This window comes from Papio anubis, chromosome 2 (genome assembly GCF_008728515.1).
Source record: "Papio anubis isolate 15944 chromosome 2, Panubis1.0, whole genome shotgun sequence".
NCBI classification, from domain to species: Eukaryota; Metazoa; Chordata; class Mammalia; order Primates; family Cercopithecidae; genus Papio; species Papio anubis.
The window spans coordinates 64,254,037-64,326,125 of record NC_044977.1 but is presented as its reverse complement, the minus strand read 5'-3'; the positions used below and the strand labels follow the sequence as shown (position 1 = coordinate 64,326,125).

Genomic DNA, 72,089 nt, shown 5'->3' with positions numbered 1-72,089 from the left:
AAATAGGAAGTGAAAATGTTTCCGTGGAAGGGATAATAAAATACTTTTAAGTTTTCATTTTCTTTCTATTTTAAAATTTCTTTCTTGGCAGTAGTTGTACTGAGACGGAAACAACTGAGGTCTGAGCCATTTGGGAGAATGACATGCAGAAAGCTCAGTGCATTAAGTGCTCAAAAATATACAAAATGACTGGCTTATGGAAATTATTGCTTTATTTTGTTGAATATCTGGTTAGGCAAATGAAGGGTATTCTCTATTCTCCACACTAGCTACTTTATGAGGTTGGTCTGTATCTTTGAGTTATGAATGCATGTGTTTGCTAGATAACTGTAGCAGAATGGTCACCATATTTAGGGGGCATAATAAGAAAAGTTTATGGTAAAATTGATGTTTGAACATCGTGATGTTTGAACCTTAAATGTATGCATTCCTATCTATCTTTAATAAATGAGCTAATCTAAGTATATGTGACTTCTTATGATATGTGATATATATATTTTTCTTTTATTTCTTTTTGGAAACTGAATTTCGCTCTATAGCCCAGGCTGGAGTGCAGTGGTGCGATCTTGGTTCACTGTAACCTCTACCTCCCGGGTTCAAGAGATTCTCTTGCCTCAGCCTCCCAAGTAGCTGGGATTACAGGCGCCTACTACCATGCCCAGCTAATTTTTGTATTTTTAGTAGAGACAGGGTTTCACCATGTTGGCCAGGTTAGTCTCAAACTCCTGACCTCAGACCATCCACCTACCTCAGCCTCACAAAGTGCCAGGATTATAGGTGTGAGCCACCACGCCCGGCCGATACATGGTATTTCAAAGACAAAATACATTAATTCACTATGAGCTGTAAGATGGTGTTACAGATAATTAGAACTTGAGGGACAAAGACAACATGTCAATAGGGTTGTTTTCATCGTATTTTTCCTGCAATTCTCCCAGTTAGCATATGGTCGATACTTGATGACATCATTGAAAGAATGAATAAATAAATGATAGAGGAATTGTGAATTAAGAGTATTGCACATAAATGAGAGAAAAAGATTCATATTGTAAGACAGATGTATGGGAGGAGAAGATCAAACATAAAAGCTGAGTAAAAAAAGTCAAGGAGATAGACTGGGAAAAATATTAACTCTAAGGCAGTGAGAAGAAAGTTATTTTATGGGACCTGTTTTGAATTGAACTGAGCACCTGAACATAGGCAGAAATTGAGATTGTGTATTGGAGCCACAAAGGAAAGCACCTAGGTGAGTTGTGCATACCCTAATGTGTGACCTTGAAATAAACATCCTGGATCCAAGTCAGACATGATTCACAAATTTATAGATTTTTACTATTTTCCAAAAAAAACGTATTTAGCAACTTGACATGTAACATCTCATTCATTCTTTACAACCCTGAGATAGTTATTATGTTATGGCCAATGTTTTGCAAAGGGAAAGTTGTGATAGGGAAAGATTAAATAGTATACCCTTGGCTCCCACAGCTGAGAGTGGGGGAAAGTAGGATAGAACCCAGGCGATGCTCTTTGAGTTGTTACTCTTAACCTTTAGAAAGATCTCCAGAATAAGAAGGAGTTAAGGGTTATGACTTCTCACTACTTGAGATGAATTTTTGAGAAAATTGTGGGAGGAGAAAGATGGGTGGAAATATCTCAAAAAGGTGTGTGGGCCTGCAGGAAAACTAGTGCTTCCATCAGTGAGTATCAGCAGGTACGAGAGCAGCAGCACAATCTGTGTGGCTACAGATTCTCCAGGCATCAGGAGAGATGGCCTTGAACTTTCTTCATTACGAGGCTGGGAAGGTACAACCCTGACTGTGGTCAAGAGGCAGGCTACCACCTCATGTCAGGCATGATGGCATCAAGAGATGACTGGCATTCAGTGGTTGGAGCTCTGTAGGGAAAAAAGAAAAAAAATCCAGTAACCCCTTTAAAATATAACTAAATGTCAGTTATACCCTTAAATATGCCAGAGAGTATCGGTACCTAGATTTAAACTGTTGAATTCAATCATTTCTGCATCATCCAGCTTAATAACAAAAGCTTATAGGTTTTACATTCTTCAGAGAATAGTCTGGTAACCACAGACAGACAATTTCTTTCCAACATGTTATTTGCTTGAAAGGGATTTATCCCCCAAGGATATTATGCTAGGAACTCATAGACAGCACAATAAATAGAAATTGAGACACTGGACACTAAGTTCTCAGGTACTAATAGGCAGCTTTGCAGTAAAGTACTCAATTGCATTTTTTTAGATTTTTTTTTATAATTGGACTCATTGCTTTCAATTTAAAGATACTCCTTCTGGAATAGATATCTGAAAAAAAATGAAAATATAAGTAAGATATCTTTAAAAATAAGTTTATATTTTCCGGTTTTTTTACATCCTCTGACATGTATATAGTAAGTACTCAATAAATTGTAACCATTGTGCTTTTTACATCCAACTTTTAAAATATCAGTTTTTGGTTTATTTGCTCAGACACTTTATGCTACTCTAGCGAAATACCTTTGCTCCCCAAGTCACTAGATGGAAGTGTGTCACGCTGGGTATCAAGGAGTGAGGCTGGGTTTCTAAGGCTTTGTCTCAATGAACAGGCTTTGTGTCTAGGCTGGAACGTCTCTTTACTGCCTTAGGCAGTAGAATGAAGACAGAAGTGAAAGGAATGAATCTGTGCTGATAATTTTGTCAGACCTCATGTTCTCTTGATTTAAAATAATCAGTAGTACAGCCTCTGAAATGAAATGGATAGTAGGGTTTGAAGTCAACACAACAGAAAAAGAGAAGGTTGTGTGGATTTGCACGGCTATTTTATGCAGACGTGCATGTGTTTGCTTGATTTATTTGGCATTCCAGCTTATCTGCCTTCTGCAGGGCGCATGGTTCTCTTGGGGAGTATCCTCCCTCATCTGTATGGTTCTGATGAAGCTGGAAGGGCAATACCCTTTCACTGTAAAGAGCACACGGCTGTGGGGTGGATTCATAACCGAGTGTTAATACTGTGTGACCTTGGGCAACTTACTTAACCTTTTTGTGCACTAGGAGCTTCATTTTAAAATGGAGATAATACAGTACCTTCCTTATTGGGTCATTTATTTAGCCTGGATTTCCCTCAAAAGTAGAGCCTAAGATAAAGGATTGGGTGCAGGTGGTTTGCACTGCAAAGGGATCTCAAGGAGTGGAAGCACAGAACGAGTGAAACAGGGAGGGAGGAAAACCTAATCCAAGGTTTTGTGTCCAAGCTGTTCATGGCTGTGAACACTAGGTCTTGACCCTGTTGCAGGTCCTTTGAGGACTGTTCAGACTGCATTATAGAATTGTCTCCAAGGGATCGAGGGGAGGAGTATTTACATAAAACTTCCCATTCTATGTTGGGCAAGGTTGGCCCATTAAAGTGTTCGTCTCTTGCATATGTAGGTTTGCACATGTGTATCAGAATATTTCCGTAAGAGACTCTCCCAGCTCTGATACAGAAGCCCAGCACAGAAGTTACTGTGAGAGACAAGATGCTGTCATATTATATCCAATAGCTGCCACCAACTGGCTGGAGTAAAAGAAAGAGGACTTGGAGATTTCAGGAGATGTTGATAAAGGATTAAATGGAAAAAAAAATGTGTGCAAAACTTCTAGGCCATTGTCTGGCTCAGAGTATGTACTCAATTCATGTTAACTAGCAAGTATATGCACTTTTCTGGGCATATATATATATATAATATATATCCAACAATTTCTTTTTTATATTTTATATATATAATTATATATATCCAATTATATATAACTATATTATATATAATTATATATTATATATTAAATTACGTTATATTTTTACGTTTCCTTCTCCTGTTATATCATGCATATATTGTGTCTTAGGATAAAATTGTCAAAACTTCACTCAACCATGTTCCAGGAACAATACTGACAGTTTAATCACTCCTTTGTCTTCACAGAAGAAGGGAGAATTAATTGTAACTTGACCAATGTCCAGAGATTTGCTAGACTTGCAAGCAAGATTATCCAGGGAATAGAAGAGTTAACAAATTGCTATGGACCCAAAGTTGCCAATCAGTACATATGTCTGAACAGGATCTCTTCCTATCCTCCATACACAGGCAGACTCTCACACACACAAATGGGTGCACACACACAGAGTTGAGCTAACAGCAAGTTTTAGAGAGTATGAGTCATTTCTCAGAAAAATTTTATGACTGCTTTAGCCCACAAACAAGGCAAGCAATTTAGACTGACGTTTAGACCTACTTATTTTCTTAATTTCCAATTTTTTCACTGGGAACACTGAACTTTTCCTAATCATTGTGGATAATGAATTAGTAAGCTTAGTTTTAGGTCACTCATGATTTCTTTTCTTAATCCATAATTGAAAAAGTATTTCCTTTTTGTCTTTGTTTTTCCTTTGATGCTTCCTCATGATATTTAAATTTTTATCTCTTATGCTGATAAAATTTGTAGAAGCATATAGGCAGAGTGTTCATCAAGATAACTGTAAGTGAGGACCTTTTTAAAGTCTACTTTTCTTACAGAAGACCAAGAAATTTGATATACCATCTGAGGAAGTAAGTAAGCATAAGGAAAATAAAATTTTTAGTAAAAGTAGAAATGTAAATGACCATATTCTTTATTTTTTGACCCCCAAAGTTTTCAGAAGGTCAGAAGTTCGTTTTAAACATTTTAAATTTATTTTTAAAAATTTTTTAGGTTACTTGTACATTTTCTGGACTGTCTAGTGAGTGTTAAACACATGCTTTATAATATTATCAAAAGCCAAACTATCGATATGCATTTTGACAGATCCTTTTTAGTTTGTTAAATTAAACATTTTGACTATTTTGTGTGTGATCTTGAAAATGAGAGTATTGGTTCAGTTTTTGAAAATCTCAGATGTAATGAGATTGGTCCCCAGCAGAAGTGGTGGGTAAGAAAAAGTTAAGCTTGTCAAGTCATTTTATGAAAGATGCAGTAAGGGAGAGTTGGGTGGGAGGACTACTCAGAGCTGATTAAAATTAGCTGCAGCATCTGATAAGGCATTTCAAATGTTTGTGGTTTTGTGTTAAATGCTAAAGAGATCAGGTGTGTACCCCATAATGGATTCACCTAGGCTCCTCCCAGCATTTTTAACGACAGCAGTGATAATGAATGGTCACATATCTAAGCACAAATTTAAGACTTGAGAAGTTTGGGTCTGGTGTTAAGAATGACTTACTATAAATAAGGACTGGCTGCCCTTGAACATTTTTAGAGCATGTGTGAATCTGCTGTTAAAACTAGCAAAATTCATTGCCCGTTTTTCCTTTGCAAGTGGAAAAATTTACAGTATCTCTCTTGGGTCTCTTGAGCTATGTGGAGATGCACAAATCTCAGTTTTAGTGAGAGCCATACACTTGCTTTATTAGTCTTATGGGAACCAGAATCAGCTTCATTGACTGGGAGATTTGCTCATTTTAGAAAAGTACATGGACTTTTATATTTAGGATACCCTATATTATCTTAATTGTGACTCTTTTAACGTACTTATTGCTTAATTCATGGGAGTTTATTTGCAGTTTTTATCTTCTTATCTCTATTGCTTGGATTTGAAGATACAGCAATTAGGACAAGATGACCGACCTTCCCCAGGGTCAGCGAGGAAACACAGTGCCATCCAGTGAAATATTTGCATTCTATTAAGATAATGATGATCTAGATTATTTAAAATAGTAACGATAATAACTAATATAATATCTCATTTTTAATAAGGTGGTATTTTCCAATAGATTTTATACACTAGTATATTTAACTTATAGTTATTCATATTTATTACACAAATATTGTAGGCAAGATGCTGAGAGAAAAAGCAAGTACAGACCTTGCCTTAAAGATACTTATAGTCTGGTATGGTCAATGGGACAGTTTAAAAATAGCCACATACCCAAAGGAAATGCATATATATGTTCACCAAATGCTGTAAATTAAATATTCACAGCAGTACTATCCATGATAGTAAAAAACTAGAATTACTCACGCATCCATCAACATAGAATGAATTGCTAAATTGTAGCATAGTTGCATGATAGACTACATTATAGCCATAAGAATAAATAAACTGCAGCCATAACCAATAACATCGAGGAATCCCAAACTTGTTCTGTTGAGTGGAAGAAGGCAGACACAAAACAGCATAAACTGTATGATTTTATTTATGCCAAGAAGAGATTAAAACATATATGTGCTGCTGGAAGTCAGTACAGAGTTAGTGTTGAGAGGTGCAGTGACTGGGAGAGGACGGAAGGGGCTCTCTGGTATGCTGGCCATGTTCTCTTTCTTTGAACAGTGTTCTCCGTGTTCAGTTTATGAAAATGTATTAACTTTGCATGTATGATTTGTGCATTTCTCTGCATAACATACTTAATTGAATTTTTGAAATAAGCAGTATCATTAAGTAGAATAAGAAAAGACCTTTGTAGAAACTGGGCTGTATCTACCATGTGCTACTACCTTAGTATCTTTGTGTAAAGTTTTTTTTTTTTTTAATTTAAAAAAAATCACTTGCCTTAGTTTTTGGAGGAATTGGGAGGATTTGAAGATCTGGAGATAGAGACAGTCCTGGAATAAGAAAGCGTATAAAGCAAAGTAAAAGGGTGGGAAAGTATTATTGGGTAACAGACTGAATGGACTTGCAAGTACTTGAAGAGAAGTTGGAAAAGTACAAAGAAGAAAGTATGTTGTTAGGATTCAGCCACACAATAACATGTTTTAAACTATCATGGAAGATGGTTTCTATTTTTTTTTCTTTAGGTGATGGGAATTGATGAAAAATTTTGCACTATGGAATGGCATCATTAACATTAGATATGTGAATATCTGGCAAATGAGCTTTAGGGGATGGATTGAAATGCAGAGAGACTGAAGGAGGAAAGATTTGATCATCTTTTCTCTGCAATATTACACAGGATTTTCACATGGGTCTTCAGCGGATGACAATCAGCAGTGGGACAGTGACTGGTGCCTAAAGTGTGCTCAATATATTTACTAAATGAATAATAATGTGAAGCAATAAACAAAATAAAAGGATTTTACATTTGATTCTGTAAATTAGCATTCTTAATAAGTTTGCTTTTTCAAGTGGTTCATCATAAGCAGAATCTTGGTTTTGTTTTTGCAAGGTAATGCCACTTAAAATTGGCACTGGAGTACTTGATAGTCTTTCATAATCTGTACATGACATTCAGTTCATTGAACCTTATCTATTTTGAATCTGGATTGCGTATAGGATTCAATGATAGGCCAGGTTGTACTGTCTTTCTGCTAATTCCTTCACAAAGCACTCTGAAGTAAAATATAAACTTTCCTCAGGTAGAATATTGTACCTCTTTCCTGATTATTATCCTGGATAGAAGATCTACAGTTATCATATCCTTTTGAGTAACTTGGTTAAAAATTATTGACATTATAATTCTTCAGTAGTTCTTGAAGTGAAAGTCGGTAATTCTAACTTTTTTAGAAATCAGGTCAATGGTAGTAAGTGCTATGTCTGTGTTTTCCCATTGAATTCTGGCTTACTTTTTAGGATTTGGTGTCAGTTTTTAAGGAACTCATATAGGTATTTCTTGAATTATATGGTTTCACTATTCTTGGTTGTGATTACTTGGAAAAACTTCGACACACGTGGTGGCAATTGGCTATGGTCATTTGTCTCTGAGAAGGATGAGAGGGATGCTACAGCTACCAGAACCAAGTAAGGATGTGAGGAAGGTGGAACACAGACAATTTATCCGCAAAGTGCATGGGTAGAAAGGATGCCTGGATCATCTAATTCTTTTGAGCTAGTGTTTGCTGAACTGAATCTACTAGATAATTATCTTCATCTTCACTTTATACTCCTCGACACAGCTTAATTGTAAGAGAACGAAGAAGATAGAATGTCTAGCTGATTTGTTATAGTGAACAACTCCAATTTTAGCTCCTATTTTAAACTCTTCCATCCTTCCCTTCTGTCGTCACTTGCCCACTTCTAATCCAACTTCCACATTCTCACGAATATTCTCTTCTAAAAATTGTATTTTATTGGCCGGGTGCAGTGGTTCACTCCTGTAATCCCAGCACTTTGGAAAGCCAAGGCGGGCGGATCACAAGGTCAGGAGATCGAGATCATCCTGGCCAACATGTGAAAACCTGTCTCTACTAAAGTGCAAAAGAATTAGCCAGGCGTGGTGGTGTGTGCCTGTAGTCCCAGCTACATGGGAGGCTGAGGCAGGGGAATTGCTTGAATTTGAGAGGTGGAGGTTGCAGTGAGCCGAGATTGGGCCACTGCACTCCAGCCTGGCAACAGAGCTCTTCTCCGTCTCAAAAAAAACCAAACCAAAACAAAACAAAAAACGTACTTTATTATGCTACTTCTCTGCTGAAAACTTTGATGGAACAATTTGGGAGGCATTAACCATTTTAACTGGCTTTTAGTAGGTGTTAGTGGTTTAGTAAGTTTTTTGTTTCAACACTGAGAAAAATCCATCACTAATGGCAAGCTCAGAAATAACATGACCCTGAAAAGATTTTAGCTTAGTTTTGTTTTGTTTTGCTGATTTTATTTTAAACTATCCACTCTATGTCAAGGTCTTCAGTAGTGTTAATGAATTAGTTGTCTCTGAAACACATCCTGGAGTTCATTATAGATAAATACTGTTACAATTTAAATATTGATTCAGGAATAAGTGCTTGAGATTGCAAAATATATTTTTTAAAATAATGCTTTTATTTTTGTTTCTTTATGGTGAATTAAAAAAGCTTTTGAGTTTGAATTCACTCATATGGGAACTAAGAACTTTTACAATGCACCCCCCAAGAAAACACATTAAGAATTTTAAAATGGAACACAGAGATTCGAAGAAATATCAGGTTCAGTCCAGATTAATCACAGAATGAATCAGATAGCTATTCTTTCACAAATCATGCTATTTCTGAAATCTAATTATTATTAATGCCAACATGCCATATTTTTAATGGAAATTCTTTTAACATTTTAAAAACTCTTCTATCATCCATACTTCATACAAAAACCCCACAAATGAGGAAGCATTTTTACACATGCCATTATTTAGAATGTTTTAATAATTTAAAAAAAAACGTCTGAAATAAAGTTTTACTTATTCTTTACTGTAACAGAGAGCTGACACACAACTTTAAAAGATGATATTTGCCATATGGGAATTGGGGATGTTGAATCAAAGAATATTCTTAGTGTGTATATAATCTCTTTGATAAAAAAGTATATCCTGAATTCATATTTTTGCTTTTTCAAGGTAGATTTTGCTCTTTCTTTTGGCATCTATTTTTCTTTTGCAAAATGAAAGACAGCAAAATATTTGCAAGTCATGGTTTCATAAGATATGATTATAAAAAGATAAGCAATGCAAATCCAATGCATCTTGTTTTCCTTACCTTTTTAAAAATTTTCTTTTGCCTTTACAGATTTACTTTCTTACACTCCCTCTGAAAATATTTTCTGTTTAAGAAGGGGAAAAAAATGCCTTGTGACAATTTGCATAATATGTTAATGTGGATATGCATCGAGACATCTGGATGGCATTTTAATATCTCATTCTCATTCAAGGAACTAGACCTCACACAGATGGTAGAGACAATTTTAAGAGCATTGTTGTAAACAAATAAGGCGTCCAGGAAACCAAACACACTCCCAGATAGGCTTTGCCACCAAAGAAGCTTTTTAGTGAGATGTTTTGACTACAAGATTGTACAGCCCTTATCAGTCTCTGACAAGAGGAGAGATACCAGGAGGCAGTTTTCTTATGCAAAAGAAAAGGAAAAAAATGTGCCACCAGTCATGAATTTTCAATTTTGAACATTTTAAGTATTAAATATATTTTATACACATATACAGAATATATGTGCATATGTGTGCATGTGTATATATATATATACACACACGCATTCATATGTACATATAACATATACATGTGTGTATATACATACATGCAAGGATATATTTTAATAAAGTATACCTATACAATTTAACAATAAGTTGACCTCTTCCTCCCTTCTTTTCTTAGAAATGACTGGAGTCAAACCTTTGCGTATTGAAAACACAGGATTTTGGAATTGTTTGGTCTAGGTTTAAAACCCAATCCACCATTAACTAGCTTTGTTATTTGGGGCAGATGACTCATTCTCTTGTTATATGTGTTTTATCATCTGGGATGATAATGACCCTTGTGTCACAAGGTTGATATAAAGAGTAAATGCAGTAATTACACATCAAACGTTTAGCACATGCCAATGCATAGGTAGCACTCAATACATGTCAGTAGTTATCATTGCTTAATTTTTACTACTTTTAACTTTGCTTTATTTTTGAATCTGGACATCTCTAACACAAAACCTTTGACTTGTTCTTATATGTAGTAAGAGAAGATTTCTAGGTCTCCTGGGCTTGTGACAAGGACCCAGTCCCTGGATTCAGACAGACTGACCCTTATACTTGAGTCTATCTCTTACCAACTAGACTATCATTGAAACTCTGTCAGAGTCAGTTTGCTTATGTAGCAGCGGAGCACAGTTCTGAATTCACTGGATTATTTTGCCCATGTGACAACGCACATGAAGTAAATGTTTTTCGATGTGCCTATTTTTAGGTCACATGTCTTTTTACTGAGATTTGCATGGTGACTGTTACCTAAAGGATTGCACATCCAGCAACCTTATTTCTCCATACTCTATTTCTCTGATACTCATTGATTAATTTGAATTAATTTGAACCAATTAAGATTTGGGATTCAGAAGTGTTTGACTGAGCTTTTTTTTTTTTTGAGACGGAGTCTCTCTCTGTCGCCTAGGCTGGAATGCAGCAATGGCACAATCTCGGCTCACTGCAAGCTCCACCTCCCAGGTTCACGCCATTCTCCTGCCTCTGGTTGAGTTTTTAAGGTATGGATGTTACATTTGAGGAGCTTGTTGTCATGTTTGTCCTTAATTATGCCAAAAGAAGTAACAGTTTCTCAGGACTGACAGTCAGAAAAGGAGTTAGTGGTGTGAACATCCACCTGGAAGAGAGAGAAGACACCCAGCCTGGGACAGAGAAAAGATAGAGTGCTTTTTCTTGGGTTCCAAATAACTTCCTTTCTTCGATTCCATGGCACATCTTAGATTCATTCAGATTGAGTTTTGTATTCGTCTTGTATGTGATAGGTTTCATATAGCTAAACTATCCCAGATTAAGATGACAAGTAACTAGATCATTGGTGGGACAAGTTATTCATTTCGCCTATGTTGTCTATAGAACACTAATGAGCATACTATAAAACCATTTTGAAGACCACATCTATTGTGAAATTTGAAAATGAACTGACAATACCAGGGAATGGAAAGAGCAGAAATGGCAAATCTTTGGTATACCCTTGACAGACATCACTAATCAATCATAGCTTCTTTTCCCTTGAATACAGAGAAAATCTTGGAATGCTTTTCATTGAATGATGTCATGAAGGCACTCAATTTCATTAAGAGAAGTGTGGGATGTGGTATGAGAAATAAGTCAAAGCAAGTGGTTTAGGACTAGCCCTGGGAATAACTTTCTAAGTGGGCTATACATTCCATGTCATACATAGGGCAAGTATAGTGTCTTAAAGAAGATGTACAAAATGAACAAAAGCGATGCAAAAATGTTTTACATTGTTCATGTTTTCAAGGGACTAAGTGAGATCTGAATGAAAAGGCAAGTTCATAACAGCAAAACAAAACAAGACACGTAGTATTTTATTAAGGGACAAGTAAATTTAACAGATAATGAGAGCAATCAGATGTAAGAGGTCATGTGTCCTGAGGACTTGGGAGACTGGGGAGAGAGCATTATAAAGGTATGCATAGGCACAAATGAGCAAGCCAAGTTGTATGGAGCAGACATTCATACCAGAAAGCAATGGGAAATATAATTGACAGATCAAACAGGAAATAAGCTGTGAAAATCCTTGAATCCATACTAAGAAATTAGCATATTTGTAGGCAATGGAGAACATTTGAAGAGTTCAAATATGTAATTGTGGATATCAGAACTGAGGGGGATCCTAAGAGATCAATTGGCCTAGCCCACTGCCTTAGTGCAGATGTGTTCATATTGTTTTACTTGATAGAAATAGCTGATTATTTATGCTCAAAGTGAATTTCTCATGATAGTAAGGGGAGATTAAATGTCTTAGTTCTTTATTGAAGTTTATTTGATTATATTAGTATATTGTAGTTTATTGCATGTATAAGATCAGTATACGCTTACAGTATTACACTTTCTCAGGGTTTCTCAACCTCAGAACTTTTTGCCATTTTGGACTTTTTTGAGACAAGAGGAGTCTGAATTATAGGATGTTTAGAAGCTTCCCTGGCCTCTATCTCTAAGCGCCAATAGTACCTTTCCCTCTAGTTGTGACAGCCAAAAGTGCATCTAGATGTTGCTAAATGTCCTCTGTGGGTCAAGATGCTTTTTTCCAGACATTACTAAAGGTCCTCTGTACATTACAATTATCTCTGGTTGAGAATCACTGACTTGGAGCAAGAATTTATTTTTTAAAATTGAAGTAGAGAAAGCACTTGCATAGCGTTCAAAACAGAATATTGACATATAATTAGGTAGCGATTTACAGGATAAGTTAGAGAAGGTAGAAATGGGAGGCAATGAGAATATGCAGAAATGATCATGTCAGTCTAGAAGTGAATAGATGGGTTTATAAGCTAGAGCTCTGTGGCTCTGATAGTAGTAGAGGTACTGATAGTAATAGAATAGCAGCAGTTGTAATGGTAGTAGATGCAGCATTAATTGTGCACTCATAAAAGCACTTCTCATGAGTACCTTTAGAAATATTTGCTACCATGGTTATCCCCATACTGCCGATGAGGAAGCTGAGGTTTAGTGGTCGCCCGTGGCAATGGTTGGGATTCCAACTCATATCTGTCTGCTTCCAACACTTTCTATTGCTTCATCTTTGAAACAGGTTCTGCCTTGCAAGTGGTTGATAGGAAAAGGCAATCTGAATGGTCACACTCTCTGTTGTTTGTTAAATTATGCCATCCTTCTCGAAATCTCACTCTCTTTATTTAGAGATGTGAAGAAAAATTGTTCCCCTTAAGAACGGCATAGGCTGGTACAAGACTTAGAGCCCCATCTGCTCTAGTTTGTTGGATACTGCCACATTACATTAATTAGTAGAGAGAGAGCATTCACATGCATAATGTGCCCATTTTTCAAAAACATATTTTACATGGTTCTGTCTTTTCCTTAAAAATTCATTACAAAGATAAGAGTGTGTTTATCACATAAATACAGCCAAATTATGGCATAAGGGAGCTTTAAGAAAATAGACAAAAGAAGTTATAAAATTTTAGACATTATAAAATATTTGTTACTGGTATTATGCTATGTTTTTCATGCTGTCTTAAAGACTTTTTATAGATATTATTCTATGCTCATAACGAGATTTTGCAATTCCAGTATGCACATGAATGGACGAAACCTCCAGTTAGCTTGGTAACTAATTAGCTTCTTTTGTGAACTCTCCAAGCTGCTCATTTCTGTCCTTTTATTTTAAAATAGAACACCTTTTGTTTATTTCTCTGAGACACAGACACACCTACAACTCCAAGTAGGAGAAATAAAAGGAGAAAAACTCCAGAAAGAACTGTTTGGAGTTGGTTAGAAGATTGTCCAGATGATCTTTATTTTAATGTTGGGAAAATATAGATGCCTATCTTGGAATCAACAAATAAATTATACTCATATTAAATTGCATTCTACATTTCTGACTTTAGGGGTTTATTTTATATATATAATATATACTTTATATATATATGAATAAAACGTTATATATGTATATCAGTAAACATATGAGCCCATGCATAGGACATAAAAACTAGGTTCAATAGGAGCTCAGTTTACTTTGTTTCTCTGAACTATAGTTTCTCAATATGTGAGATGGGAATAAAACAGGAACTTCACAGGCTGTTAAATGTGTCAATGAGTGAATGTATATAAAATGCTTACACAATGTCTAGCATAAACTATATTACATATGGTGACTTTCCTATGGTAACAGTTATTTACCAATCTCTGCAGTTGCCTTAATGGAACTGTAATAAAACTGGACGTGAAAGGCTATTGTAATTTCGGCCCAGTGCCCAATATTCATGGAAAAATATTATTTCAGCTTTTCTATGCATAGCATATTTTTCTCTACCAAACATCTCTGAAGGTGATTTTCATTTAACTATTTAATGCATCAATAACCTCCCTTCTATTTTCGTATTCCATCTACATCATCAAAAAAGAAATTTTAATTATACTTTGGATAAATAATAGGAATAAAATGGCATGAATCAAAACACAGGATTTATGCATATTCTCTATGAAAAACAGAAGTAAATGGTTGTTAATAAAGTTTACACCCATTAAGGAAGTGTCTGAGTCTGCCAGGTAGAATTAAAGTATAGTTGAAACTATTGCTGTGGGATGAAATTATGCTCACTTTAATATTTCTGATATGTTTTCTTTGTACTAGAAAAAAGGATATTTTTAAAATGCTACATTTATCTTTATCTCTCTGTGCATATGAGGATTTAATACCTTATTTTCACTTTAGTTTCTTTGGACAATGCACACTTTGGAGGAGTGTATTCTATATTAAGAATTTATTAGATTTCATCAAATGGCAGGTGGTTATGAATTTTGTTTCCAAAACGGAGACCAAAGGGATATTCCATATTAAGAGTGTTATTCCCTTTTGGTGGAAACATGCAAATCATTTGTTTTTGCTAAAAAACATCTATTAAACATTTCTTCTTTCATTATTTCCCTTGGGAATGGCAGCTCACTATTATTCATAATTGTAAATGCAATTGACATTTTGAAGTTTAGGTTCATGGGACTAAGATATTCTTTGGACATTTTAGGGATGCCAAGCCCAGGAAAATCTAGTTATTTTTTGCAATACACATGTATATACAGCATGTTAATTGGAGTAACAGAGATAGCCATTTCAAATTTGGCTCTGTTATTCATCATTTTTTTTTTAAAGGCAAAGAGTGTTGGTAAGCGAATTTAACCAGAAGAGCAGTCGATTCTTTTGAAATAGTGACATAGTGGAAAATAAAAACACATATACATCAAAAAACAATTTGTGAAATAAAACATGGTTAAATGTAATCTATTTCCATGAAGTAAAAACGTTTGAAATAAGGAAGACTGTACTTTCAGCTACACAGACAATAAAATGACAACAAAAAAGCAGGACTCTCCACAATTCAAGACTTGCTGCTTCTACGATGACCCAGTCTTGATTATTTACCTCTGCTATATGAGTGAGTGAATGTTAAGACTGATGTATTACACCTAAAAGATTGGAAGACACCTTTGATTCCATTCCAGTCCACCATGTCATGCTAGAACCAGGACATCTGCTCTCCACAGTAAATCTCCATAAAATTTTACTAGGGAGAAAAGAATCCTCTACAGATGAATCAGACAAGTGCTTAAATACATGATTCATCTAACTGCCTCTGAATAATTGGTTAACTTCAGCCACCTGTATTTATAAGCATGTAGTTGTTCAATACCACCACACACTCTCCACAAACAACAACTGCCCTGGGTTGTCAAAAATAATTGCGTGGTGGCAAAATGTACTGTTTGAACAGTGCCAAGGTAAAGGATAAAACACCAGGAACCACATTGTATGGAAGCGAAGACTGCATTATACTAAGAATTCCGCCTTAGAGTCCAGTCTGACCATCTGAATCCGAATCGGACTATAGTGGATGGACTGACGCTACCCTGGAGCCTTACTTCCCTAACTTTGTTTTCGCAGGCCCTAATATACACCCCAGGCAAACAGGCACACAGCTGTATGGGTTTGGCAGATTACTGCCCATTTCATTGTTCAGTGGTTCTGGAAAGGCACCGAATGCAACTCTAGCCTGGAAACATTTGGAAAAATAATACTGTTCATGATATCTTTGTTTCTTCCTTAGTGACAGTTGAAGGTGACTTTCCTTTGTACAATTCTCCTTGCCGTTAGCAATTTTCCACAATTAAATACCATATTTTGTGTTTGATAGGCACAGGTGTGTCTGTTACCAAGGGCAAGCCCACCTGCGCAACACTCTGCATTCATTTATATACTGAGAACTTTATTTAGAACCCAGTTTTACAGAAAATAATCAAGCTGGGCGAACCAATTTTGAGGGCAATGAATTCTTTAATTCTAACTTTGAGTTCTGAAAAGGGCAAATTTATTTGCTTCCGATAGAAGTAATATAGGGCTAGTCGATATCTTAGCAGTGCAGAAAATAGGATGTACCATCTACCTATATTAACTGTTTGTGCATTAATTTCTGAATCTGGTTTTAAAAACTCCATCATGTTCTAAACCTGATAGTTTGGAAAGTTGTAAGACCGAGTCTAGAGACTCATGTTAAAATTCTAGATTTTGGTGCAAGAGGAATAGCTCTCTTTTTTGTCCAAGCCACTTTATTTTCCAATGTCTTCATTATTTTATCTGCCAATTGAACCCATCAGAGTAGAGGAATGCCCAGAATTATTTGAAGCTCTGAAAGTTCTACAATTTGGGGGCTAGAGAAATGGAATATGTGAATTCTACCAATTAAGCCACCATCTCTTCAGACAAAATTAATTTAATACTTGGGGTAAGATGGGTTGACCCTGAATATTTACAAGATACTAACATTTTCCAAAGAGTGTGCCACATGGGACAAGAGTCTGTTAAGGAATTCTACAAGAATGGGAGGTTGTGTGGTTAAACATTTGGCATGCTTGGCACATTTTCTCCCTCTTCCTGGGGAGTTATAGTTTTTATTCACATTTAAAGGATCTGAGAAATCCTGCAGAAAAGAAAATTACTATGTAGCTTTGTTTAACCCAATGTTTCCCAAACTTAGTGGACTTAATGTATTCAACATCTTTCCTTTGCTCTTCCAAATTACTCTTCAGCCTTCCCTACCCTGCTCTGTGTTCATGAAACTGACCTGTGTGAGTTCTAACTTGGGGTTTCCTTCCTACTGGCTCCTGGTTGTTTGACTATCAAGAGAAACTTCTGAAGGAAGGAGGGCAGGAAAAGGCATCTGAGGAAAGAGAGAAGTAAGGTACTTGTTTCCCTGGCTTCCTCTCTCCAAGCTGACTGCATCTGCGTACCAGAGGTCACATTTCTTGTCAAGTGTTCCCTCCACACAGTTTACCCTGCAGATTCCCACAAACTCTTATTTCCCTCCATCCTTTCAGTCATAGTCTGTAGATTACTGTCTTCCTTTTCAATTTTCCTATAACCTGCCCACATCTATTCAAATAGTGCTTGTTTTAGACACTCCTCAAATTACCAAATTTGAGTGTCATCTTTTCTCTGCAGGAACTCTGAGAAATATATACACATAGTATCTTTTTTACCTTGCTGATGCAAGCCATTTTTATGGAAAAACAAATTGCTATATTTAAAGTGAGGAAAATTATTTTGATATCAAAGTATCTGAAACTTTGTTGTTGCTTGACTTGCTAACCATAATTGTCCAACCGGACCTCTTCTCCATGTGTAGATATATGCTAAAACCAAGTCAGTAAAAGCAGGTCCTTCTGAGTCCTATCTGAGTTTATTTTACCATTGTCAGCTTACTTTTTGCTCTCAATGGGCCCATGAGTGATAACTATCTCAACAGTTAGACATCAGTAAGCCATGCCATTTACCTGATTTATCAACAGACATTTGTAAAGCATCTTTGTGTGTGTGTGACATTGAACTAGATGCTGAGAATAAAAAGGTAGAGAAAGATTAACATTATTCCCAGGGTATCCCAAAACAGCCTGTATTCCCACCACTACAACAATAATAAAGTGTGAATACCGATAATAAATGTAGTAATACCTAATACTTACATAGCTCTGAGTGCAATAAGACATTTACATAGTTTGAGTGCTTTATCTGTATGAACTCATTCAATCTTCGCAACAACCTTATGAAAAACTACTGTTATTATCTCTCTTTGACAAATAAGAAAAAGGTGACAAAATCAGACTAAATGAATCTGTTCGTCTTCACGGGTAATTAAGTGATGGGAGTGGATTTTTAGTTCATGTAGTCTGGTCACAGAGAAGGTATAATTTTAAAAAGGCAAGGAGAGGTGCAATAGGAGGGCTTGATTCAATTGAGATCCAAAGGACAAAAAAGTAAAGAGAGAAGAGTATTTCAGAAGGGAAGACCTTGTGCAAAGGTACTCTTAAATTGTCATGACACTGCATCATTAGAGCAGATGATATATAGAAAGGCCAGTCAACATGGAGTTGTTAAGAGGTTGTCTATACAAATACATCAGTTAAGTACATGCACTCATATATTCTTTGGTGTGCTATACATGATAGCAAAGACATGAACTCAACCTAGATGTCCATTAGTGGTGGATTGGATAAAGAAAATGTGGTACATATAGGTACCAAGGAACATAGTCATAATAAAGAATCAAATTATGTCCTTTTAAGCAACATGGATTAAGCTGAAGGCCATAATCCTAAGTGAAATAATGCAGAAACAGAAAATCAAATACGAAATGTTTTCACTAATGAGTAAGAGCTGAACATTGAGTATACATGGACATGTAGATGGAAGCAATAGACACCAGGGGCTAAAAGAGAGGAGAGAGAAGTGGGGAAAGGTTGAAAAACTACCTATTTGGTCCTATGCTAACTTCCTGGATGACAGGATCCATACCCCCAAATTCAGCATTACACAATATACCTATGTAACAAACCTTCACATGTATCCCCCATATCTAAAATAAAAGCTAAAATTTAATTTAAAAATAAATTTAAAAAACTGAAAATATATATCAGTCATTGACTTTATTGCCCTGATATGTAGCAATGGCAACTTCGCATGTTGTGAAATGGCTACAGAGCTTCAATTTAAAACTTTGATTGTCAGTCTTTGGTGTTTACAGGATACTTAAAAAAACTGGATTATTTAATGATACTCTTGATGGAATTAAAGTATAAAAAAGTTACAGAATATTGAAAACATATTTCCATACTTATTGAATTAGTTGTTTGTTATTTGAGGAGAATCCAAAAAACTCTTTACTGTCCTGACTATATTCTCTGACCACAGCCATAACGCAAATTTCTTACAATTTCTGGCATATAGGGCATCTTTCTTTAACACTGGCATGTCTTTACATGAAACCTTATCACTTCATTGCAGAAACTTATTCCTCAACCCACCAAGTGTACAATGTTCTGCCAGAGACATCACTGTAAGAGTATGTAGTGTCAAAGGTAGCAAAAATTGTTTTTATATGTTATCAGTTACAAAGTGTTTTTGCGGACTGTTTCTTGCTTCCCTGAGAATGCTGACAAGCAGAGTAAACTAAGTGTTCCAGTTTCTAGGTTCAGAAAATTACCCATTTTAGTCAGCTTCTGCAGGGCCTTATAGGAGAGGGCACAGCAAAAACACCACTTCTGAAAACCTCAATCCCCTGGACCACATCTAGAGGACTACAGAAGGTAAGAGGGAGAATTCTCAAAGTTGTAGTTATCCATAATCCTACCCCTTCTTATCAAGAGGAGGAGGAAGGCATTGAACTCTCTCTCATCCCTGCCTTTTACAGATGGTCCTGGAGTATGGAGAAAAGGAAAGGAGAAAAAGGGCTAAGGTGCCAGAGGAAATTCCCAAAGCAGCCTGCATTCCCTCATAAATCAAATGTATAACATGGAATTCACCTGACGCTTATATCATCTTGTCAGTGGTCCAACAGTCATACTCACAAAGAAAAGGGACCCAGGTAACAAGAGGATAGAGGGTAGATTGGTCTTGGACAAGGAGCATAGGACAAGGTGATGTTGAGGACTTTGAGACAAGAGTGTGATATTTTAGTTATTGAATTGCCTCCCAGAAATAATCACACCAGCCTATATTTTTCATCAAAAATGAATGAAAAGAAAATTATGTCTGTTCTAGGCAGATGGAGGTCAAAGGCTTCTCTAGATCCGGAATATTAAGACTTAATCTATATCAAGATTCATGTTTGTGCATAACTTCATTAAAATTCTTGGTTCAAATTGACTTACTTCGCTAATATCAAAATTTGAGAGCCCATTTGTAAAATGGCTTAGTGTAATGCACTGTAGATGATCAATCAAGAGTCATTAGTCTATGCTCTTACTGGAGAAAACAATAATATTGCTTATCTGTGTACAACTCTGTGTAAGAAATTTCACTTACACATGAACGCTAAGAAAAACTACAGTCCTTTCCAAGCAATAGACATATCCTTTTATGTTTCATAAAATTATCTCTCTATCTGGGATAGTAGGAAGTTTTTATTCAGGCTTGCTTTATGCTTTCTGAAAGCTATGGTTATGTTTAACATATTTGCTTTATTTCTATTCCAATGCCTTTGTCATATTTTATGTTAACATTTTGTGTTGAGCTATCTAGCCTATTTACCTAAGTTATCTATCTATCTATCTATCTATCTATCTATCTATCTATCTATCTATCTATCTATCTATCTATCTGTCTAATATCTATTTTATTATATCAAATATTCCTGCAAGTGTTGATGTCTAAATAAATTTGATAATGTTTATTAGATACCCTTCATTTGTTATTGATTTGCTCATCTATTATCTATAGAACTTGGAAACATATTTGTAGATAAAAGTTACAGATGTATAGATAGATAGATTGATAGAGAGATAATGCAGTTATATAAAAGTATTAAATTTTAACCATACAAATATGTAACCACACATATACAGATTTTAGTAAATTTATTTTGACTTTTTATTTTTAAATGTGAACAAAAATAGTTGGTGATGATGGTGTCTGAATCTGTGGTCCCAATTATAATCTCACAACTCCAAGTTCCCAACACAGTTGGAAACATCATTTATCTACTGAATTCTTCTGTTGGTGTTTTTCTCCCAGGGAAGCAGAGACAATAAAGAATTTTCTGCTTTTAATGTTTCAGCTTTTTATGTTTATCGCAGTGCTCTGCTTTTAGCAAACACCCTGATACACTAAAAGTTTGCTTTATATTTAACCTTAAAAATTTCTTTGGTAAGCTTGTCCTAAAAACTTGCCCCAGAATTATACAAATGCCATTCAAACATCTATTTGTGTATCTCTTTTTTTTTTCACTTCAACTGAAAATATACTTTCTCTAAAATGTGCATTTGCAATAAGAATATATTACTGATGGTGGAAATAAATTTCCATGTAAATTCATATTGTCCTTCTACATAGTGAAATGACAGCTTTTTGGAAGTCACGTGCACAGAGCTCCTCAGGGAATCTCACATCTATTATCCATTTCATGCATTGTGAGGCTTTTATGTCCATGTCCGTACCCTTCATTTCAGATAGATCTATCAGTCTTTCGGTACTACCCATGCACTTTGGATCACCCAGCGGTTTATCTAAGACTCCTCCTGAGTAGATGACATACTAATATGTGACTAGTAATTGAATTTTTGACATATGCAAAAATGTTGTAAAATAGATAAGAGAGAAAGTGCCATAAATAGATATCTAAAAGAAGGGAACAGATGGCCTCTTTGTGAAGATGTTCGGATAAAGCCAAAAAATGACAAACAGATGGTTTATATGTATGGGGTAGGTTGACAATGGAATCTGAAGCTGGTGGGGTATAATGCACAAAGCTCCAACTTTTCCTAAAAACCTGAAGTTTGGACTATAAGAGGAAAGCATTACAGACTACATAAAGACATAGACAAGCTATTAAAAATATGGCACACTCAATTCATCTTCCTGGAAACCTCCATTTACATTTTATTGTTCAATCCAGAAGTAAATAACTTACATTCAACGATTGAGAAAAATTTTAGGTGTGAGGACTACAGGGTAGATAAACTTCAAATATCTCAACTGGTACCCAACTAAGTTCATGTAGACTTAGGTTTATTTATTTATTTATTTATTTATTTATGGGCAGTATTGGCTTTGCCTTGTTTTATTTGCTTTAGAAATGAAATCTTAAGAACGTTGAAAACATACTGGCTTATTTCTCCCTATAGAAATATATTACTAGTTATTTGTACTTAAAATATGTAGGTTTTTTGGTGTTTGTTTGTTTGTTTTTAGAACAAATGGAGTCAATGAGCTCTCTCTTCTTTTAGGTAGCACTTTCATGTTGAATAGTTGAATAATTGTCAACACAAGGAAGGAAACCTGTTTTCTTTCTAAAAATAATTTCCCAGGCAGGTCTTGAACAATTCAGCTTACACAGTGCAGTATTATGTAGATTTAAACATGTCCTCATCCTGCCCACTGCTCTTTTACTTTTATTTTAAATTCCCATTCTATTTTGATTTGTTTTTTTAGTGGTAATCATTGCGATCGTTTCAACATACGTTATATTCTGTCATTTTCTCTGACTTTACATGTGTATACACATGTCCAAATTCACATATATGGATTTTATTAAAACCATAATTTAATAATTTTGTTTGCATGCTTTTTTCTGTTAACAATAGCTTAGGTTTTATACAGATATTCCTCTCATTTTGATTAACAATGACGTAACATTTCATAGAATGGAAGTACCATAATCTATTTGTGGAAAATGTAGCTAATTCCATTAAAAAAAAATCTATTACCATGTTTCTTCATGCATACAAGAAGAGATATATTTATGGTCATGTGTAGAAAAACAAAAGCAGAAATATTACGTGAAATTAAAAATATATAACCTTCACAAGATTTCTAATAGATGATAGCAAATTGCATTTAACAAATTATTTTCTCCCCAAGACTATAGGAAAACAACATAACCCCATCCCCTACCAGAAATGAATATCAAATTTATCTTGATTTTACAAGTATTAGTATGCAGATATCATAAGGATTGTTAGTTAATAACAACAACTGAGTATAATTTGAGCTGTTAGAAAATTATTTTCTTATATCTAAGGTACAATTTTCCCTTAATATTAATCTATTGGTCTTAGCTCTACTCTTGGAATCAAAGAGAAAAAGCTTCTATTTTGTTTACGTAACAATGTTTCCACATCATTAAGACAACCACAATGTCTCTTTGAAATGCTGTCTTTTAAGACTAAGCATTCCTAGTTTCTTTAATTATGTCTAACTAGCATAACTTGTTTATCATTTCAATGTCTCTCCTGTGAAAGCATTCTGGTTTGTTGGTTTAACATGTAAAAATAATATTCAGAAATATAAAGTAGTCACATGGTAAAAGACTGAATAGATTAGATTGCTAAAGCCCTACATAAAGAGCAACCCGAATGTTACCCCTGTCTTCTATGGTTACTCACGTCAAAGAGATTTGAATAATATGGTGCAAATTTTAAGCGGTTGCGTTTATTTTTCCCAATACCTGATCTATGTATTCGTGTTGCCTTCATAATTCAGGCAAGAAGGTTGCTACTCAGGGCTTTTCTTCATCCCCATTTCTTCCATCACCCCCCACCAGAAACTACATTAATTACACACATATATTAAAATCACCAGGTTTTATTTCAGTTCTACTTTACTTGCCCTTTGGAGGCCAACTTCCCTTGCTTCCACCCATCCTTTTTGTTTCTTCCTAGCTGCTGTCATTTTCTTTTCATATTTTTTTCTATTAATCTCATGGTGTTCACCATGCTATTTATGTTTATGGTGTCTACCATGCTATTCCGTTGTAATTAATGTCTCTGGGTTATGAAAGAGAGCAGATTTAACTTCTGTTTCTCTTAGATGTGCTTTATCCCTGAGTAACATGATGCATGAAAAGATCGACTTGGTGGATTTGGAAATGGAAATGAGACCCATAATTCTTTGCAGCAAATATGCCTGATTATAATTTTAAAACTCTTTTACTGTAGTTTCCAATTGTATCCTAAAATAAATTTAGGTTCGACAGACATTTTAGTGAGTGTGTGCTTTGGGTCAGGCATAGCACCAGGAACTCTCGCACTGTATTGTTATGTTAACAAAACTTATTAAGTACATAAGAGTGAAATTGTGGAATGAAAACTGCATTTTGTATCAGAGAGGAAAGAAACAACTTACACTTCACATATTAAAATACAAAAAAAAATCCAATATTTTACATGTGAATCCTTTGGGATTTCAAACTGCTTGTATACATTCGCTCAAGTGATACTAATTGCAATATGGTGAAATACTAATCGTTTCATTTTTGGAGAAGAGAAAATAGAATGTTACAGATGCTGACATCCTTGCCACTATCCTACAGCTAGCTATTCAATGATATTACCAGGGCTTGGTTTCTGGTGTTTTTCTTTTTCCCTGGCTTCCAAGAGACTGGCAAATTATTTCTTAATTATGATTGCCTTATCCCAGGAGTCTCCGTAATCAACAGAAGCAGCGACCAAGGTTCTCTACTTGTTAGTATGCATAGCTTTGTATTTTTTTAATAAAATAAATATATTTTACTGAGTCTTTCTAAAATCTTTGTAATTTTCCTTAATAAATCAGGAAAGAAAACATTGTGCGTTTTTCCCCCAATATAATCCTGTATTTCCATGAAGTTGGCTTCTCTCAGTGTTTATTTTGTTAAGCACATAGTCTATTCATCTTTTTTAAATAAATGAATATAGGGCTTCTCTCTTTCATAAATAATTTTATGCATGGTCCCAAGCTGACCTGTCTGCATATTTTTATCACCTCGAGCCCCAATATTTTGATAGTGTTTATTGAGTATCCATTTGATTATAGCATCATATTTCCTGCATACATATTTTTATTCAATATTTGATACATTGGGAGAAAAAAGTGAATACATTAAAAGTACCAACTGTTTTATTTCTTCCAATATATCTTTTTCTATACTGATGTAGTTCATAGCCTTATAAATTCTAATAGCTATATTCTATTTCATTCTCTTGATAAATTCTTTTAATTAAACAGTTTGCAATTGTTGAACTTCATAGTTGAATTTTTTTTTTTTTTTTTTTGAGGTGGAGTCTCGCTCTGTCGCACAGGCTGGAGTGTAGCGGCATGTGGCATGATCTCGGGTCACTGCAACCTCCGCCTCCCGGGTTCAAGCGATTCTCCTGCCTCAGCCTCCCGAGTAGCTGAGACTACAGGCCCCTGCCACCACGCCTGGCTAATTTTTGTATTTTTAGTAGAGATGCGGTTTCCACATATTGGCCAGGCTGGTCTCAAACTGCTGACCTCAAGTGATCTGCCTTCCTCGGCCTCCCAAAGTGCTGGGATTATAGGTGTGAGCCACCGCGCCCAGCCTCATAGTTGATTTTTTAAAGCTGGGACTCTAAGTTTGCATGTCAACTATGGTAAATGCATGTTACATACCCTTTTTCCAATTTTTTTTTTTTTTTTTTTGCTGATTTTTAGTTTGTTATATGAAACCTGTTATTGATATAACCTCAAAAAAGTTGCATGTGTCTAAAGTATGCTTACATATATTTACAGCAGTGGTACTGTCATTGAAGATTTTAGGACAGCGGACAATTTGTATCCTTAATATCTTGGTTCTTCCTTTTGTAATTACAAAATGCCTTGTGAAAGTAAAAACATGGGCAATAGGTCTAAAGGCACTTTGATTATTTTTTGGAATATCATTCCTGAATTGAGCTGTGTGCAATATCCAAGAATTGGGCTTTTCATTAGTCAGGATGTTTGTTCATAATTGTTTCCTTAATGATGTTTCTTGCATTGCTGGAATTCCGTGTTTCTCCTGATATATTTATTAACCAGGAGTTGACTAATTCTATTTTTGGGTATGTTTCTTCTGCAGGAATAAGCTACATAGGTAATTAGGCCATTTTTTTCTAATTTGCCTTTTAAATATACACAATGTGTAACAACCCTTTTTTAATCCTGCCACTTCAATTTTGTCTTTTGAAAATACCAATAATATTTTTCTCAACAATTCCTTAGTTTACTACAGGCTTTCTTTATTGTTTTATATTCTATTTTAGTAGTCATTTATTCTTTTATTTATTTAATCTGCTTTTTTCATGATTGTTAAAAAAGTAGTTTCTCTAGTATGGATATTTTTGGCAGATTTTGTTTATTTTTTGATTATTTTTTGGGTTTGTTTTATTTGGATCTGACATCCCACCTTTGTTCCTCTTTTATTTGTTAATAATTTTGAAGTCTCTCACTGACACTTATTACTTTTTCTTTATTATATAACTATTTTTTTCTTTTTTAACTTTTGTTTTAAGTTTGGGGTGCATGTGCAGGTTCATTGCAGAGGTAAGCTTGTGTAGTGGGCGTTTGTTGTACAGATTATGGCACTACCCAGGTATTAAGCCTACTACCTTGTATAGTCATTTTTCATGTTATTTTCTTGCATATTAAAAGTGGTGAAATATACTTCATTTATATGAATATTCCATGTCTTTCAACTTTAGTAGAATTTATGCTTATTAATAGCTTTCTTTTCCTATATCACTGGCAATTGAATAAAACCAAACATCTGTTTCTTTGTTGGTATAGCATATTTAGGAATTGACAGAATCATTTGATTGAAAATTCTCTAAATATGATCACAGTACTTTATGGATTTTCATCTTTTTTTAAGAACGTAAATATGGATTACATTTGCCTTATACTCATGTGTTTGTGATTCAAGCAGATATACTAGGACTTAGATGGTTCTCAGGAGAGACTCCATTTCTCAGTCTAATACTCGTATAGAGGAAAGGAATTTAAACTATTTTCAGAAAAAAAGATCATACATACCTCATGTCATGTTCTTTGCATTTATTCTAGTTTAAAGTTTCTTTAATATTTAACATGGAGATGTTGCTACTTTTCTCACCAGGTTATAATAGAGGATGTTTAGGGTTGGATAAAATAATGTATGTTAAACATTTTACTTTATGGTTTATATACTATTATTAATATACTTATTACATATATTGCCATTATCTTATCATGAAATAACAAAAATGCAGGGAAGTGGGTATCATCTTTGAGTTATGACTTGCTAACTGCATTGTCCTGAATGATTTCTCTAATCATGAAGAGGTACACAGTGGGTGGAATTGCAAACATAAGTTCTTCTGGTAGTGTACACAGGCTTCTGTAAGTTAGGAAAATCTTTCGATAGTTATGGCCTTTAAATTCCCCTTCAAGACAGCTGTACGATAGGCTATTGCCATATTTCAATTTTCTCCTCATGAACTATTCATATTAGTTTCTCAACCAAAAATGTCTTTTGGTGTGGTCTTATTTTTAATGTGAACTGGCTTACAGGTCAGAGATTAATTGCCAATAATATTCCTGAAAAGGCTAGGAAACTAATTTTAAGTAAAACTTTCCGCTTAATTCAATAGGTCTTTGTTCTTCATGAAACCAAATGTCCTTTTTGAATAATATTTTTCCTACTCAATCAGATATTTTGGTATGTTCTTTAGATACCTCAATTTTAATATGGCCAAAAATACCTCTCTATCATTTCCTCTCTCCAAACCATTTTCCTCTATTATTCTTAATTTTGATTGCTATAGTCATATCTACATACTTTTTTGAAGCTTAAAACCTAAGAATTGCCATTGACAACTTCCTTTTTCCATTCCAACAATAAACTCTTCATTAAATCCTATTGAATCGACTTCCAAATTCTTCTCAAATCCAACCTCTCCTCTCGTCTCCTTGCCTTTTGTCTATACTTTACTTCAGGCAAACTTTATCTATTCTCTGGCCTATAGCTGAACATCCTGAATTGTGTCCCTACTCTCAGTTGTTCCTTAATCTTTCATTCCTGGGCATCTCATTAAATTCTCTACATAGTTCCCAAAGTTACCTACCCATTATATCATCATATCATTTTTATAGGTTTAAAAGGTTTTTGATGCAATATCATTAGCCATTAGAGAAAAGCAAAATAAAGCTACAATAACATGCCACTATATACTTACTAGAATGGGAAAAGTAAAACCATGCTGACAATATCAAGTGCTGGTAAATATGTGGAACAACTGGATCTCTCTTGCTTTGGTGGTGGGAATGTAAATCAATACATTTATTCTAAAAAACAGTTTGGCAGTCTTTTATAAAGTTAACCATATCTTTATCACATGACACAGAAATCACAATCTTGAGTGTTGATCTCAGAGAAATGGAAACTTACATTCACGAAAAACCAGAACACAGAAATGCATAGAAACTTTATTTGTAATAGCCTTAATCTGGAAAAATCCAACTGTCCTTCAGTGAATGAATGAATAAACAAACTGTGGTACATCATTACAACAGAATACTACTCAGAAATGAAAAAGAACAAGCTATTAATAGACACAATAACTTGAATATATATTGAGGCCAAGTGGGAAAAAGCCTATCTCAAAAGGTTACTTACTGTATGATTCTATTTATATAAAAGCCTAAATATGATGAAGTATAGTGATGGAGAACAGATCAGTGGTTATTAAGGATTATGGTATGAGGAAGTGGAAGGTTGTGACTATTGAAAGATAACAGGCCGGGCGCGGTGGCTCAAGCCTGTAATCCCAGCACTTTGGGAGGCCGAGACGGGCGGATCACAAGGTCAGGAGATCGAGACCATCCTGGCTAACACGGCGAAACCCCGTCTCTACTAAAAACACAAAAAATTAGCCGGGCGAGGTGGCGGCGCCTGTGGTCCCAGCTACTCGGGAGGCTGAGGCAGGAGAATGGCGGGAACCCGGGAGGCAGAGCTTGCAGTGAGCTGAGATCTGGCCACTGCACTCCAGCCTGGGCGACAGAGCGAGACTCCGTCTCAAAAAAAAAAAAAAAAAAAAAAGATAACAAAGAAATTTCTTTATGGTGATATCACAGTACTCTATCCTTATTGTAGTGATACACTAATCTATATTTGTCATGGAATTTATAGAACTATATACTAAGGGAGGAAAAGTTGACTGAAAAGTAGATGGAATCACAATATGATCTGTAGTCTAGTTAATAGTATACCTATATCAATTTTTTTGGTTTGCATGAACTTCTTTGCTCACAGAGGTTCTTTGGGAATCTCTGTACTATTTTAAAAACTTGTTTATCTTAAACTATTTCAAATAAAATCTTATTCAAGGGAAAAAATAAAGGCTTCTACTGATTCCTCAAGGCCAAGAGAGACAAAAATCAAATTTTTACCAATATATATAATATAAATCCAAATTGTTTTTAAACTCTCTAATCATCACTCTTCTTCATTCTTTCAAATAGTTCATATCTTAGCCATTGGGAAATCACGAATATGGACAGAATGCCTCCTTTCACCTCTCAATGACAAATTCCCACTTATCTTTCAATACATGGGCTAAACTCTTCTTCTTTGAGGATCTTCTCAAATCTCAAGTGCTGCTCCTACTCTGCTCCTATAACACTTCACCGTACTTTTTTTGAGAAATTATCACAATCCATTGTAATTTTTTTTCTGTCTATGCATCACTTTCTTTCTTTAGACAATGAACTGAACAGATGGTATAGCACTGTTCCAGGTTCCTCTCAGAGGAGACAATATTAGCCTAATAATTTTATAAGCTCAATCTACAACTAATTTTACAACCCAGCCCAAAATATATTAATGTTTTGTATTAATCGAGCTGTTGCACTTAGACTTGGTTAACATAAATATTTTTATTTTCTTCCACCCACAAGGAATGTCTACTTTGCATTGTTGTTTCTGGTCTCCATATTCTGGCCATATTAGCAGAACATCAGTGTTTCAAATATATTTTTTAAAGCAAGCTTCAAGGATCTAATAAACACTAATACCATCTGTGCTTTTCTATAGCCCAGGGAAATTCTATCTAGAGTTACAGGACATTTTTGAATAGAGTTAGAAATATATACAGTTCCCTTGGAGTCCATAACATTTTATTTCCCAAATATTATGTTTGTGGCATCTAATACTTGCTGTTGTATGCTATTATAGGCACAATTTTAAAAATGTTTGTTTTATATACAAGCTCTTAGGTCATGATCCCAGAAAGTCATTTTAGATTATGTTGGTTTTGTATGATAGAATCACTTTCTAAAAGTGATAATAGTACAGCATGACAGACTGTGGTAACTGGCTATAGAAAACAAAAGCAGAAAAATATATTTTGTATGAAGCAAAGCAAATTATGTATTAAGTTGGATGCCATAATTGTAATAATATGTTGGCATGCCTACTAATTCTAACCTCTTATTCAACCTAGTTTTTAAGGATTTTTTCATATTCTTTTTATCATCAGTAAGCCAAGGTCTGTTCCTCCTTCTGTAATAGCTTTTTGCTTTACTATGGAAAGCATAGAGTAAATATAATGAGTTTTAATAAATACAATTAACATGATTCACAAAACTTCCAGTGACATCCTTGCCAAATTTCATACCCTATATTACAAAGTTCTGCATGAAAATCTTTGACTGTTTTTCTAATCCCATTGTATATCCTCCTTTTATGTAGTACACCCCAGACTTATTGGCCTTCTTCCTATTCCTCCAACAATCCAGGCTTGCACTGGTTTGGGAACTTTAGCTGTTTTCCCTCTTCAGGGTGTAATTCCTCAAGATTTCACACATGATTTTTTCTGGTTATTCAGATCTTAGTTTAAGTGTCACTTTCCCAGAGAGGCCTTTTCTGAGTATCCAACTTAAAGTAATCTTGTCATACTGTGTGTGCCAATGCTGTCTTACAACAACTCACTAGGGCTTATGGTATACCTCTTTCCAACTATGTATTGAGTGATGCCATATTAGTAGACTTAAATCAGTCATGTTGGGAATGTTTTCATCACAGAAAATGGCAAACACTGCAACCCACGGCTGGCTTTGTTCCTTTTAGACAGCTGGTTATTAAACATTTGTCAGCATACCATTGCCTATATTGCCTATTAATATGTGACTCTTTATATTCTCTTTATACTACTTATTACAACCTTTAATTTCTCTTCTGAAAACTCTATTCATATGCATCTATTTCTGGCGGAATATAGGTTTTATAAAACCAATTCCCGACTGTCTTCCCAATGCCTAGAATACTACTTTCCACATCACAAATGTACAGCAAATATTTTTTGAATGAGTAAATTACTAGGCTAACCTATCTGTTATTCAGTTATGATGATTTTATTAGTATTTAGCATACATTAGTTGATTTTTAAAATAAAACATCTATTCTTCTATGAATGATTCCCTTAAGTAACTTTGGATATAAATGTATGCTATATTATTAGTCTCTTTCAATTAGTCCAATGCCCATTTCAAGATAGCTCGTTAGATTTGCTTTATCCTAACATATAAACTTCACTCAGAAGAGAGAACTTACAAATCCTCAAATCATCTAAGAAATCTCTCCAATTCTTCCATGTCAAGGTTAATAATTAAATGTTTAATACCTCTTTAAGCTATTAAGCTAGCAATAAAAATGCAATATTTTAACCCAATTTACTCGATTAAGGAACAATCTCAGATGTGATTTAACATGAAGAATTGCAGTGATCGGAATTTCATTAAAATCTGAATCCTGGAAAGAGAATTTTAAACATATTATGTAAAGAAGTTCATTTACCTCTTTTCCATAAAGAAATATTATCTTCATTTTCCTTAAAGCATGTTGATTATCATTAGGTGCTGGGTACACCTAACATGAATTATTGCCTTTTTTCCCTGCAGAGCTGTGTACTGATAGTTATTAAATAGCCCATTATCAACTGAAATTCAGACGCAGGTTTTTATTCTCCTTTTTTTCTGACCATATTTTTCTGCTAATGCTTATTTATTTACTTATTTTCATCAAAATGACCATGACCTTAGAGTTAAAATCAGTAATGTATACAGAAAATTCATTTGGAATGCAATAGTTACAATTCAGTTCTGAAAATGTATCTTTGTTAAAGTATAAAATTTTTTTGCTATAACTCTTTTAACCTTTCCTAAAGAGATGTGTGAGCATGGTATGCAATGTAGCAGAAGTCCAAATTTCCTTTAAGAATATTATTTAGACCTCACATCATCTTCTAGCCTCACTGTAAACGAATTGAGAATTGCAATCATTTGATGGTTTTAGAACTTAACAAGAAAAGAAAATATTAAAAATCAGATGCCTTACCTTGGGAGTTTTATCTTCTAAAGAACTATTTCATCTTTTATGTTAAGTACCTCCAAAGTATGATGTTGTTACAGTGAACACATATGTGCACAAGTCAGAGCTGCGCTACAGCGCTGAGAAACTGCATGTGGATCCTGAGACCTAGTTTAGCTGAAAAAGTGTATCTGTGAGCAAAAGGCATTGAATTTTATTGTTAAGCATCTGATGAAGTGGTTCACCTTTTGTTTTTAGGCCCACATTTGCTGAAACGTTAACTCTTATCTCATGCACTGGGAGTAATGAACTTCACTAGGAAATCGTTGTTCTTTCTGGTAAGTCACCACAGCACAAAACTGCAACAATTGTTTAGTACTAGACTCTGATAGATGCTGTGGGGAATTTGACTAGACGTAGGAGGATCTTTTACTACATGGCAAGAAACCAAATCAGTCTGTCTTAGAAAGGTTAAAATTTACACGGATAATAAAGAAAGGAAGAAGAAGGTGAGTGATAAATTAGTGAGAAAGTAACGGTAAGCGTAATTATAGCAATAAGCTGCAAACAGGAATTCCTAAAATGGAAGAGAGAAAAATATGGCAGAAGCATTTATTGATTTGAGACTGTAATTTTTAAAATAAAAAAGCTTAGTCTGCATTCCAACTTGTATATAAAATTAGGAGCGAAGGTATGATTAATATGTTCATAGAATATAATTATCAAGAAACCACAGACATCTGTGTATGGAGGACACAGAAAGGAGAGAACTTGCTAACAGGAATCCCATTAAAGAAGCTTCAGAATTTGAAGATCAGCAAAGAGAAGGAAGAGATGAAAATGAAAGGCTTTACAAAGGAATGAAATGACAATCATCGCATTTAGCGATGTATCTGTATTTAAACATTAAGTATATTTATTTACATTTGAACATAACTGAGTTTTCTAGCAAAATTATTTAATAAGGATTGTGTTACAGGCATACTCAGTTACAGTCTTAGAGGGATTCTGAGAACTCTTTGACAGGTCATTTACTTATAGTTTGGAAGTAGTTTCTAAACATTTTGGATGCACATCTCTGTAAGTAATAACATTTGAGCAAGTAAACTTCAGTACTATATTTGTTTATTTATAGGTACACAATTTTTCTAATATATAATTTAAAAATACCTACTAAAATTGATGAGATAAGATAAATGTAAACAGATTTTTTTTTAATAAATTATTTCTACCACAGCAGATCATTTTTGTATGCATCCCAATTTGGAGACTACACAGTTTGATTTGGCACTACTGAAATCGAGTTTTGTTTATTTATTTCATTGTTACAAAGAATAGGAAATACAACACAGAGGCTCCCCTCCTAGAATCATAACTAAGTTTAGGATATTATCAACAAATGCTTACCTCTGAAAAATACTAATCACTTCTTGTATTAATGAGACTTTATCCAATGTAATTTCATATATTGAATGAGGTTAGGCATTCATTAGAACAAGTTATGACAGGCTAAAATTTGTATTTATTAATAGTATAGTAGATATTGATCTTTTTTTCTCCTGAACAACAGGCATTCTATTTTCTAACTATTTTTTTCCTCATTTCATGTGATTTTGATGAGGCTATAAATCATAGGACACTGCTCTTTCAGCTTAGTATAATATTGGCACAAAGTATGCATTTAATAACTGATAACTATTGTTACTATTATTGTAGTTATTACTATTATTTTAGTTATAGATACTAATTGGGATTTGTTGAGAGTCCCATATTTGCTCTATGGAATAAACCAAAAGTTGATCAACTCTTTCTGTGAAGGATCAGATAGTCTGTTTTAGGCCTTGAGGACATTATGTTCACTGTCATAACTACTTAACTCTGCCATTGTAACACAAAAGCAACCAGACAGTACGTCAATGAATGAATGTGGTTTTGTTCCAACAAAACTTTAGCTGTGAAAGTGGAGGTTGGTTTGGTTTAATTTGAGGTTTAATAGTTTGCCAAACTATTAAAAAATTCTGGGGTTTGCCAAACCCCAGAAAAAAGCGTTTAAAATTTACCGAAGGCCAATCTGTACAAATGCATAGCTAGTGTGCTAATACATAGATATGCATAGTCATTCATTATATAATAATTCAGTTCAATAATGGTCTGCATATACCATGGTGTTCCCATAAGAATGTAATATCATATTATTACTGTACATTTTTATTTTGACATGTTTACATACATAAATACTTACCATTGTGTTACAATTGCCTGCCGTATTTGGAACAATCACAAGCTATACAGGCTTAAAGCCAATAGCAATAGGCTCTATACCATATAACCTAGGTGTGTGGTAGGCTGTTATCATGCAGGTATACATAGAGCATAAGTACATTCTATGATGTCCACACAACAAATCACCTAAGACTCATTTCTCAGAACATTTTCCTGTCGTTAAGTGATGCATGACTACAGACATACCTGCAGCTATAAATAACTGTGAAGTATAAATAGAGTGGTTGCTTTCTGGTATTTAAAGTCAAGCCTACCTTTTTAGGCTAAGTGATAGAAGAAAAAGAAAATGCTGATTCCTTTCAATGTTTCTTCTGGTTTCTTTATGAACTGAATGCTTGTATCCTCCCAATATTTATATCTTAAAGCCTAATTCCCAATGTGATGGTATTTGGAGGTAGGTCCTTTGGAGGTAATTAGGTCATGAGAGTGCAGCACTCATTAATGGTATTAGTGCCCTTATAAGAAGACACAGGATAGAGTTTGCTTCCTCTTTCTCTTTTTCTGCCATGTGAGGGAGTCGTGGAAGAAGGTGATCATCAAAATCTAACCATGCTGACACCTGCTTTCAGAATTTCAGCCTCCAGAACTGTAAGAAATACATTTCTGTTGTTTAAGCCACCCAGTAATTTGTTATAGCAGCCTGAACCAACTAAGTCAGCTTTCATTAGTTGTTTCTTTATGATTTGCTGATCTTGTTTTGTGCTTCACAAAGATCTACATAAAACGTCAATCCCCCAAGTAGTTCACTTGTAGTTGGTCAGTCTCCTGCAGCAGAGCTAATCAACTCATTGCAGACTCTCCTTGCCTTTCTGTTCTAGTTGGTCTAAGTTTGATCTGTAAAGTATAGTTTCTATGTCAACTTTAATTTTGCTATGCACTTTTTCCATGACTTTAAAACTACATAAACACATGTAATATTTAAACACTGTGGTTTAGTCTCATCTAAGAAAAACCTATTATTCTGATGCATTTTTCAAAATACATTTCTCAATTACAATGATGCTATAAGTTTTATAAACTTCCTTTTATTAGGCAAGGAAAAAACGCCTCTCTTTTAGATAAAAGGCCTCCAAGTTAATTCATCAGTAGTAAACATTTTTTTTTTTTCCTACAGTTAAATTGATGCACTCACTGCTCCCTCCTTTCTTACTTCTCAGCATTAAGCCTCCAACAACCTGGATTTTCCTGTGGTCTCTGAAGGATTTTCTGCTAAATAATGTATCCATCACCACTTTTGACTTATAATATCTACTTTAATAAAAAAAATTGAAAGATTGATTTTTAAAAAATTTTATTTTAATAAAAAATTAACATTGTTATATGAAAATTTAACAATATATTTTACTATTGAAAATATATTGATTCTATATGATTTTTCTCTATCCTTCCTTTGAATGACACTCAAGGCGTTTATTCCATTATGCATACAGACCTGTGTTATAACACATTCTTTGCCAATCCTTGAAATAAATGCTTAGCAATGTAATCTTTTAGTTGTATCAGGAGGAAAAGCTATTTGCTTTCTGTCATCACAGACCAATCACAGGTCTTATTTCAACTTCATTTATTAATATTGAGTCAGGTATCTGCTCAGATTCCTTTGTTTACAAAACTGTCTCCACAAATTGATGTTTAATGTCTACAGGAAAAAAAAGAGTGGCTATATTTGTAGCTAAAGGTAAACTCATTGATTTTCATCTCTGGAAACAATACAAGGATGATTTATTTCCTTGAGAGATAATTTCTTATATGTATAGAAATCAAGGATAGCAACACAAATGAAAATGTAATTATGACTACTGCATGCCATATTGTTTTTTTCCTTCTATTTCTTCTATTTTTGTTAATTGTCAAAGCCAAGAGTATATCAAGCTAAAAAAAGTCATTAATGAGGATACAGATTAAATGGTCTGTGGGTAATTAATGACGACAGCGATGTCTTTCTCACTTTCTGCATAGAAAGATGGGATTTATTGCTTCTCTCTTTGAACCTGGGTTAGCTCTGTGACTGCTTCACCAGTAAAATGTGGTAGAAATAACATGGTGCCAGCTTAAAGTTTACATTTTTAGAAGAGTCTGCTCCCATTTCCTATGGCTTGAAATGCTTGCTCTGGGGAAAACTAGCTGCCCTGTAAGATGTGTGAATATTTGGAAGTCGACACGTTATAAGGACTCCAAGCTGGACATGTTGCAACATCATTTAAACACTATGCATATTGAATTGAGTAGGTTCTTCACACAGATGCTATCTTTAAAGAAGTAACAAATGTAGTTTAACTATTTATTTATTTATTTTTGTTAATTCTTACAGCAAACATTTGTAGGGTATAGTTAAGGATACAGAGATAAAAGACAGTATTTTTACCCACAAGGAATGCTTATTGTATTCTGGGAGGCAGAAAAGTAAACACACAAAATTTAAAAAGTATTATAGGTAATAAGGCACAAAAAGGTACAATGTACAAGTTGGGATGCTAAGAAAGAAATACTACTTCTATCCGGAGGCATGGTATCTAGTATACTCTTTGTGTATAATAACAATATATTATTATATATTTTATATGCATTTTTATTAATAATAGTAATGACAACTCTCCATAATTGAGCACAAATTATGTGCCAAACATTATGCAAGTGATCTACTGCTCTGCTTCTACCTGAGAAAGGAGCAAGAAATTGGAAATAACGTTTCTAAAAATTTCCAATCCAAATTGATCATCTCAAAATAGTATGGCACTTAGGTCAATCAATTTTTTGGGAAAAAAAGCTAACTAGATTATAAAGTGGGATCCCTCCTCAAAAGGCAGCTCGCTCATGACAACTCGCTAACTGGTTGTATGCAAAGATAAAAATAATTAAGTTTTATCCTGGACCTTTTGATGCTAACATTAAAAGGACGGCATTGTCTTCTCACAAAAATCCCTATTTTTCTTCTTACTGATAGAAATCCACGATGTGTGAGCTTGTCTCATTATGGCAATTCCTATAATAAGAGATAACAACTAGTAACAAATGTCTCTGAGTCAAACCTCTCTTCTGATGAGCCATACTGAATGAGATCATTTGTCATTTCAATTTAAGTGTTTGTTGGATGATGAGGATACTGAAAATGTGACTTTTAAAGCACTTGATGATAATTTGAATCCTTTGGTTTTTGTAGTCGGTCCAAATTTGCTTGCTTTATTTCCTCATAGGTAGTGATATAAATCCTTAGTCTAACACTTTTGCAAATTATTTCAAAATGAGAATAAATGAAGTCTAAATTCATTGTGTTTTACTCAAATTGTTTTTACTCATATGGTTGAGTCTCAAATTCACCAGCTGCACAACCTCATGACAGTCATTTATTTCCCTCACATATGCCTGTGAAGATCAAAGGTGATAGTTCTTGCTTGTGGTTTTCAAAGTCAGTTTTGTTGAGAAAACTGATCTCTAAATCAAGGCTTAGTCAGAAGCCAAATATATAAAGCAAATAACCTCAGGGTTACTTGAAGTATCTCTAATCAGTGGAGATAGGATACAATGAAATTGGACATGAATGTGTTAGATAGCATATTAGTTGTGGATGTTACACAAAGAAGCAGTCTCCTCAAATAAGGATGAGACACTGAGTGATAAGGAAGTTACACAGTTCTTTTATTGCAGTACTTCTCCGAGGCATAATTACGCTGATGTGAATTGTGATTCTGTGGTGAAGGGTAGTATTTCTCAAAGTTAGGCAATAAATCATTGAACTTTAAAAAAGACAGAAGTGTGTTTCACGTATTATTTTATCCTCAATGCCGCCCATAATATCTGACACATAACTGATATCAATTAAATAACATTCGATTGAATTTAAATAATCCATGAGATCTGGTTTCTGTGCCACTCACTACCGAGTAGCTTTTTGTTTTGAAGAACATAGTATTTTCTCTCTGTTATTCTTTTTGTAATGTGAGAGATGTCTACAAACACAAGAACAAACTGAGCACAAAACAAATAAACAAAAGCTCTGAATCTATAACTATTGAACCACTGAAAATTTTCATCTAAACTTTCCTTACATACTGACATCCAGAAAATAATTTCTTGCTCAAATAGGCAAGTCATAAAGACAAATACTTTTAACTGTCTTGATGTTTCACCCCATTTGTTTTATTATCTCTTACTGCCTTTTATGTCAGTTATACTTAGTAGACATTTGTCTACTATTAATGTACTTCTTTCTAGAGGTGGCATTATGTTGAATTTAGTTTTTTAAGGTCATACCAAGTAAATGAAAAACTTCTGTCTGTTATGGTCATTCCTATTGAAAATAGATGTGGGAAATATTCTGTTTATCATTACTGAGAAGATATGTACCAGGTTCTATTCTAAATATAGTACATTTTTCAAAATCTAACTTCATTTAGTTTTCCTAAAATTGCATGACATGGATATTACTGTCTTCATTTTCTCAGTGAGAAAGAACTTGAGGATCTGAAACACTGAGGAATTTTTCTAAGAACAAATAGCTGTGAAATTACAGAGTTGAGGTGTGGACTCAATTTTACCCTGACTCCAAATCATATACTCTTAAATAATAAATAATAGAAATTTGAAATACAAAAATCAAAGTTTCTCTCTTGTTCTAGTTTCATCATTTTATTCTGAGACATCAAGGGAAAGAAGAAAATATCTTCTATATTAAAATCCCTCACCTCATCATGAATTTGCACACTATTCCAGTTTTATTCCCAAAGTGATTGATGAGTCCAAACAGACAGAGGTGAGGGATTGGAATATTAACATCAAAGATCTCAAACGATTTTCTCTCTCCTATGACAGTATTGAATGAGTTTAAACTAATGTTAGCATCGAGATCTTCAAAACATCATTCATCGTGGGGAAAAGGGAATCAATACTAACATCAGGATCTTCCCTCTTACTTAAAGCTTTAATTCACTTCTATGTTCTACTTATATAACTCAAAACAGCTAATAAATTTTATTTTATAATATTGCCTATGAATTTCACATATTCGTTTTGTGTTATTTCATTAGTCACTGCATGCATGCCTCTGTTCATTCGACAAAATATTTATTGAGGACCTACTGCATGCCAGCACTGTTGTAGGCTCTGGGATGCATCAGAGAACAAAATAGACAACAATCCGTGATTTAATGGAGCTTGCATTTTAATGAGGAAAATAGACTATAAGTAAAATGAGTAAGTTAAATCTATAGCACATGAGAATATTGTAAGTGGGGTGAAATCACTCAGAGAAGGCAGATAAGGAGTTTTTGGGAAATAGGGGTGAATTTTTAACTGAGCATTCAGAAAAAGACTCACTGAAAAGGTGAAATTTGAGCAAACACATGAAAGAGATGCAGAAGCGAGCTAGCTGGATATCTGAAGGAAGAGCAGGCTAGGCAGAGGGAACAGCAAGGTGGCATATATGCTAAACTATACAGTGAGGAACAGAGTATTAGAGAGATGAATTTCAGAGAGCAAATAGGGGAGCAGCATGTGTGTGTGCAAGACTGCAGACCAGGGGTTAGTAAACTTGTCTCCTAAAGAGCCAGATTATAAACACGTTCAGCTTTGTAGGCCACACTGTCTCTCTCACGACGACTCACCTTTGGCATTATAATACGAAAGACATCATTGTATGTAAACCAACAAATGTGACTGTTGTAATCCAACTTGATTTTTAAAAGCAAGCAGTGGTCAAATTTGCTACAATTTCCCATTGCAGACCATTGATAAAATTTTGGCTTTTGCTTTAACTGAGATGAAGAGTAGGGTAGTTTTAAAAAACTGCCATGTATTCTTTAGCATTCTTCCCATTGAGAGGTGTCTCTACATCTTGCCTTCATTTTGGCTGGACTTATGACTTCTTTTACACATGTACTATGGTAGAAATGATGCTACGTGACCTCTAAGGCTAGTTAATAAAAAACATACAACTTCCACTGTTTTCTTTGTATCCTCCCTCTAGAGAAAACCAACTACCATATAAGTAATATGGCTACCTTGAGGCTGCTGAATTGGAGAAAGCACATTGAAAAATCTCACAAGTAAGACAGGAGATGCCAGATAAATCCCAGCTGTTCCAACTTTCACGTAGTTGTGTCATGCCAGCTCAGGCACCAAACCTGTGATTGTGGAAGACATCAAGATGACTTCAGCCTCGACCTCCATCTGACTACAGTCACATGACAGATCCTGAACCAAAACAATCCAGCTGAGCCTAGTTGATTCCCAGGACCTTGAGAGGGAGCAATACATATTTTTTTAATCCAGTCTGTTTTGGAATTGTGTCTTACACATATCCAGGGAACTGAAATCAGCAGTCTTTTAAGTATTTTGAGAAAAGGAATTATACAACATTAATCTTGTGTTTTAACAGGATTTCTCTGGCTTTGTAGGCAGCAAAAAGGAAGCAGGGAGAGTATTTTAATAATCCAGGCAAAAGAGTTTAGTGGGTTGGACTAGAATCATAGCAGGGAGGACCAAGAAAAAGGGTAGGATTTTGTTTAACTGTACTCTGAAGGTACAGGTAACTGCTTTACCTGACAAATTAGATGTAGAATACAAGACAAAAGGTTGAATGAAGATGTCTCCAAGATTTTTTAGCATGAGGCAGAGTGTGGCTGTCATTTACTGGGTTGGAAAAATATAAGAGATGCTGATTTGAAGGTGAAAAATCAGGACCTGGGTTTTGGTCTTGTTATTTTCTACACGGTTATTCAACATCCAAATAGAGAAGCAAAGAGGTAAATAGGTATGAGTCTAGCTTTTCTAGCAGAGGTCTTATCTGGAGATATATGTGGATGCTGCCAGCCTCTAGAAAATACTGAGTTACTAAAGCACAAAAGGAGAAGAGAAATACCAAGAGCTTGGGGCACTTACATTTTAAGATGACAGGGATATAAAGTAGGATTATCAAGAGTGTTCAAGAGAAAAGGACTAGGGAGGTAGGAGAAAAATTAAGCAAAAGTGATGTCCAAGGAAGCCAAGTGGAAATAGTACTGATGCATGAACCAAGGCAGGCATTTATCATGAAACTGGGCATCCAGAAAACAGGGTGAAGATTCAATACCTGTTTTGTCTTCATTTATAAAATTGTGACGAACAGTGCTCATATCTTGAGTCCATTCTATATGCAAGTATAAGTAAAACCTTAGCAAATATTCTCAGTTACAACTGCAATTTTAGACATTGATGGGGGATGGGCAAGAATTTGGAACAATTTGCTAGGGATGATACAAAATTGTAATAAATAAAAGGTGATACTGTTTGGCTGTGTCCCCACCCAAACCTCCTCTTGAATTGTGATACTGGTAATCCCCATGTTTTAATGGAGGAATCTGGTGGGAGATGATTGGATTGTAGAGGGTTTCCCCTATGCTGTTCTCGTGGATAGTGAGTGAATTATCGTGAGATCTGATGGTTTTAAAAGGCGGTTTTCCCTGCTCTTGCTCATGTTCTCACACCTGCTACCTTGTAAGACGTGCTTGCTTCTCCTTCTGCCATGATTGTAAGTTTCCTGAGGCCTCCTAGCCATGTGGAACTGTGAGTCAATTAAACCTCTCTTCTTTATAAATTACCCAGTCTTGGGTAGTGCTGTTTAGCAGTGTAAGAATGAACTAAAACAAGAAGAAAGACTGAGACAAGATGCTTTGGCCTCTTCTCTGTTTGTTGAACATCCTGGGGAATTCACCACCATAATCTCTCTTCTGTTTTAAATGAAGACTTTTGTGCAGGACACTGAATTTGCACCAATACTTAAGTTCATATTTACAACTCAGATGATTAATAGGGATACCATATTTGTTTCATATGTTACAGGTGGTCACAAATTTAGATATGTAAGCTGCAGAAATGAATTGGTTCAACCTGTTTGTAAACTGGGGCTTTATACAAGAACAATTAAAATTTCTTTAGTTGGCTTTTCTCTGCACTATTTCCCCATTTGTTTATCTAAATAAAAACACAGATGCCATAGTCTTATTATTTTACCCTTAACTGTGGTAATACGAAATATAATGCAAAAGTTCAAAAATGATACACAATAATGGACATGTACAACTGGCTTTGTAAATAAAAGTTTGCAATGAGGTCCCTAAAGACTGGAAACTAAATGTTTCCTTTTCAAATGAACAGCTAATATATCTCACTGTTAGAATGTAAAACCTGGTCATTTAACGACCTAGGGAATTTAACCATCCTTTTCCAATGTTTGAAAGATAAATTTAAATTTTAAATTTCATGTTTTTCTCATTATTAAGGATTGATAATGGACCCAATGCATGGGAAAACTAATCTAACAAAAAATACACTGGAGGTGTCAAGGCAGTGTCTATTAATGGATGACACCTAAAAGAGCGCTAACAGGGCTCAGAAAGAACCTGACAGGCACCATGATTGATCTATTATTGGCCTAGGTGACATTATTGGATTTCAGAAATTTGAATCAAAAATTTCACCTAAAGAAAAAGAATAAGTTTGCATTCAGGCAGATAATTTAGTATAGTCATTATTAAAAAAACTTGCTGAAGTGAGGCAGTGTCTACACAGTCAGGCAGGTTTTGGTAAATCTTTTAAATATTGTGATTTTTACCTGCAATATATTTGTATACTGCAATGCCTTTGTACACTGCAGTTATATTTTAAATATACCACTTTAAGTTATTTTCGTTTGTGTGAATAATGTTGAATACCTGATTTCTTAGTTAACCTGGCTAGATGCTTATCAATTTTATTTAACCTTTCAAAGAATCATCTTCTGGTTTTGTTGAGGTCTCTATTGATTTCCTATTTTTATTTCATTTATTTCTACTCTAATTTTAATTTATTTTCCTCTGCTTATTTTGGATTTAATTTGCTTTTGTTCTAGTTTTCTAAGGTGACTTTTTTTTTTATTTTAATAAGTTTTTGGGAAACAGGTGGTGTTTGGCTACATGAATTAATTCTTTAATTGTGATTTCTGAGATTTTGGTGCACTCATCACCCAAGAAGTGTACACTGTACCCAATGTCTATGTAGTGTTTTCGTCCTCACCCTCCTTCCACTCTTTCCCCCAAATCCCCAAAGTTTATTATATCATTCTTATGTCTTTGCATCCTCATAGCTTAGCTCCCACTTATGAGTGAGAATATGTGATGTTTGGTTTTCCATTCCTGAGTGGCTTCACTTAGAATAATGGTCTCCAATTCCATCCAGGTTGCTCAAAATGTCATTATTTTGTTCCTTTCTATGGCTGAGTAGTATTTCATTATATATATATATATATATATATATACACACACACACACACACACACACACACACACACACACACACACACACATATCTATATCACATTTTCTTTATCCACTGTTGATTGATGACATTTGGGCTGGTTCCATATGTTTGCAATTGTGAATTGTGCTGCTATAAACGTGTGTGTACAAGTATCTTTTATGAATAATGACTTATTTACCTCTGGGTAGATACCTAGGTGTAGGATTGCTGAATCAAATTATAGATCTACTTTTAATTCTTTAAGGAATCTCCACACAGTTTCCCATAGTGGTTGTACTAGTTTACATTCCCACCAACAGCGTAAAAGCGTTCCTTTTTCGTCAGATCCAGGCCAATATATATTTTTTATTTTTTTGATTATGACAATTCTTGCAGAAGTGAGATGGTATCACATTGTGATTTTGATTTGCATTTACCTGATAATCAGTGATGTTGAGCATTTTTCATATGTTTATTGGCCATTTGTATATCTTCTTCTGAGAATTATCTATTAATGTCCTTATCCCACTTTTTGATGAAATTGTTTTGGTTTTTTACTTGCTGATTTTCTTGAGTTCCTTGTAGATTCTGAATATTAGTCCTATGACTGATGTACAGGTTGTGAATATTTTCTCTGACCCTATGAGTTGTTTACTCTGCTAATCATTTCTTTGGCTGTGCAGAAGCTTTTTAGTTTAATCAAGTCCCATCTACTCATCTTTGTTTTTGTTGTGTTTACTTTTGGGTTCTTGGTCATGAAGTCTTTGCTTAAGCCAATATCTGTAAGAGTTTTTCCAATGTTATCTTCTAGAATTTTTATGGTTTCAAGTCTTAGATTTAAGTCTTTGATCCATCTTAATTTTAGTTTTGGATAAGGTGAGAGGTGAGGATTCAGTTTCATTCTTCTACATGTGGCTTGTCAACTACCCCAGAACCATTTGTTGAATAGTGTTCCCTTCCCCATTTTATGTTTCTGTTTGCTTTGTCAAAGATCAGTTGACTGTAAGTATTTGGTTTCATTTCTGGGTTCTCTATTCTGTTCCATTGGTCTATATGCCTGTTTTTATACCAGTACCATGCCATTTTTTTTGTTGTTGTTGACTATGGCCTGATAGTATCATCTGAACTTAGGTAATGTAATGCCTCCAGATTTTTTCTTTTTCCTTGCTTTGGCCATGTGGGCCTCTTTTTTTTTTTTTTTGGTTCCATATGAATTTTAGGATTGTTTTTTCTAATTCTGTGAAGAATGATGGTGGTATTTTGATGAAAATTGCATTAAATTTGTGGATTGCTTTGGCAGTAGAGTCATTTTCACAATATTGATTCTACCCATCCATGAGCATGGTATATGTTTCCATTTGTTTGTGTTGTCGATAATTTCTGTCAGCAGTGTTTTGTAGTTTTCCTTATAGAGGTCTTTCACCTTCTTGGTTAAGTATATTAGTAAGTTTTTTTGTTGTTATATTTTTGTGGGGTTTTGCAGCTATTGTTAAAGGGGTTGAGTTCTTGATTTGATTCTCAGCTTGGTTGCTGTTGGTGTATATCAGTGCTACTTATTTGTGTACATTAATTTTGTATCCTGAAACTTTACTGAATTCATTTACCAGTTTTAGAAGCATTTTGGATGAGTCTTTAAGGTTTTCTAAGTATGAGATCATATCATCAGCAAACAGGAATACTTTGACTTCCTTTTTACTGATTTGGATTCCCTTTATTCTTTCTTTTGTCTGACTGCTCTGGCTAGGACTTCCAGTACTATGTTAAATACAAGTGGTGAAAGTGGGCGTCCTTGTCTTATTCCAGTTCTCATGGGGAATGCTTTCAACTTTTCCTCATTAAGTATAATGTTGGCTGTGAGTTTGTTATAGATAAGGTAATCAATTTAAAATTTTTCTTTTCTAATAAATGTATTCAATGCTATGAATTTCTCTCTAAGCACTGTTTTCGACACATCCCACAAACTTTGTAAGTTGTATTTAATTTTCATTTAGTTCAAAATACTTATTTTGTTGTTTTTGGGATTTCTTCTTTAATTCACGTCTACTTTAATAGTGTGTTGTTTAATCATAAAACAGTCAATATATGTCAATTATATCCAGTTAATTGATGGTGCTGTGTTTATTCTTTTTTCTGCCTGCTTGATATGTCCATTTTTGATAGAGGGATGTTGAAGTCAACAACTATGATAGTGGACTCATGTTTTACTTCTTGCAGTTCTATTAGATGTTGCCTCACGTTTTTTGATGCTCCATTATCAGACATATATACATTAAGGATTGTCATGTCTTTTTAAGGAATTGACCCCTTAATCATTATGAAATGCCCATCTTTAGCCCTGATAACTTTCTTTGCTCTGAAGTCTAGTCTGTTTAAAATTAATATAGCTATTCCCATTTTAAAAATTAGCATCAGCATAGTATATCTTTCTGTATGTGCTTTGGTAGTTAATGCATGTTTCTTGTAAGGCAACATACATGGGGGAAGGGTTTTTTTTTTAATCCATTTTGACAATCTTTGTCTTTTAACTGATATATTTAGACTATTGATGTTTGAAGTAACTAATGATTTAGTTGAATTAATGCCTACCATATTTGTTAGTTTCATATTTGTTTCACTTTTTCTTTGTTTTTAGTTTGTCTTCCACTATTTTACTGCCTTTTGTGGCTTTAATTGAGCATTTTGTATGATTCCATCTTTGTTCCTTTATTATTAGCATATCAAGTATGCTTCCTTTTTCACATTTCTCAGTGGTTGCACCAGAGTTTCCAATATACATTTATAACTAATTAAAATCTATAGTCAAACAACATTATACCACTTCACAGGTAGTGTGTGAGTACCTTATAATAATAAAATAATCATAATTCTTCTCTCCTTGTCACTTTTATCATTGCTATCATTCACTAATATGTAAGCATATATAAGTGCTTATATATAAGCACTCATAAAATGACATAATAGTAGCATCAATATACTTTGTTACATAATCATATATGTAATAAAAATTTTATATATCTAATATTATATATGAAATTATATATATATTATATGTAAAAGCATATGTAATGAAATATATTGTTGCTACTATTTTGAGCAGACTTCTATTTGTAGATCGATTAAGAATAAGACAAATATTTTTTCTCTGTGACCCCAAGGGTCCTGGATAAAAGATCTAGGAATATAATTTTCAAGTCAGTGCAAGGGTGTTTTTTCTAAAACTGAAATGATATTAGAGTGGACTGAATTCTCTTGGGAAGTATTTAACTCCTACTTCTGGAGCTATTCTAGTGCTTGATAAACCACTCAGTGAAGATACTCTCAAATGAGTTCTTAATATTTTTGTGTTAAACAGAAAATTTTCCAATATTAGGATAGTTGGCAGGGATGAAAGGACTCAAAATTGCACTAATTGTATTATTCATAAAGAATAGTGGAGTCACCACCAAAGAATAACAGAGTGTCTGAAAGGCATCCACAGATATCATTGTCTTCATTTGTTGAGTCTTCATCATCAGGTTACTGTTTTAATAGAGCTATTTACTTCCTTGAGTGCACTCTCTCAGTTATTCTCTAAGATTTGTTATCGTAAGTCCAGATAAATAAAATATTTTCAGAATCATCTTGAAATTTCACTATACCTCTTATTTGCAACAAATGTTATTCCAATTTCCATTGGACTCTTTTAGCTTAATGTTCTGTGTAACAGTCATAGCTGTTAATATACATATTTGGAGTAAAAATACAATATCCTTTGTGATATCCCTTGGATTGTAATATCTGACCTTTGACCCCACATGTTTTAATTATACAACTAATTATCATGTAGTAATGGAAATACAACTTCAAAATGGCAGCTTTGTATTTTATATTTAAAATCTTAGAAAGTTTTATTATTGATAAATAAAATGATTCAAAATAATTCTGAAGTAGAATGATGTTAAACACATAATTTAGAACCAGATTAACACAATGTAATACCATTTGCATAGGTAGGGTGTCTGATATGCTTCTAAATTAATTTCATTTGTATATTCTTGAAAACTCCCACAAGTTATTTGCATGTACTAAATAGATGTTGCTTTTTATTCTGAAAGAATGAGAATGAAGATAAAAAATAGGTCCATACATTGGTCAACATGCAGAAAAAACAATATTGATCAGTTTTTACAGTTCATTACATCATTAACATATTGGGATTTCCCTTTTACTACAGACAATAATATATTTCACTACACATGTTTATCAAAATATGTTTTAAATAGATATGCATAACAAAGTATATATTAGTTCAAGCAGATATTTTAGGGTTATAACTGTCAAGAAATTTGAGCTGCCCAGGCATTAGTAAAATCAGAGTTACTAATTATTGTTTTAATGTTTCTGCATTTCAGTCATATGTCTGGCAGATTGCAAGTGTATTATTGTTCTGTAGGAGGTAGAAAATGTTCATGATGTTATCTTGGACAAGGCCTCCAGCCTGGAAGATCAGCATAACCCTGAGCTACTAATTTGGCCAGTTCAGTCTTTGTTTTTATCGAGAAAATCAAAGATATGTCAATTGATGCCAGCTGCAAATCACAGAAATGTTGGGATTAGTATTTTTGAAAGTCTTATACTAACAACACTTCATTAGTTGAAAATTCTTCTCCTAGGCTCTAGTTACTATCTTCCCAGCTTAAATTCAGAAAACAACAGCAACATATTTGCCAGCTACTTCACATTTGGAGAATTGAACGCTGTAGCTCAGCTTGAGGGAAGATAATAGCATTGGCACTGATTTCGCTTTCTGAGTCTTTTGTTGAGGGTATTTACTAGCAATTGGACTACTTCTGACTGTAAAATCTGTGGGTGAGCATCCTCCTCTGATGCAAGAAAACTGGAGTTTACTGGCTAGCTAGCAAATGCAAAATGAGATAATTTTGCTGGGAGTTAAATATACACGGTTAAGTGTGTTTGACTACTATATGGCTGAAGAAAGTTCCACATGCCAATTTATTTGCTTATGGTGTTTTGGAAAATGGAATCCTTTAGAGAAAGAGAAAGAGAACACACCAACTTTAGACTCCATTGATTTTAATTAAGCTAACTGTAGATTGGCAAGCACTGCAAAATTCACAAACCTGATGAAGCAAAAGAGATTACACAATAGATACAGGGACTAATGGCTAGTCCTTAATTATCTGAAGCTGACAAGACAATGACCTGTCAAATTAATGGAAATTATCTTCCATAAAGCCTTGATGTAATGGCAGCATAATATTGAACTTTAGAAGAAAAAGAAGCCTGGACTAAAAAGAAGTTCCTTGCCATTAAAAATGACCATACCATGATAGACACAGACATGGGAAGATGCTCATGATGTATTAAGTAGAAAAAAACATAGAAAATAATATAGTCAGCCTGTTCCCATTTTGGTAAAATTGAAAAACACCAAACCACTTTGACCTGTTCTACCAACGTCGGATGGGTAGCTGGTCAGTCCTCTTTTTTTTTAAATATATATATTTATATATATATAACATATATATAATATATTATATATAGATTACATATATGTAATTATATATGTAATCTAGATTACATATATATAATATATTATATATCGATATAGATTTTTTCCAATTATTCATTGGAACACCCCATTTTCTCTTCTGGGAAACAAATCTAATACTGTCTCTAGGTCCTTCTGCCAAACCCAGTGAGACAGATTTCGGATGCCAGTGCCATTGCTTATTGACATCACATGGTATCACTGTCAGATGTGCATAATGAAAAACTTCATGCCTATTTGCTGCTACTAGGATACCCTTGCTGGTGGAACCCTGTGCCAGAGTGGTGCTCATGAGATATCGAGGATATAGCCCATTTTACATCATACTCCCATGTTCCATCCTTATTCCACTAAACAATCATGGAGCTAGTGAGGCTGTGTTTGGATGAGTTACTGCAAGCTAATTTTAGTAGGCCAAATAATGCATACAGTAAACTAGAGAATATTTGCTTAAAAATATTATGGTGACTTATCCTTATTTTAGACTCACCTCCTAAGTAATAACTAAAACAATAAATGAATGAATGAACGAATAAATGAATGAATGCAAACTGTCTGGACCAGCTTGGTAATAAATATCCTGAAGTTCATCTTTACATTTTTAAAAAGTCACCTAACTCATGCTTGATAAATATAAACAAACTTTTTTATGTCATCATTTTAAATGCTTTAGGAAATGCTTCCTTTCCTTTCATTTTGTCCGATGTTCCTATCTTTCATGCTTTCCTTATCTCTTGGAAGTGTCTGTCCAACTAGAGCTCTGCCAAGAAGATATTTGGCAAGGACATCTTCGGCTCCCAGGTATGAAAGTGAGTCAAACACCATTATTATTTTTACCCTTCAGGAAAAACCTTCTGTGAAAATCCTGATTGCATTTCCTTTTATAAGATTCTGTCTCATATTTATTAACTGAAAGGTTTGGGTCAAATCAGCCACATGTACTCTCTGTAGTTTATCAGCAGAAGGATTCTTTGAAAGATTAAATTGCACAGGGCTGACTTCTAAAGTGCAGTAAAAAAATAAAAAAGCCACCTAGTAAAAATGCTAAAACTGTTATTTTCTTGGGAAATGTTGTAGAATTTTAGCAAATTAACATGTTACATTGAAGCCCATTTGTACTTGAGACTGGATTGTTTATAGATGCTTGAAAGAACCATATTTTTTATTTGTGTGTACAGATAAGCAAATTGAAAAACATAATTACTCATAACCGTGTTTTATGTTTTCCAGAATCTTAAAGTAGTCAAAAATATCAGTGAAATCAAGCATGGAGAAATATTGCATTATTAATAGTATACTGAAAAGTAAATAAGATTTTTGAATTTCTTTATAAATCATGTTTAGTTATCACAATCCTTCAAGGATCAATTCACTATGTTTTAAAATGCACATTTATTATCTCTGTATGTGATTTTTCACCTTTCATTTTTTTCTCTATATTTATGTTTTGAGAAAAACATGGAATATAGAATGCAGACAGGATGTCTCTGAAATAATATAGAATGTAGACATTATGTCTCTGAAATACATGTTTCCTCTCCCAGAGACGTAGTCACATTTTATAGTTAAGGTTTGATTTGAAAGTTCTAATTTCTCTTCCATTAGCCTTTCTGATTCCAAATGCAGTCTCTGTGGTCAAAAGAGTAATACATCATCTTCCTCCCTCCCCAACAACAGAAAGCTCAGTTTCATCTTCCATTTTCCCCACCTTTTCCACCTCATACCACTCAGAAAGTCCTTGATTTTATTTTCTTTTGAGTTTCTTGAATAGGTTTACCTTTTCTCTATTTCTAATTCCTGAGTCCTTTCATTAGTCTCTTAACACTCGTACCCTCTACCTTACCTCCCCTACTCCAAGCATGGATACTATTATCCAACTTTTAAATGTTCTTGCTTGACCAATCTAATCAGTTCATTTAGTCAAAGCATTTGCACTGTTTCTAACTTTTCTACCTTAAGAAACATACTTTTGCTCAAGCAGAAAGTTTAGTGCATGTCTCCTTTAATGGATTCCTGCTAAGAGCTAACAACTGGATTATTGAATCTTCTCCTTCAAAACCACTCTTTGACTTATTACAAGATTATTTCTCTCAGTTACATTTGATTCTTTATAGTACTATTTTCTGCCCCTGGCCTTGTTTAAAATTGAATTGTGATGTCTCTTCCCCTGACTTCTCTTTTAAGGCTATTATCATTTACTTCATTTTTTCTTAGGCCTTTACTGGAAAATTTCTGGCTGTAGCACTTTCTTATAATTTCTATTTCTATCCCAGGTTTCTGCTTAAACACAGTGTTGCATTAATAAGGGTCAGGCAAAGTTTCAACAGCATTTAATCTTACACTTTAAATTTTTGTTCACATTTTATGGTCTTGACACATTTACTGTAATAAAGGGAAATCATTAATTCCCTAAGAAACATATGTGTGGAAACTATAGTTTTGCTTTTGATTAACTTCCACATTCATCATTACTTTGCTACTAATTTACCATGTGTTCAAGAGAATGAGGGTGCAAAACATGATTTTTTTTTCTTTGTTTAAAAAGAACTGTCTTAGAAACCAAATGAGGCTAAAAATTTATCTGTGTTTTGACTGTCAATGGGGAGATTACTTCTTTTTGAAGTAATCTGTCTCATCCTCATGTTTCCTTTCTACTTAAATACACCATACCATTCTCTACTTTTTTTGAAGTAAAAGAAAGCTATAACCATACCACTGTCATATTAACTCTGAAAACAGGTTTTTTGTCCTTTATGAAGAGGAAAGAAATATTAATTTACCTTTGGCTTATGGAAGAAAATCATCTAAAATTTTATAATACCAGCTTCATCTTGAACACTTCTGAATACTATTGTTATGAAACAAAATTATACTTGAACCTAGAGGTCAAATATCTCACCAATATTGGCAGCAAGCAATGGAATCAAGTAAAGATTTTTTGGCTTTGTTTTGCACTTAGATAATTGACACTAAAGTGGTAGTGACTACCAAAGTTAATGAAAAGGAATCTATAGTTTTTACACGATAACTAAGGCAAATTGGGAAAGTATCGAAATTACAGTTATAAAATGAGACTCTCAATGTTCAAAACAGATCACCTCCTATGATGCACACAATTGCAAACCTTTTTTCATAGATCTGTCAATGAAGTCTTCACAAAAACCCAAAGAGGGTTATTTTGGATTTTAGGGGAGGGAAAAACTGAGACTCATAAGGTTAAATAAACTCTCCTCCTTTATTGTATTGTTTTGTTAAATATAGATTTTTATTCTTATTTTTAACAATATAAATATTTGTAGAAAAATTTAGAGAATGCAGAATAAGCAAGAGAAAAATAAACACAATGTATTGCTATCCCCCCAGTTTTCTTAACTGTGTATTACATATTTTTGTGTAACCTGCTTTTTTGCTTTAAAATGTCATGACCTTTTCCAGCCATAAGTATTTTTATATGTCAGTTTTAATGGTTATAATATTCTCCTCAGTGTTTTTGAGGGTCTTTGAGAGTGCTCAATAAGTAGCACCTGTCTTTTCTACCCAATTCAATTGAAAAATAGACAGCAAGTGGAGAACCAGATTATTACCCTATTCCTAATTAATGCACAATTGTCAGGCACAGCTTACAATGAGAGAAAAAATGGGCTTGCTCACTGCATCCCTTGGAAGTTTGTTGAGCTGTGAGAAGAACCCACTTGGGGGAAAGCTTAAAGCCAGGGAGCAGGCAATCCCTGCCCTGCACTGACCCTGGATAGAGGAAGGAAGGAAAGAAGCAACTTCTCCAAGCAGAGGAACTTTGATCATGTCTAACCAATATCTGTAACCCACCAACCACTGTAAAGCTGGCTGTCCTCTGCTCTAAGGATGAGGAAGTGGTGGAAAAGGAAGCCAAGCAGACTGTGAAAAATGCCACAAAACAAAGGTGAGGAAGGAGGCATTCCCCTGTGATATGTGAATTTCCTATTACTCATTTAATCAATCCCCTATTGTTGTGCACTTAGGTTCTTTCAAAGCAACAATGAAATTAAATGCCTTTGTAATTAATTATTGTGTACATTAAATAAATTTTCTTTAAATGAAACTCTATAAGTAAAATTCCTGGGACAATGGTTTTAACATGTTTAAAGCTTTTGATGCATGTTGCCACATTTTATTCAGGAAAGTTTTGTCAATTTACATTACCACTAGCTGTATAGCATACCCTCATTTATTTTTAATAAGTGTATTTGAACCCAGGCAAGTTGACTCTGGAGCCCAAATTATTAATCTCAAAATCCTGCTAGTTACTAAATAAAATAAAAACTGTAAAATTCATGAAATTTATCTGGCTCCATAAACTTTCAGTGGATAATTTCTATATCTGTCCATACTGCCTGGGAGTGGAGAATTATAATGGTCATGAAGGTGGCCTTTGGCCTTGGACTCCTCCTGGCTTTGAATTCTGAATTTGCCCTTAACTAGAGCTGTGACAAGTTATCATAGATGTTCAAGCAACTCTGCTTCTCTCTAAATGAGGATAACAACATTGAACTAGAAGGATTTGGGGAGAGGATTAATAAGCAGTCATGTATACATAAATAGCTTAGCGCAACACCAGGGAATAATAGGCCCTCAATAAATAACTCAAGGTATCCTTTGCAAATACTCTTAATGGAAAAAGAGAATAAACATATACATTCGAGTTCCAGAAAGCATAAACCCAAACCCAGGTCCCAAACAAAACTTTCTGTTTCATTTTACAAATTCATGCAAACCTTTGCATACTACTCTATGATATACATTTTTTTATGTTGTGTCTTTTTATAATTTCCTTTAATGTAAGATTATCTTATAAAACAGGTTACCTAGAAATTTATGAATCAAGTATGTAGTCTCAGTTCATTATTTTAAAAACTTTTAAAGTACTACATTTGGGTATCTCCAGATCAGTGAGTAATGACTTATGTTAGAACATAAAGATAGTACTTTAAACATTTTTAGTGTTTTGTCTTTTAAATAGACTCTTTTTAAAAGAGCAGATTTAGGTTCACTTCAAAATAAAGAAGAGCATACAGAATTTCCATTGTCCCATACGCCACTTTCCTCCACACATGCACAGCCTCCCCGACTATCAACCTCCTGCATCAGAGGAGGTACAGGTGCATGAACACTTGTTAGTTAGTGAATTTACATTGACACATCATTATCACATAGTTTATATTAGGGTTCACTCTTGGTGTTGTACATCCTATGAGTTTTGGCAAATGTGTATAATGACATGTCTCTCCCATTGCAGTACTATACAGAGTAATTTCACTGCCCAAAAAATCCTCTGTGCTCTGCCTATTCATCTCTCCTTCCCTTTAATCCCTGACCACCACTGATCTTCTACTGTCTCCATAGTTTTGTCTTTTTCAGAATGGCATATGGTTAGAATCATATAATAATGTAGCCTTTTTCGGATTGGTTACTGTCAGTAATAGGCACTTAAGTTTTCTCCATGTGTTTGTAATGGCTTGGTAACTCAGTTCTTTTTGGCACTAAATAATATTCCATTGTCTAGATGTACCACAGTTTAGTCAATCACCTACTGAAGGACATCTTGTTTACTTACTAGTTTTGGCAATTTTGAGTAAAGCTGTTATAAATATCCATGTGCAGGGTTCTTTTTTTTTTGTGGACATAAGTTTGCAAATCATTTGGTTAAATGTGAAGGAGTACAATTGCTGGGTTGTATTTTAAGAGTATGTTCAGTTTTGTAGGAAACTGCCAAACAGTTGTCTAAAGTGGCTGAACCAATTTTGCATTCCCATAAACAATGAATGAGAATTTCTATTGCACCACATCCTTGTCAGCATTTGGTGTTGTTCATGTTCTGGATTTTGGCCATCTTGATAGACATGTAGTGATATCTTATTCTTGTTTAATTTGCATTTCTCTGCTAACATTTGATTATGGAGCATCTTTACGTTTGTTTGTCATCTGTTTATCTTTGGCTAGCTGTCTGTTCACGTCTTCTGCCCATTTTTAATTGGGTTGTTTGTTTTCTTACTGTTGAATTGTTTTTATTATTATTATACTTTAAGTTCAAGGGTACATGTGCACAACGTGCAGGTTTGTTACATATGTATACATATGCCATGTTGGTGTACTGCACCTATTAACTCATCATTTATATTAGGTATATCTCCTAATGCTATCCCTCCCCCCACCCCCAATCACACGACAGGCCCTGATGTGTGATGTTCCTCTTCCTGTGTCCAAGTGTTCTCATTGCTCAATTCCCACCTATGAGTGAGAACGTGTGGTGTTTGGTTTTTGTCCTCGTGATAGGTTGCTGAGAATGATGGTTTTCGGCTGTCCCAAATCAACAGAATATACATTCTTCTCAACACCACATCACACTTATTCCAAAATTGACCACATAATTGGAAGTAAAGCACTCCTCAGCAAATGTAAAAGAACAGAAATTATAACGAACTGTCTGTCAGATCACAGTGCAATCAGACTAGAACTCAGGATTAAGAAAGTCAGTAAAAACCGCTCAACTACATGGAAACTGAACAACCTGATCCTGAATGACTACTGGGTACATAACGAAATGAAGGCAGAAATAAAGATGTTCTTTGAAACCAATGAGAACAAAGACACAACATACCAGAATCTCTGGGACACATTTAAAGCAGTGTGTAGAGGGAAGTTTATAGCACCAAATGACCACAAGAGACAGCAGGAAAGATCTGAAATTGACACCCTAACATCACAATTAAAAGAACTAGAGAAGGAAGAGTAAACACATTCAAAAGCTATCGAAGGCAAGAAATAACTAAGATCAGAGCAGAACTGAAGGAGATAGAGACACAAAGAACCCTCCAAAAAATCAAAGAATCCAGTAGCTTTTTTTTTTAAAGATCAACGAAATTGATAGATCGCTAGCAAGACTAATAAAGAAGAAAAGAGAGAAGAATCAAATAGAACCAATAAAAAAAGGTAAAGGGGATATCACCACCGATCCCACAGAAATGAAAACTACCACCAATACGCAAATGAACTAGAAAATCTAGAAGAAATGGATAAATTCCTGGACACATACACCGTCCAAGACTAAACCAGGAAGAAGTTGAATCCCTGAATAGACCAAAAACAGGCTCTGAAATTGAGGCAATAATTAACAGTCTACCAACCAAAAAACGTCCAGGACCAGACAGATTCACAGCCAAATTCTACCAGAGGTACAAGGAGGAGCTGGTACCATTCATTCTGAAACTATACAAATTAATAGAAAAAGAGAGAATCCTCCCTAACTCATTTTATGAGACTAACATCATCCTGATACCAAAGCCTGGCAGAGACACAACCAAAAAAGAGAATTTTAGACCAATATCCCTGATGAACATCGATGCAAAAATCCTCAATGAAATACTGGCAAACCGAATCCAGCAGCACATCAAAAAGCTTATCTACCATGATCAAGTGGGCTTCATCCCTGGGATGCAAGACTGGTTCAACATACTCAAATCGATAAACGTAATCCAGCATTTATACAGAACCAAAGAAAAAACCACATTATTATCTCAATAGATGCAGAAAAGACCTTTGACAAAATTCAACAGCCCTTCATGCTAAAAACTCTCAATAAATTTGGTATTGATGGAACGTATCTCAAAATAAGAGCTATTTATGACAAACCCACAGCCAATATCATACTGAATGGGCAAAAATGGGAAGTATTCCCTTTGAAAACTGGCACAAGACAAGGATGCCCTCTCTCACCACTCCTATTCAACATAGTGTTGGAAGTTCTGGCCAGGGCAATCAGGCAGGAGAAAGAAATCAAGGGTATTCAATTAGGAAAAGAGGAAATCAAATTGTCACTGTTTGCAGATGATATGATTGTATATTTAGAAAACCACATCATCTCAGCCCAAAATCTCCTTAAGCTGATAAGCAACTTCAGCAAAGCCTCGGGAGACAAAATCAATGTGCAAAAATCACAAGCATTCTTATACACCAATAACAGACAAACAGAGAGCCAAATCATGAGTGAACTCCCATTCACAATTGCTACAAAGAGATTAAAATACCTAGGAATCCAACTTACAAGGGATGTGAAGGACCTCTTCAAGGAGAACTACAAACCACTGCTTAACGAAATAAAAGAGGACACAAACAAATGGAAGAACATTCCATGCTCATGGATAGGAAGAATCATTATCATGAAAATGTTCATACTGCCCAAGGTAATTTATAGATTCAATGCCATCCCCATCAGGCTACCAATGACTTTCTTTACAGAATTGGAAAAAACTACTTGAAAGTTCATATGGAACCAAAAAAGAGCCCGCATTGCCAAGACAATCCTAAGCTAAAAGAACAAAGCTGGAGGCATCATGCTACCTGACTTCAAACTATACTACAAGGCTACCGTAACCAGAACAGCATGGTACTGGTACCAAAACAGAGATATAGACCAATGGAAGAGAATAGAGCCCTCAGAAATAATACCACACATCTACGACCATCTCATCTTTGACAAACCAGACAAAAACAAGAAATGGGGAAAGGATTCCCTATTTAATAAATGGTGTTGGGAAAACTGCCTAGCCATATGTAGAAAGTTGAAACTGGATCCCTTCCTTACACCTTATACAAAAATTAATTCAAGATGGATTAAACACTTAAATGTTAGACCTAAAACCATAAAAACCCTAGAAGAAAACCTAGGCAATACCTTTCAGGACATAGGCATGGGCAAGGACTTCACCTCTAAAACACCAAAAGCAATGGCAACAAAAGCCATCATTGACAAATGGGATCTAATTAAACTAAAGAGCTTCTGCACAGCAAAAGAAACTACCATCAGAGTGAACAGGCAACCTACAGAATGGAAGAAAATGTTTTCAATATACTCATCTGACAAAGGGCTAATATCCAGAATCTACAAAGAACTCGAACAAATTTACAAGAAAAAAACAAACGACCCCATCAAAAAGTGGGCAAAGGATATGATATGAACAGACACTTCTCAAAAGAAGACATTTATGCAGCCAACAGACACATGAAAAAATGCTCATCATCACTGGCCATCAGAGAAATGCAAATCAAAACCACAACAAGACACCATCTCACACCAGTTAGAATGGCGATCATTAAAAAGTCAGGAAACAACAGGTGCTGGAGAGGATGTGGAGAAATAGGGACACTTCTACACAGTTGGTGGGACTGTAAACTAGTTCGACCATTGTGGAAGACAGTGTGGCGATTCCTCAAGGATCTGGAACTAGAAATACCATTTGACCAAGCCATCCCATTACTGGGTATATACCCACAGGATTATAAATCATGATGCTATAAAGACACATGCACACATATGTTTACTGTGGCACTATTCACAATAGCAAAGACTTGGAACCAACCCAAATGTCCATCAATGATAGACTGGATTACGAAAATTTGGCACATATACACCATTGAATACTATGCAGTGATTAAAAACAATGAGTTCATGTTCTTTGTAGGGACATGTATGAAACTGGAAACCATCATTCTCAGATATACATTTTTATGTTTAAAAATAATGTTTGAAATTACTTATTAGAATTTATTTATTTATTTATTTATTTATTTATTTTTTATTTTTTTTTTTTTTTTTTGAGACGGAGTCTCGCTCTGCCGCCCAGGCTGGAGTGCAGTGGCCGGATCTCAGCTCACTGCAAGCTCCGCCTCCCGGGTCCACGCCATTCTCCTGCCTCAGCCTCCCGAGTAGCTGGGACTACAGGCGCCCGCCACCTCGCCCGGCTAGTTTTCTGTATTTTTTAGTAGAGACGGGGTTTCACCATGTCGGCCAGGATGGTCTCGATCTCCTGACCTCGTGATCCACCCGTCTCGGCCTCCCAAAGTGCTGGGATTACAGGCTTGAGCCACCGCGCCCGGCCTTAGAATTTATTTTTAAAGTGTGCTACCTAAATCCTTGGTTGATGGTCCAGATGATGTAGCACTGAATATACATCCAAATAGAAAAATTGGGTTGCAAAATGCAATCTACATACAGTCATAGAACTTGACTGATTTACTCATAAATAGGATAAAGAATATTAAGGTAAGAAAACTGTTGGTAGCATTTATTAAGCTTTTTCTGTGTAGTGGGCTCAGATGGTGTCACATATACTTGCCTTTTACTTCTTTAAGTGTTGGATAATAGTAACTCCCAGCAGCTTGGCTGGTAGGGTTTGTACCCCTTCCCTCCACCCCTTTAAGACACCCATTCTGGGGGTAGACCATGGCCAATGACTCACCAGCAAGGCTCTGCCTCTAGGTGGTGCTGTGGTGCAGTTCTTCCTGAGCTCTTCCTGTCACTGTGATTAGACTGAAGCTAGCGTCTCCTGCCCTATCCTGCTTCCTTCGTCCTCACTCTCCTGAAAGAAACTTCTCTTCCCAGCCTACGCCTGAGGGGGAAAAAATTACATGAACCAGAATCCTCCACTTAGACTGTGCTTTTAGGGAACCCTAAATATAGAGATTTATTAAAGCAGAATGTGGTAAACTTCATAGAAAAGAAAAAAAAATTGAGAATTTTAAAATTTGTAATCAGAGTGATTTAAATGCCCAGATTTTTTTTTAATTGTTAAAGCGTTTTTGAGCATTGTCTAACCCAGTGTTTCAAAATGTAGTAATGAACTTCTGGTGGTGTATGAAATGGTTTTAAATAACAGTTCCCTTTAGTTTCTAAAGTTTTGTGTTTATCTGAATATCAGTTAGACAAAACGTATGTATGTGTATATGTGTATAAGTGTCTATATAGACGCACACATAGCTGGCACAACAAACATGTGATTTCATGTTTATGATTGCTAAAGAGCAAGAAAAGTTGAAAATTACAGTATGTATAATCGATTTAAAAACATTAATTATAGATACCAATTGGATACAGCAAATATATTAACGTTATGTATTGCTGGCTAAAATTTTAGGAAACTGATCCCTTATAAGTACAGATAAGGTTCTACTTATCTGTGCTTGTCTAACTCTTAGAAAACTAGAACATATTTCTGAATCCTGAGTGAGCGAAGCACACTGAGGGATGCTCAATTGTATTTAGTTGCCATGTGGCAGCGTTGTTCAGTCATGGTTACAGCCAGCAAATCATGGCAAACACTAAGCGATGGCCTCCCTGAAATTGCATGGTGCTATGGTCCCTTTCTGATTAGGTCGTTCCCACCATCTAGGCTTCAAAGTGCTCTTGGTTATTGCCTGTTTTCTAAGCTGTCCCTGCTGCCTGATGTCACCTAGTCTAAACACTTCCACCAGATCCCCTCAACTCTGCATAGGAAAGTCACATCTGGTTCCTGCATCTTGAAACCATGAATCCTAGCTGTTGCAATCCAAACTCCTGTTTTTAAAACGTTTCACTCTGCTCTATTTTAGAAAGTAATACATATTATTTTAATTAGGTTCTGATAAAGCTTTTCCATGTACCATATTAATATTTTTAAAAACACAAGGTTTTCTAAGTGGATGTGCTGCTAATGCCCGTAATTCTGACATTAGAGGTTTGAGAATTTTGCCTTTATTTACTAAGTGACAAAATCCATCCTGATTTGTGATAATATGCTGTTAATAAAATATGTAAAATTTGCAAACAATGTAAAAAAAATAAGAGGTTGGAATTAAATGTGGTTTCAATGTAGAGGCCAGTGTAAAGGATAGAAATCTTGTAAATAGCAAGGCTGGCAAAGGCTTAGTGGCCTGCTTCTGTCATGGGGACTTCCTCTTTTGAGTCGTTTGGAATGAAGTATAACATTCTCTATCTTCCCTGGAAGTCAAGTGTGTGCTTTTCCATCCCTTTTTTTCAGACATAATTCACTAGGAAAAAAAAAATCTGTATGTCACTCTGCAGAACCTAGGACACAATATTTACTCATTCTGATTAAGTGCACTAATGAGACCTTCATGTTGTCTTTCAATCCAGTGATTTTCTTTATAGAATTGTTTATGCATACACATATGTTTATGTACTTTTGTGAGTCTAAGGATGCCTTGTGGAAAGGCAACTTTAAATGACATTAAGTTCTAAAGATTTTCCTGATCCACAAAAGGTCAAAAACTGCTGGAAAGTATGGAAAATTTATGAAACAGAAGATTGAGAAAAAAATTGGGAAAATTATATTGTTCCTTGTAAAATAGAAAACCTTAAAAATAAAACAGATTTTAGACTAATAGATTTGTATTGATAATTATTACCTATTTGTTAACTTCTCAAAACTGTATCTTAACCAAAACCAGTATCTTACAAGCATCACTATCCTAAACAGAATGTCTGTCAAACATTTTCTAAACCATGATTATTAAAAAATATTGTGGTTATATATATAAAATAAAATTTAGCATTTTCACAATTTTCACCCAAATGGTTTAGTGGCATTAAATACATTTAACTATTGTACAACCATCAGCACTAGCCTCATCATCTCACACTGAAACTCTACTCATTAAACAGTAACTTCCCATTTCTTCCCTCTCCCCAGCCCCTGGTTGACCTCTACTCTGCTGCCTGTTTCTGTGATATGGCTACTGAAGACACCTCATATAAGTAGAACTATGTGATATTTGTTTTCTGTGTCTGGCCAAACCACCATTATTTTAACTATATTAAATGGGGTCCAAGACAGCAAGCACTTATCTTACTTGCCATTTGACTTTAGCACCTGGACTACTGCCTGACACATCATGGTTTTCAAAAATGTACATAGAAAAGAACATCCACATAATCCAGTTCATGCATTTTTAGTACTCTCATGGTGTCTTGTAAATTTTGAAAATTCAAATGACATAGATATTAAGAACACAGTCTTTGGCTTCAAACAGACATGAGTTCCAGTTCCAGCAATGTCACTTACTAGATGTGTGACTTTGGACACATATCTCATTCTCTCTAAGATTCGCCTATCTCATATGAAAATTGAGGAATTCAATGGATCTGACTCAGATATTGCTATTAGGATTAGGTGAAGTAATGACTCCAACAAGTCAATAAATACTTATTAAATGCTTATTATAAGTCAGGCAGTGCTTTAGGTACTTGGTGGGCTATAGTAATTAATGCAGAGAAAGCCCATGCCTTAATTGAGTTTATAGGGCCTGGCACATAGTAAGTGCTCAATAAATGTTAATCATAATGATACCTGGTTAGCCTTATTTGGCCCTGAGTTTGGGGAAAAAACAAAAACAAAAAAACAGTTAACCTTATTTCCATGTTGCTTAAGAGTCTTTGGAAGAACAGCTTAAGACTACTCAGTGGTTCTTCCTTCCCATTCAGTGGCCAGAGCAGTGGGAGCTGCAGATCAGGTGCCCATGGCAGGCTGATTGCTCTGCTCCAGTCCTACGTAGGGACCTGCTAAACAGGCATACAGGGCATCTGCCACCTTCAGACCAGTTTGCAATCCGAGGCTGAGCAGCAGTGCAATTGGAATCTGGAAGAGTCTAATAACCCTGAAATTCCTTCATGGTAACAGCTTTGTCAGCAGCAGCAGCCTGCTCTTCCTTTTCAATCTCTTCAGGTTCTCTAGATGTAGGGATCAGGCATGACTTTCCAAGAGTGTTCCCAGGAGACGGTGCCATGCATGTGCAGAACTTCTCACGCTGCTAATAAAGACATGCCCAAGACTGGGTAGTTTATAAAGAAAGAGGTCTAATTAACTAACTGTTTGGCATGACTGGGGAGGCCTCAGGAAACTTACAGTCATGGCAGAAGGGGAAGCAAGCACATCCTTATTCACATGGCAGCCACAAGGAGAAGAGCAGAGCAAAAGGGGGAAAAAGCACCACTGACTATCAGGAGAACAGGATGTGAGAAACCTCCCCCCAATTCAATTATCTCCCACTGGGTTCCTCCACGACATGTGGGGATTATGGGAACTACAATTCAACATGACATTTGGGTGGGGACACAGCCATCTCATATCAGCATCCACCACATCAAACCCACTAAGTGAGCTACCTTTTTACTGTGTGGGAGGAAAACGTCCACACAGCACAGAGAAGAATATGTGTTTCACAGAGTAAGGGTAGTCAGGTTAACACAAGATGCTTCTGTGAGAGGCTGGTTGTCAGCCCTGAGAGCAGTAACCAGAAGCCGGGCTCCCAGAAGGCTGCCTGGATCTGGTTAGTGAGGATTTCAGTAGTGAAGTGACCAGCAATAGGAGTGGCTTCAGTGGCAGCAGCGAACTTCAGCATAGCCCACTGGCCAAGATTCCTGGACGATCTGACATTGACATCAGCAGGGTTTTCAAGGGCAACAATGGAATAAGCTGTCAGCAGAAGTTTCTCCCAGGTCCTCTTCAGATTTAGGATGTACATGCCCTCAGTTTTCCTTTTATAGATGTACTGTTCCATTTGGAAGGGTTGGTGCCACCTAAGCAGGTTCCTGCTACAAGAAACTAGAGGACATCCTCCTCCTTCATTTTCAGGACATCAAGGACTCCAGACATTGTGAAAGTTTCCATTTAAGTTACCATGGAAACCCAGAACAACACATGTGGAACCCTGTCTGGATAGTGCAGAAAGCTAAACCTGCTTTATTATATTCACACACATTTTCAAATTTCCAGCATTTTCATCCTACCTTTAAAGGTAGTGAAGAAGTCAGAATATTTTTTAAGTATATAAAAGTAAATAATTACCTTATTAATCAGACAAGACTTTACTATAAAACCAAATACTTCAGAGTTGATAATATTGAATATTAACACAGTAAAAAGGCATCAGGATGAGTTCTTTTATGGAGAGGTCCTAAAAATATATAATATTGAAGTGTCTGTGTGACACAGGTAAGTTACATTGCACTCAGAAGTGTTGGAAATTCTTTGAGAGATTGGTTTATATTTGAGAACTTGAATGAGTCTAAGATGGCCCTCATCTTCTTCTAGAAAAGAACAGATGTGAAATAAGACCTCTATTATTTCTTTAGGTCTTACTGAGATTCCTTTTTTTTTTTTTGCAAGAGGATGTGAATTTTCTGTAATAACATCACACTTCACGTTGGATCACTAGGTAGTTATGGGCTAATCTAGGGCTGAGGGAGAGATTTTTATGACACGCTTTATAATAGACTTTCAGTGTTTTTCAGAAAGAAAATCCCACTGAGGATACAAAGTTTATATTTTTCTTTGACTGTAACACATCACAATAAAGATGATACTCTGCTGATATTTGAGATTCATGTTACCTGCAGGAAAACTTAAAGTGTTTTGTTCTATGTGACAGTGACACTATGTCTAAGAATGCTAAGGTGGAGAAAAATGGAGATTTAGGTAATATTTATACAGAGAAGAAAGAAATTTGTAGCTCATAGTCCAGAAGTGAACTGGTAATTCTTGTCCAGTACGTTTTTTTTTTTAATTTTTTTAATTCCTTGAGTCTCCTCAGTTTTACATGATTTTGACACTGTTTACAATTCTACATTATCTCTCCTCGTCTTTTGATTTGAATTAAAAGTAATTTAGGATAATTTCAGTTTACCTAAAATTAATAAACCTAATTCTTTATCTGCTAAAAAAAAATTGTTCCTTGTCTTCCATAACCTGTCCCTCTGTAATTAATAATTTTACATGTTAAGGTCCAGATATTTGGTCAAACACTATTTTGAATTCTGCTGTGAAGGAATATTTAAGATGATATTAACATGTAAATTAGTAGACTTTGAGTGAAGCAGATTAACCTCCATAATCTAGGTGGGCCTCATTTCATCACGGGAAGACCTTAATAGGAAAAAAAAAAAAAAGACTGACCTCTCCTAACATCTTTCTCTCCTGAGGAAGAGGGAATCTGGCAGCAGACTGCCTTAGACTTGAGCTGCAACATTCATTCTTCCCTGGGTCTCCAGCTTGCTGGTCTATCCTGCAGATTTTGGACTTACTAGCCTCCGCACTCACATAAACCAATTTCTTAAAATAAATCTATTTATCTTTCTCTCTGCCTCTTTCTCCATCCATTCATCCATCTGTCTACACATTTTTAATTGTTTCTTTTTCTCTGGAGAATCTTGACTGATGCACCATCTGTTTATCAATCACTCTTGAAACAGAAAATTCTACCTAAGTATGCACCTTGACTGGAAAGAGTTTTTGCCAAGTCCGTACTGTACCTAATTCAGGCATATTTAGAAGCATGGCTGTGGCAGGGGGGAGGGGGGAACAGCAAGATTAAAACATAGAGATATATTATATATCCTAACTCTACAAGAATGTTTCTGGCATTACTTATGTGTTTATTAAGGTTTTTCTTCTCTTCTTCCACACTATTTTCTTAAAGTTGACATATGGTAATATAGTAAGAAAAAATACACATATATTTCTTCTTGCAATATATATTCGTTGGGATGTTTAACACTGAGTGTCAACCTGATTGGATTGAAGGATGCAACGTATTGATCCTGGATGTGTCTGTGAGGGTGTTGCCAAAGGAGATTAACATTTGAGTCAGTGGACTGAGAAAGGCAGATCCACCCTTAATCTGGGTGGGCACAATCTAATCAGCTGCCAGTGTGGCCAGAATATAAAGCAGGCAGAGAAACGTAAAAAGGCTAGACTGGCTTAGCCTCCCAGCCTACATCTGTCTCCCATGCTGAAAATCGGACTCCAAATTCTTCAGCTTTGGGACTCAGACTGGTTTCCTTGCTCCTCAGCTTGTAGACAGCCTACTGTGGGACCCTGCAATAGTGTGAGTTAATACTACTTAATAAATTCCTTCAAATATATATATATATAAAATATATATATAGCAATATATATGTATATTGCAATGCATACATATATACATATGTATGTAATTACAATTTTATATACTTATGTATGTATATTATAATTTATATATTGTATATACACATATATGTACATATTACACATGCATACATACCTGTACATGCATGTATTGTATACATACCCGTACATGCATGTATTGCAATCAGATGAAAGCACACACTCTTTCAGTCTAATAAAGGCAAATGGTAGCAAAAAATTAACCTCACTGTTAAATTTCCAATTATTTTCTAGATCCTCTAGCTCAGGAGCAGCAAAGGGTTACAAAGAAACAAAATCCTATGTGGGAGAGAGAATATGAGGAGACAAGAGAGCTAGCTTCACAAAAGATGTTTTCTCCTGGCCCTTGAGAATAGCAACTTGAAAGGAGAATAGGAATGAACAGAATAAGCTAAATAAACCACACTGGATTTCTTTCATTCTGGAGATGAAGTTTTGTTTGGAATATTAGGATTTAACCTGAAATTAAAAAGTAAATTAAAGGTTATTTCCCTGGATTCCAGTTAGTTGTGATTAACTAATAACAAAGCCATTTGGTTGTAGACAATGTCATTTATCACTTTCATAACAAATGATGACAATTTGGAATCATGCAACTGTAAATGTATGCTTGATATAGAAGATACAGTGGTGAAGAAATCAGTCCTGGCTTTCAAGATCCTTATGAAACTCATGGCGTCCTGCTATTTATTACAATCATTTGCATCCCTCTTATCCCCTATTTTTGGAGTTCTAGCTCATTGCAGTCTCAGGACAGTAAATTATATATATTCATACATCACACAATGTTAAGCAGATACCACACACACACACGCACACACAGAGAGACACAGCTGTATAATTTTGCTATTGATACAAAAATGCTGCAAAACCAATCCTCTCAAACCGAGTAGCTTAAAGCATGATCAAATGTCATTTTTCATACATCTCTGGATCAGCTGTGGGTGGACTGGTCTGTGGCTGGACTGGATAGCTCTGCTGATCTATGCTGAGCTTGGCTGGGCAGTTTGATTGTGTCTCTTTTACTCCAAGCAGGATATCTTGACGTTTTCTCATCACAGAGACAGAGGTACTAGGAAAACGAGCTCCATCAGTCAGACATTTCAAGCTTCTGCTGTGTCATTCTAACAACTTCACATTGGCCAAGGCAGATCACATGACTGTGTCCAACGTCAAAGAGGAGGAAGCTGTTGCAAAGTCACAGAACAAGGTTTCAATGTCTAATTCCACTGCTTTGTGGGGAGAAGTAAGGGGTTGAAAGAATCTACCACAAATATACTTCAAGAATTTAAAGTGCACACATGTTTCTTCAAACTCTGTGTATGTTTATGGATTCTTTAGAATAACTTTAAAAAGCAAGAATTTTGGCTTTTGTTATTACATTGAGTAGCCGATATTCGAAGACATCAATATAAGAACCACCTAGCTTCATTTAATGAAAATTAAAAGCAGTATACTCCATGAAAAATGAAACAACTTTTGTAGGAATGCTACAATTCAGAGTGGTGTAGAGGGAAAAATTGTTCTTATGCCCCTCCTAGCATGCATTAGGACTTTCTTTATGTGAGAGTTTTCTTCATAGTGAATGCAGATCAAGAAAGACTATATTCACAGCCTTTAGGGGGATGTACTAGAGAAAATGCACTTTTTATACCTAGTAACTCAATTTTTCCACCTTACTTTGTGTACTACACATCTGGCAAGAGCAGACAGTATGACTTAGTCAAGTCAAAGGACCTAAAAAAAAACCCTTCTGTAACAAAATGTCATCTTAAGAGTTATAACTTTTGATTCCTAAGGGAAAAATATAATTGTTTTTATTTGTAAAATAGATAGCACCTTACATGCATTAAAATTTTTACTAAGGATTTTCACAAACATATCTGGTCAGATATTCCTACAATATCATTAATGTAGCCAGAGATTTGTTCATTTCACAAGTGAAGAAATAAAAGCTCAAGTCAACGAAATAAAGCCTTGATCTTAATATGTGTAATAGTAAGGATGTATTTGACAGCAAATAACGAAAAATCTGATTGGCGTGGTTTTAAACAATAAAAAGAATTTATTGTTGCATGTGAACTGAAGCCCACAGGTAGATTGGGATAACCCTTGGTTTAATAAGAGCTTGGCTTTTCAGCGATTGTCATAGGTCTTTCTTTTTTCATACTTTGACCACATCCACAAAATGTTGCGCAGAACTGAGATTGTGTGCATGCATCTCTGAATCGGAGTACTGAGCTTCCTGCTCTTGGAATCATTCCTGACCCAGTCTCAAGGGCTGTGGAATTCTAGGTGGTGATTGATTGGTGCCTGGATTACACAAACCAATCCCTGTGTCTGTGAACTCATGGAGCACATTTTACCCAAGGTCTACCCCTTGGTGCTAGAGAAGAGGACCCTCACCCACCTTTGAATGAGCACTACATACAAAATAAAATCTGAGGATTCAACCAGAGAAGACGGGGAAGGGAGAGTTTTAAAGCTCATAAATAACAGGTGTAAGACTAAAATCTGGTCTTTGTACCCCTTCCTCAGTGATCTTTCCTCTCTAAGATAGTGTATCCTACATTAATTAACACACATTTTGTAAAGGGTTGTTTTATAAATCTTACCTCCTTTCTGCATTATGTGGATAGTAAGATGGAGAATGTTGCTTATTATAATAAAGAGTGATAACTCAGCTAATATTCTTATTTCTTCACCCCTCATTGAGATTTTCTATGAAACATCATTTGGAGAACATTTCTTATTATAATGAAGCGTTATAATTCAGCTAATATTCTAATTTCTTTACCTCTCATTGAGATTTTCTATGAAACATCAGTTAAAGCAAAAGCCTAGCCACTTCTAGGATACTGTATTAAAATACTATCGTATATTCTGACACACTCAGATGTAATTGTTTACTTGTCTTTTTTGCTGACAAAATTCCTGCATCAATGTAAGTGGCCATTTATTTTTGATTCATGTAGACAAATGCTTAGCTCTTTAATGGGAGCTTGATTTGAAAGACACATCAAATTGTACATTATAGAGCCATTTCCCCTGAAGATTGCTCCTCCATGTCAGCAAATGCACATTTGCTTAGGAATAAATCACGAAAATGTTTATGGCTACATATATGTTATATATGAAACATTGTTAATGGCTACCATCTTTGCGCCAACATGGTTTTATGCTTGACAATTTGAGGACAATTTCCAGTCCAAAGATTTTGGTCATTTTTCAGAGGCTCCATTATATTTTCCAGGCTACTTAGAATACCATTTAGTAAATTGCTGCCTCAGGGCACTAGATGATGATTTTATCATTTAAAGAGTTAATATACTTAAATTGCCTGACAACTAAAATGCCTAATTACACACACACACACACACACACACACACACACACACACACACAGAGAGAGAGTGAGAGAGAGAGAGAGAGAGAGAGAGACAGAGAGACAGAGAGACAGAGAGACAGAGTGAGAGCCTACCCTAACTTCAGACACTACGTTTCACTGTAGGTCAGACCTAGGGTCCCCAAGCCACAATAGAATGATAATAGTTTAGTTTTCAACACTAAAAGGACTCCAGATACCGTGTTATCAAACTTCTTCATTATAAGGGAAAGAAAAGCAAGTCAAAGGACCTACGTGATTACCAGCTTCTCTAATATTTTGGAGGGATATAGCTATCAGAACTATAAAAATAAGCATAATTTGAGGAGTAATTGTCGTTCCTTCTTTTCATAAAATAACATGCTTCCAAATTATGTTTGAAGGTGGAAGACTGATAATTCATAGACGAGGCGAAGCTGTCTAAAATTGATCATTGTTGTAGAAGACAGCAGCATTTCATACATTTCTCTGTGTTGTTTTTAATCTCATTTAGCTTCCCAAAAGAAGGTGTCGTTATTGCATAGGTTATAGCTCTCAGGTAAAAAAAGATCCAAATGTCTTTTAAAACAATCTATTAAGGGGTGACTACATCAGGCAGTAATTGGCTGATTGAGTTTTGGTTTAATATTACACCTTGCCCCTAGCATCCACTCCTGCTGTCTCTAGGCACTGTCCTTTTCTTTCACAGATTTGACATTTTCTTTTGACCTTAACTTCTTAATGTTCCTTCATTTTCTAAATGCTTCATTTTTCATGCTTGCAAAAATGGAGTCTCTTATATAAGGACACCTGTCATGCTGTCAGTTCATAGTAAAACCAGCACCGTAACCTAGACATCACGCTTCTCCTCTGGTTACAGTCATTTTATGTAATAAGATTTAAAACAATAAAGTTAGTGTCATTACTCTGTCTCAAAATTCAAGTTTTTCAGCTTCTTTTCTTCTAAACATTTCTTTTATTTTAATCTATAAGTCTTATTTCTCTTATCACTAAAAATACATACATCAAAATAAATAAAAGCTTTCTTCTCCAATTACCTACCTAGCTAATTCTCTTTCTGCTTCATTTACGTCCTACATTATTTAAAAATTAATCAACGTTCTCTTCCTTTTTTGCTTATTCATTTATGCCGGACCAACCTCCTCATACCAGTTCCATTGAGTCACTAATAGTCTTTTATTTCTCAGACCTAATGGATGCTTTTCTATCCTTGAGTTACATTATCTCCTTTGTGAAACATTCTCACTTTTAGAAAGAGTATGTTTTCCTGGTTTCTCTCCTACCTCTTTGACTAAACTTCTTTAGCTTCTGTCTCCCCTACCCCTGCCAAGCATACCCTGTAGATAGTTTTGTATCCTACAATTCTTTGTATGTTTAATCTTCTTTCTTACTTCTCTGCCACCTATATACCTATGACTTCGGAGTCTATGTGCCTTCACCAGTGCTTCTCAAACTGAGTAATTTAGCCCCCAAGGATCTATCTGGAGACATCTTTAGTCGTCACTACTGGAGGATGGGTTGGGGATGTTACTGCCATATGGTATGTAGAGTATGGATGCTCTAAACATCCTGGAGTGTACAGGACAGCCTCCTATAACAAAGGAATACTAAGCTAGAATGACAATAGTGCCACAATAGAAAAACTCTTCTCTAGACCATACTATTCTTCAATTCCCAAATTATATTGACTTGCTTAGTTGATGTCTTTACAACAAACAGAAAGATGTTTCACAGAGGCTTTGAATGAAACATTTCTATAAATAAATCAAACATAATTTGCGACCAAACAATTCATTTTCCCATGTTGTCTTGTCTTAGATAATGAACTTTCCTTTTAACTCCTTCTGAGTAGATGACACATCTTCTCCACTGGAAAATTCTTATTTAATATTATAACGGTAATGTCCTCTGATTTCTTCTTTTTGTGATGCCATGTATAATCAATACTATATGACCTTTTATATACTTTGGTCACCTTTTTTGATGAGACAAGGGATGTATTCAGAGGCATGATATGGCTGTCACCGACATACTTACTTATATGTGTAAATAGAGGGTAAATCACCTTGGGAAAATGTTCTCTACTTCATCATGTTACTTTTAATACATCAATTAGGCCTATCATATTTTCCAATAATCAAACTAATTTTTGCCACTATTTCACAAAGGAAGGCTGAAAAGTTGGTAATGAAGCTCAGATCACCACCAACTTTTGCTTTTGAGTGTTGCCTTAGTCTTTTTGGGACTGCTGAAACAGAATACCCAAGACAAGGTGATTTATATAAAATAGACATTTCTTTCCTTTTTAAAACATATTTTGACCTTTATTTTAGATTCAAGAGGTACATATGCAGGTTAGTTACATGGGTATATTGCATGATGCTGCTGTTTGTGTGACTGATCCTGTCACTCAGGTAGTGATCATGGCATCCAATAGGTAGTTTTTTAACCCTTGTCCTACTCTGTCCCTTCCCAATCTAGTAGTCTCCAGTTTATGCTGTTACCATCTTCATGTTCACGTGTACCCAGTGTTTAGCTCCCAATTATAAGTGAGAACATGTGGTTTTTGGTTTTTTGTTTCTGCATAGAACGGATGTTTGTTTCTTATAGTTCTAGATGCTTGGGAGTCCAAAATCAACTGACTCACTTCTGGTGAGGACCTTCTTGATCATCACCTTTCTTTTGGTAGAAAGGCAAAAGAGTACATGCTCAAAAGATCAAGAGACTGAACTCACAGCCCCAAACTCTTTTATAACTGGCATTATTAATCAA

At 35.0% G+C, this 72,089-nt stretch overlaps 1 pseudogene; it reads right to left on the bottom strand.

The window, feature by feature from the left end:
* Positions 1–61,568: 61,568 nt before the first annotated feature.
* Positions 61,569–64,070, bottom strand: LOC110742289 (annotated as a pseudogene).
* Positions 64,071–72,089: the final 8,019 nt, after the last annotated feature.